The 72,089-nt window shown below is 41.1% G+C and overlaps 1 protein-coding gene across 5 annotated transcripts; it reads left to right on the top strand.

Moving 5' to 3' along the window:
* The first annotated feature begins 18,970 nt into the window (after nt 1–18,970).
* On the top strand, nt 18,971–61,188 carry NIPAL2 (NIPA like domain containing 2). 5 transcript variants are annotated; one of them, XM_081323283.1, is made up of 12 exons: nt 18,971–19,227; nt 20,962–21,030; nt 23,144–23,315; nt 28,355–28,414; nt 31,900–32,021; nt 41,324–41,420; nt 46,033–46,168; nt 54,038–54,126; nt 58,230–58,293; nt 59,834–59,928; nt 60,263–60,367; nt 60,715–61,172. In XM_081323283.1, the coding sequence occupies exons 1-11, from the start codon at nt 19,132–19,134 to the stop codon at nt 60,361–60,363; spliced, it is 1,101 nt and encodes a 366-aa protein (XP_081179409.1). In that variant the 5' UTR covers nt 18,971–19,131; the 3' UTR covers nt 60,364–60,367; nt 60,715–61,172. The 5 variants fall into 5 exon arrangements, with proteins under 5 accessions (XP_081179409.1, XP_081179408.1, XP_081179411.1 ...); XM_081323282.1 differs by having other exon boundaries at nt 60,263–61,178; XM_081323285.1 differs by lacking the exon at nt 20,962–21,030 and having other exon boundaries at nt 60,263–61,183.
* The last annotated feature ends 10,901 nt before the right edge of the window (nt 61,189–72,089 follow it).

Below are 72,089 nucleotides of genomic sequence, written 5' to 3'. Positions count from 1 at the left end.
AAATCAGCAGATGTGAATTGTGGGCCATTGTCAGAGACCAACACATCAGGCAACCCATGAGTGACAAATAGTCCCCGGAGCACCTGAACAGTCTTTGCAGTAGTCATGCTAGAAACTGGAACTACTTCCAACCATTTAGAGTGACTGTCAACCACCACCAAAAACAGTTGTCCCTGGAAAGGCCCCGCATAATCAATGTGCACCCTGGACCACAGGGTGTGTGTTGCTTCCCATTTGTGTGTGGGGGCCTGCGGCTGTTCTGGCCTCGACCTTTAACATATGTAGCACCCCGCTACTTGCTCCTCTATGGCCTTATTGAGACCAGGCCACCATAAGTAACTCCTAGCTAGTGCCTTCATCCTAACTATGCTGGGGTGATCCTCGTGAAGCGACTGCAAAACCCTCTCATGAAGCTTCTCCAGAATAATGACTCTGCTACCCCACAAAAGGCATCCTTTGTGAGAAGACAACTCATGCCTTCTCACGGAATATGCCTGAAACTCTGGAGCGGGCTCTTTTCCTGCCACCCAGATACTACCCACATTTGGACCCTGCACAGTACCTTGTCTGCTGTGGTGCCAGCAGCAATGTCCTTCACCTGGAGGGGGCAATCCGGTAGATCTTGGATGGATAGGATCTGCTCCGCAGGTGCTGGGTCAGGTTCAGTGATTCTTAGCAGTAATCTGCTTAATGCATCAGCGTGGCCCATGTCCTTGCCTAGTTTGTAGACCAGTTTGCATGTGTATGCAGATAGGAATATGGACCATCTTAGCATCCTTGGGGATAGAATTTGAAGTGTTTGTTTGTCAGTTGTAAACAACCCCAATAATGGTTTGTGGTCAGTAAAAATGGTGAACTCCCTGCCATACAGATAGTTGTGAAATTTCTTGACTCCTGTCACAATTGCCAAGGCTTCCTTGTCAATTTGTGCATAATTCCTTTCTGCCTTTGACAGTGTTCGGGAGTAATATGCAATAGGCCTTTGCTCTCCATTTCCCTCTATGTGATTCAATACAGCGCCCACTCCATAAGGGGATGCATCACACGCGATGCAGATGGGCTTGTTTTCTATAAAATGTGTGATGGTTGAGTCACTGGACAATAGTTGTTTGAGGTTTCTAAAACTCTGTTCATGGACCTTGGTCCAATTCCATGGGGTTTTCTTATCTAATAATCTGTGTAAAGGCTCTGCAATTGCTGCCTTGTGGGGCAAAAATGCATGATAGAAATTAAGTAACCCCAGGAAAGCTTGCAATTCAGCCTTGTTATTTGGGGTTGGAGCCAATTTGATTGCTTTAACCTTGGAATCAGTAGGGTGAATTCCTTTGGCATCAATCCTGAACCCTGAAAATTCAGTGGATGCCACTCCAATACTGCACTTACTTTTTTTAAGTTTGAGCCCAGCAGAGCGAAACCTGCTTAAAACAGCCTGCAACCTGTCAGCCAAGATCTCTTCAGATTCTCCAGCAATAAGAACATCATTGAAATAAGGACATACACCAGGTATGCCTTTCAGCGTCCTCTCCATCACTTCTTGAAAAATCCCTGGAGCTACAGAGATGCCAAACTGCAAACGGTTAACTCTGAAAGCTCCCCTATATGTCACTATTGTCTGGGCATCAGCTGTTTCCTTGGAAACTGTTAGCTGCTTGGTATGCCTGCGCAAGATTGAGCTTTGCAAAGATGGCGCTGCCCTGTATCACAGCAAGGACATGCTGGAGTGTCGGGACTGGGTAAGCGTGCGGATTCAAAGCCCGGTTTACTGTGGCCTTATAATCTACACAAATTCTTACTTCCCCATTAGCCTTAAGTGGGGTCACTATAGGGGTCTCCCATTCTCCCCCTTCCACGGGCTCTAACAACCCTTGCTCTACCAACTTATCCAATTCGCTCTCAATCTTTTGCTTGAGAGTGAAAGGGACTCTCCGGGGCTTGATGCGAATAGGTAAAACCCCTGGGTTTAGCTTAAATTTAATGGGGCCCCCCTGTATTTACCTGTTCTGAACCAGCCAACTACCGGCCTTGTAATAAGGCAAACCCCTGTTCAAGCAGTAGAGACTGGAGAGCGTCTGAGGCTGCAAAGCGTCTGCCAAGTTTAATTCACAAGCAAAACAACAGAACAAGAAACCAAAAGCACAGGAACTTGAATCCTCAAGCGGAAGGGTTGCTTTCAGCAACCAGCCCCTCCCCAAACACTCCTTTTATTTAGAGTTCAGGGCGTGGTCTCCCTGTGCCTCCTCCCGAGGAGACCCGCAGCCTTTTTCTGCTTAGTCCTGCTCGACTGCCTCCTGCGTCGGGCGTCCTTGAACAGGGCCAGCTGTGGGTCATCATCCTCCGCACTATCGGGCTCACGCAGCTGAGAAGAGGGCCCCGGCTGGGAGCTCTGCCAAGTCTGCAAGCCATCATCAGCCGGTTTGTCTTCCACACCCTCCTCCTCCCCCTCATCTGAGTCATCCGATACATCCGAGCCGGCTGCCGGGCCCACAGGCTGGCCCTGAGTCACAACACTATCCCGCACCGCAGGGCCCTTCCCCCGGGGCTGCCGATCCAGATGCGGTCGGGATGGGAACTGTTCGTGAAAAGCAGTCACCAACGCAGGGGCATGAACGGCGGTCGCGTCTTCCCATGTGAAGTCCTCCGGCCCGTACCCTTTCCACTCGATCAGGTACTGGAAGCGACCTTTCAGCCAGCGGGAATCCCGGATGCTGGCGACCTCGTACTCGGGGGTGCTGCCGCCATCGCGAGGTCCTGATGGGGGAGGTTCCGCTTGGCGAAGTGGACAAGCCGGTTGTTCGGGGACCAACAAGGACCGATGGAAGACGGGGTGCACGCGCAGAGAACGTGGCAGAGTTAAACGATAGGCGACCGGGTTGATGACGGCCTCGACTGGGAACGGTCCAAGGTAACGGTGGTCCAGCTTCCTCGCCGGCCGAGTGGATGGTAGGTTCCTGGTGGACAGCCAGACCCGATCCCCCACCGATAGTGGAGGCGTATCCCTTCTCGACTGATCGGCGAACCTCTTGTAGTCGGCCTTGGCCTTCTCCAGCTGCCGTCGCACCAACCGATGGATCGCCTGTAACTCCGCCATGAATTCGTTCGCTGCCGGCTCCGGTGAGTCCACGGGAGAATGAGGGAAAAACCGGGGGTGATAACCCACGTTGGCCAAGAACGGTGTCATCTGCGTGGAGGTGTGCTGCGAGTTGTTAAAGGCAAACTCGGCTATGGCCAAATAGTCCACCCAATTGTCCTGCTGCAGGTTAACGTAGCAGCGCAGATACTGCTCTAAGATGCCGATGACCTTCTCGGTACCCCCGTCGGTCTGAGGATGATGCGCGGACGAGAGGCAAACCTTAATGTCCAACGCCCGCATCAACTCCTGCCAGAAGCGGGCTGTAAACTGGGCCCCCCTATCGGAGACGACTCTATCGGGAAGGCCGTGCAGCCGGAACACCTGTTGGATGAACATGCGACTAGTGGCGCGAGCTGACGGTAAGCCGCGACAGGGGATGAAGTGCGCCATCTTGGTCAACATGTCCACCACCACAAACACTGTCGTGAAGCCGGAGGATGGGGGTAGATCCGTCAGAAAGTCCATGGACACAGCCCCCCAGGGTCTCTTGGGTGTTGGCAAAGGCTGCAGTAAACCAGGCGGGGCCCCTGTCGCTGACTTGGCCTGCCTGCATGGGACGCAGGAGGTGACATAAGACTGGACATCGTGTCGGACTCGGGGCCACCAGAAGGTACGGGAGACCAGGTTCAGAGTCTTGAACAGGCCAAAATGCCCCGCAGCCGGGTTATCATGACACTGGCTGAGGACGAGTCCCCTGAGTGGCCCTCCTGGAACATAGAGCCGGTCACGATAATACAGGAGTCCATCCGTGACCGACCAAGGCGAATCTGGCCCCACCTCTTCCTTCCGCTGAGCCACCCACGCCTCCTGCTGCTGCGCCTCCCGGATCCGAGCCCGTATATCCACCGGCTCCCGCACCGCAGCAAAAGACTCGACGGGGATCACTGTCCTGGGCGGAAGCTTGTCTTCCACTCGGGTGTACTCGGGCTTCCTGGACAGAGCATCCGCTCTCTGGTTGTGCCCGCTTGGTATGTACCGCACCCGGAAGTCAAACCTCGCAAAGAAGAGGGACCACCGGATCTGGCGTTGGTTCAAATTCCGAGCGGTCTGCAGGCTTTCCAGATTCTTGTGGTCCGTCCGAACCTCGATTTGATGCCGCGCCCCCTCCAGATGATGCCTCCAAGCCTCGAACGCCGCCTTGATGGCCAGCAGCTCCTTCTCCCAGATGGTATAGTTGCGCTCCGAGGGGTTCAATTTCCGCGAGTGATACGCGCAAGGGAAAAGGGTACCGTTGGGCGTCGCTGCCTGGAGTAACACGGCCCCAATGGCAATGTCGGAGGCGTCCGTCTCCACGACAAACGGCCGTTGCGGGTCGGGATGCTTTAAGATGGGTTCCTTCATGAAGGCGTCCTTCAAAGCTTGGAACGCCTGTTGTTCGGGGGCGTTCCACTGGAACCGAGTCTTCTTCTGCAGGAGCCGGGTGAGGGGGGCTGTCAAGGCAGCAAAGCCAGGGATGAATGTTCGATAGTAGTTGGCGAATCCAAGAAGTCGCTGAACATCCTTCACGCGACGCGGGGGTTGCCAACTCTGCAACGACTCAACTTTACTCGGTTCCATGGCGATGCCCTCAGGAGAAATGCGGTGACCCAGGAAATCGATGGTCACCTGGTAGAACTGGCACTTCTCCAACTTGGCAAACAGCCGATGTTTCCGGAGGCGCTGCAGGACCTGACGGAGATGCTGATGATGCGCTTCACGCGACGGGGAGTAAATCAGGATGTCGTCCAGGTAAATTACGACAAACTGGTCCAACAGATCTCGAAAGATGTCGTTCATAAAATGCTGAAACACAGCGGGGGCGTTGGTCAGGCCAAACGGCATCACCGTGTACTCGAAATGTCCATAGCGAGTACCAAACGCCGTCTTCCACTCATCACTCGGCCGAACTCTGACGAGGTTGTAAGCTCCACGCAGGTCCAGTTTCGTGAAGATCTTAGCCTCCCGGAGTCGGTCCAAGAGCTCGGGGATGAGGGGCAGCGGGTAGCGGTTACGCACCGTGATGGCGTTGAGTTTCCGGTAGTCACAGCAGAGCCGTAACTCGCCCGACTTCTTTTTGACGAAGAGCACGGGCGCAGACACTGGCGAGGACGAGGGCCGGATGAAACCACGAGCCAAATTCTTTGTCAGGAAGTCCCGCAATGCAGCCAACTCGGGCTCCGACATGGAGTACAAACGCCCCACTGGGAGAGGCGCATCAGGGACTAGATCAATGGAACAGTCATAGGGCCTGTGCGGGGGTAATTGGTCCGCCTCTGACTCGCTGAACACGTCAGCAAAGTCGGACAGTTCGGGAGGCAAGGAAACCCCTGAGGAACCCTCCACCTGGCCGGCACAGATATGGCGGGTGTGGTCCACACACTGCAAACTTGGGAAGGTGACCAAGTTCTGAGACCAATAGATCTGTGGATCATGCGCCCGGAGCCACGCCAGTCCCAAGACCACGGGGAAGTGCAGATCCGAAGTGATGTAGAACTGAATGGCCTCCACATGGGAACTGATGGCCATACACACGGGTTGCGTGGCGGCCGTAATAGGCCCGGACAGGAGCACTCGACCATCGATGGTCTCCACTAGCATGGGCGGATCCACCGGACACTGGGGAACAGCCCATTTGGCCACGAAGGCCGAGTCCATAAAGTTAGTGGTAGCCCCAGAGTCAATTAAGGCATGGACCGGAATCCCCTCTGGCTTGCCAGGAAGGATCAGACGTGCCTCCAAAATCAAATGCCGTGGAGGTTCACAGGCACCGTCGGAACGGCGTCGCTCGGCGTGGTCGTTGTGAGTCGCCCGATCTATCACACCGTCTAGATCGGGCTCGGGCCGTTTCCCGACAGCAAAGCAGGGGACTTTCTCAGGGCAGGCTTGGTCACTGACGCCCGCTGACGCTTCTTCGGGCAAGAAGCGGCCAAATGTCCAGGGTCCCCACAGTAAAAACACAAACCCCCCGATCGTCGTCTGTCCATTTCTGTCACCGAGAGACGGGACCTGGCGGCACCCAGCTCCATTGGCTCCTCCCTCTGGACTGGGGGCTCACGCACAACAGGGGCGGCAGGGGTCTGTGGGGTGGCACGGCGACTCTTTCGCTGCTGCAGCCGGGCATCGATTCGCAGACAAAGATGGATCAGCCCATTCAGGTCTGAGGGAATGTCCACGCGGGCCAGCTCATCCAACATCTCCTCTGACAAGCCATCCTGGAAGGCATCCACGAGCGCAGCCTCATTCCAGGCGGAATCCTGGCTAAGCAGCCGGAAATCGCTGATATAGGCCTGTAGGGGGCGCTGACCCTGCCTCAAAGCTTTCAGGCGTCGGGTGGCAGTCTGCGCCTTAATCGGGTCCTCGTACATGAGGCGCATATAGTCACAAAAACCCCCAAAGTTATCCAACAAAGGGCTAGGCTGTGCCAGCAGAGGCGTGCCCCAACGAGCTGCATCCCCCGACAGAAGGCTCAACACGAATCCCACCTTATCTCGGTCAGTGGGGAAATCAGCTGCTCTCACGCTGATAAAAAGCTGGCATTGTCCCAGGAAGGCAGGAAACAGTTCTGGATTGCCAGCAAATTTATCCGGCATAGCTATCTGACATTTCCTCCTGGGTGGGGGTGCAGCATGTACCTGAGCTTGCAGTTGAGCCACCTGAGCTGCCAGCAAAGTGAGTTGCTGGGTGAGCTGAGCATTCTCGGCAAGAAGCTGCTCCATCGTAGTAGTAAGGGGTGGGAGGCTGAAAGCAAACTGTTCTGAACCAGCCAACTACCGGCCTTGTAATAAGGCAAACCCCTGTTCAAGCAGTAGAGACTGGAGAGCGTCTGAGGCTGCAAAGCGTCTGCCAAGTTTAATTCACAAGCAAAACAACAGAACAAGAAACCAAAAGCACAGGAACTTGAATCCTCAAGCGGAAGGGTTGCTTTCAGCAACCAGCCCCTCCCCAAACACTCCTTTTATTTAGAGTTCAGGGCGTGGTCTCCCTGTGCCTCCTCCCGAGGAGACCCGCAGCCTTTTTCTGCTTAGTCCTGCTCGACTGCCTCCTGCGTCGGGCGTCCTTGAACAGGGCCAGCTGTGGGTCATCATCCTCCGCACTATCGGGCTCACGCAGCTGAGAAGAGGGCCCCGGCTGGGAGCTCTGCCAAGCCTGCAAGCCATCATCAGCCGGTTCGTCTTCCACACCCTCCTCCTCCCCCTCATCTGAGTCATCCGATACATCCGAGCCGGCTGCCGGGCCCACAGGCTGGCCCTGAGTCACAACATTACCCAGCTTGTCATCGAATGCGTCTGCAAAGGTTTTGCAGATGGATTCGAGACTTTTGGATTGGATGTTATGTACTCCCCCCAACCAAATGCCCAGGGCATCGAACCAGTCCAGCCCCACTAGACTGGTCTTCCGCCCATCGGTCACTAGGACGTCCAAAGGACCCTGGAAATCCTTGAACCCCACAATCCTGGTGGCCTTTACCCTGATTTTAATGGGAGAATGCTGAAAGTCAGACAGCAGCAATGTGGTGGGTTTTAAAGGAATTCTCCACTTGCTATGGTCGCAAATTCCTTTAAATGTCTCATATGAAATTATTGAGACTGAAGAACCAGAGTCAAGCTCCATCGTGCAAGGTACCCCTTGCAGATGGACCTGTATCGTAATTTTAGGCTTGAGCAACTGGTGTATCTCTGTATGAGACATGGTCCGCCTGCTTCCCCCAGCTTTCGGTGATAAGCGCTGCGGGGACCCAGTCCGCCTGCTCCCCCCAGATTTCGGTGATATGCGCTGCGGGGACCCAGTACCTTCGTGTGCTGACGCAACGGCTTGTAATTCATTCAGGCTGTCCCGATTGCAGTTCCGGCAGACGGCTGCGATGTGCCCCGTCTTGCCGCAGGAGCGACATTTCGCAGATCTGAATCTGCAGGTTGCCCTCAGATGGTTTCCTCTGCAGCTGGCACATTTTTGGCTGGCGTAGTTGGTTGCTCTTGGTTCTCTGCAGCTGCAGCTGCAAGCTGTGTTTTTGCTGACTGATGTGTATTTCCTATGGCTTCCGTCGTTGTCCCACCGCGTTGGCTGTTTTCCGGGTCTTTGCTGGACCACATCTATCTCTGCCTCTCCGTCCGTTTCTCCGTATCCGCTGTTCGTGACACATTCATAATGAATTGTCCCTCCTGGGCTGCTGCCCAGATGGTGTGTGGGCTTGCTGGCGCCATTGGCTGCCTTGTGAGCCATTACCTCGTCTAGGACTTCACACAGATTCATCGGTGGTTTTGCGAGGATTTTTGTCAGCACTGATGGTCTCTAAGCCCGAATACCACCTAGTCTCGAATTCTATCTTCAAGATCAGGGAACTTACACAAACGGGCAGCTTGTCTCAGAGCCGCCACGTGGTGTGATGTTGTCTCGCCTGGAAGCTGGATGCACTGGGAAAATTGGAAGCGCCAAAAAATTGGAGCCCTGGACGGCATGAAATGTTCCACTAGCTTATCTGTGAGTTCATCATACGGGATGGATGCGATGGGCGTCAGTGCGCACAATCCGATGGCCACATCATACATCCTGGCCACTGAGGCACAGCAGGGCTGCTGCTTTCATCCGGGCTTCCGTGATCTTGTTGATCAGCAGGAAGCCTTCGATCCGTCCCAGGTGCGCTTCCCACCACTCAGGTTCGTCGATGTTAAAACAGAATTCGCTGACGTGTCCGAACTTCGCCATGGTGTGCCCAGTCCGTGAATATTGCTTCTCTTGGAAGGTTTTTCGGGAAAGATTTGCCTTTCCTCCTTTCCAAGTGACTTCAGATCTGTATGAAGCAAAATCCCACCTTCGTCGCCACTATTATGTAGTGGGTTCTAGACTGCATGGAGAACTCCGGACAACAGGGCTCAGCATAATAGACCTTTATTGAAGTTAACACATGGCTGAAGACAAAGGGCTATTAGCCCCACTTATATACCTAGCCAGGTATACCTAGGACCAATCCCCTTATCTGGATTTCCCACCAAGGACTACCCTGCCAATCTGGACAGGGTATCATGCCACCTGGTGGTTTCAGTGGCTCAATACTGCGGAAACATCCCCTATATACATAACAAAGAGGTCAGGTCCTCACTTGTCAAAGAACAGGAAACAGAGCATAAGAAGGAGCTCCCTAAGAGAGGGCTTTTCAACCTTTTCACCCATTGTACCACTTTTAGGATATGGCAACATCTGAGTACCACCAGTTGCCTAACAAGGTGTCAAAAACATGATAACCCCTCCAAAAAGGAAAAAAGTGATGAAGTACAGGTAGTCCTTGACTTACAACAGTTCACTTAGGACTGTTCAAAGTTACAATGGCACTGAAAAAAGTGCCCCCCAAGCCACAGCTGAGCAAAACATCTGCCTGCCTACCCGGCGGCGTTCTTCCTCCTGTCCGAGGTTTTCATTGTTGTGAGATTTTCATTGTTGTTCATTTCTGTTGAGGATTGGCAGTGGGGGTGGGGTGGGGGTGTTTGGTTTTTATTCCCTCCCCCCATCTGCTGGGTGGTTGCAGCAGGTTTTGGTCACTTCACATGACCCTGGGACACTGTGACCATCATAAGTATGAATCAGTTGTCAAGCATCTGAATGTAAATCACAAGATCCTGGAGATGCTGCAACATTCCAGCTGATCGGCACTTCTTCTGGGCTCAGAAGCACCAGGATCAGCGCCGAGCTCCAGCTGGAACTTGGTGCTGATCCTGGCGCTTTCACTGAGCCCTGACAGCCCTGAAGAAGTGCTGATCCTGGTGCTTCCGCTGAGCCCTGACAGCCCTGCAGTTCCAGCTGTCTCTCACTCAGGCTTGTGCGGTGCTGCCACTCATTCAGCTCATTCCCCTCCCCTGCTACCACTTTTCTAGGATGGTCGTGTACCACCTGTCAGGTGCCAATGTACCACAGGTGGTACCTGTACCACTGGTTGAAAAGCCCTGCCCTAAGATACCATTTTTGAAAGCAGGGAGTGGATTTTCTTGTTCTGCTTTGTAGAAGAGACGGTTAGAGGCAATTGTGACAGCAGTTTTACAGAACTGTAAAAAGCAGAAAGCAAGGAAAACAATTTCAAAAATAAACTATTTATTCTTCTAAAGAAGAAAAATGTGTTTTTTAAATTAGAAGCTCTAAAATTTTATCCCCAATATGTTTCTTCCAGCTATGTCTTTAAATTCTAGTTCAAACTCTGTGGGTATTCCATTTTGATTCCATAATTTTAACCTCTTGTTTGGCTGGAATCCATCTGCGATGTTACTCTGGAGCTGAGTATGATGGTGGGATGAGTTGTCTTCCAAACCATCTGTTGCTTTGGATCCCAAATTCTTAAACTGGCCCTGATCTCAACTAGTTAGGATTTCCACAATCAACAACATGTGTACCCGCTATGATCATTGATGACAATTACACACGTACCATCCTTACATCCCAGCTTGACTATTACAAAAAGCTGTTTGGAGGGACTGTTGAACTGGTGAATGCAATCCTTTCTAAAATCGTTCTGTTAAATATGACTTCATTCTGTTTTTTCTTCCCCTGGACTTCTAGCCTGGCAACCAAGTTACTATTCTCTCGAATGCTACCCCAGCATCACATATAGCTTCTCTCCTACCCAGCTTCTTGCATTTATGTAAAACCCAGTTGCAGGTTTGTGTTTCAAAGAGATGGACACAACATGGCTGTTCTTTGCACAGTGCAAATTGAGATTCATTGTAGAGGACATCTGAGAATCCCCACAGCACACAGGAATTCAGTGGCAAATGTATGGGTGGTGACTTAGTAAAGGGGAAAAAAATCAATGCAGGAAAGGTCCCTGAGGGAATTTTGTTGGAAAACCACCAGGGTAGATAATATGGCTTATATTTGCATGCTTGGCATCTGGCTTTCTTCTGCAAAAACTAAGCTATTTTTAGCATCCCAGTATTCTGCGTGCAAGGATTCTGTTTAGGGAGATATGCTTTGTAGACTAGATGTTTGCAATAGAAGATGCAGGCCTTGTCTAGGAATCTTAGGAGATTGGAATAACAATGGCAGAGGATCACACCAAGCAGCAAATTTAATTGTTTTTAGAATCATAACAAAAAAAAGCTAAAACTGTAATTAGAAATGTGTGTGGATACGACCTGACTGGTGAAGTAAAATAGTTTTTTTTGAGCACTATGTCTCAATAATTTGCTGCACAGATAATCTCCGTCTGCATTATTTTCTGATCTTTCTTGATTGACCTGCCAAGGGTTTAGTCTAAAAAACCTCTTAAGTGTACAGATACTAAATTCATTGGATTCTCATTCTTCAATTCAAAAAAGGAAAAAACAGTGCAGTGGCACCCCCCAAGCTGAAATTAATTTGAGGTGGAGGTAATCCTGTCTATGGGGCAGGAAGCAGCAGTGGGGAATGGAAACAGCTGCCCATGCCCACTTCCAAAAATGTACCTCATAGGGAGATTCCTTTCTTAGAAGATTAATGTTATTGCTTTAAATCTCATTGTCAACTTTTATAATTTTAGTCACGTACTGCAAGTTTGCATCAATTGGCATTTGGGAATTAGATTTATTAAAATGTTTGGATAGGTTTCAAAGGCTCCTCTTTTTTACTCTAACATCTATTATTTCATGTTTTTTAAAAAAATTCAAAATACATGCAGGAATGACTAAAAATTCCTCAGCCACCATTTTAAGGTTGCCAGTGTTGAGAAACATTACTCTAGTGATTCCTGTGCTGAGTAGTAGGTTGATCTAGATGACCTTTAAGACATCTTTCAACTCTGAGTCTTTGTCTATTATTACTACAAGTACAATTTAGTTGACCTTAATGTATTTTGATTTTTAAAAAACCAGCGAAATGATAGATAATTTAGAATACCTTGTGGAACAGATTAGGGTTGAAACATAAATTTCCCGAAAATAGCTTGTCCATCACTCTATCTTCTTCAAGATGCTTCTGCAGAATTATCTCATTTCAATTCACTTTCTTAGCATATATACTCTCTAGATGGCACCACCTAGTCAAATCTTCTCTGAATTCAAATGTTAGCTCTCAGTCCTCGGATGGAACATCAGTAGGAAATACCATAATAGTATATTAGCTGGAGAAATTTTAAAATTTCCCAGAAAAAGACAATGGCAAACTATTTCTCAGTTATGTCCAGGGATATTTACATGAAGCATATACTACAAAGTTCAGATCTAACCATGTTCTCATTTTCAATACATCTACCATAATCTGAATGTAATATATCTTTGATAAATTGATTAGGGCAGGAAAATGTTCTTTAGGTATGGCTGAGTGGGAGTTTTTCAACCCAGTTCATATGGTGAACTACCCCAAAAGCTACTGAATATCACATGCACAATTTATATTATTTTCAAGGATTGGCTTAAAGAGCATAGGATATGCAGTATTCATACCGAGTTTCTACAGGTAGTATTCAACTTAAAACCATTCATTTAGCCACTGCTTGAAATTTTAACGGCCCTGAAAAAGTTGACTTATGACTAGTCTTTGAACTTACAATGGTTACAGCATCCCCACAATCAAAATTCAGGTACTTGGCATGTATTTATGATGGTTGCTAGCATCCTGGAATCATGTGTGCCATCTGAGATCTTCCCTGCCAGCTCCTGACAAGCAAAATCAATGTGGGAAGCCAGATTTGCTTAACGAGGGCATGATTAATTAAACAACTGCAGTGATTCACTTAACAACTGTGACAAAAAGGTCATAAAATTGGACATGACTCACTTAACAACTGCTTTGTTTAGCAACCAAAATTCTGGTCCCACTTGTTGTTGTAAGTTAAAGACTACATGTATATCTCTGCAATGAGATATTGCTAAGCATTGTTAGATGCTTCAGCTATAATCATGACCATTTGCCATGATCAACAATCCTTCCCTTTATAAAAATGCCATTTACTGCATTTGTTGGTACTGAAAGTCAAGGGACAAATTATATAGTGGATTTATTTTTCTGAGAGCAAACACAGTGATTACTGCACCGAACAAGGATGTCAAATTATCTGGAGCTGAATGCCAGCCTTTTCAAACCTGGGGCCAATCTATATCATTTCAGATTACCGCTGAAACGAACTCATATGATTTGTATAAAAAACAAACATTGTACTTGTCCACAAAACTTTCATGGGAACATGCAACTAAAATGATAAAATGAATAATAAGTAACAAAGTTAAGAAGAATTTGTTATGCAAGGCTTATGTTCAACATATTTAAAAATGACTTGGATGTGGATTTAGAAAATATGATATGCAAACATGCAGATGACAGGAACATTGGGAGATGGCAAAGACTTCAGAAGGCAGAATCAGAGTCAGAGAATCTTGACAAGCTGAAACATTGGCAGAAACCAGGAAGATGGATTTCAACAGCAACAAATGGTAAATGCTACTTTGGATAGGAAAAAGGCAACAGATGTGGGATGGAACCTTCCTGGACATGCAAATAGGATGTGAGTGTATCATAAGTTGAACATGAGCCAATAATATGATGCAGCCTAGGACAGCATCCACTTTTTTCTTACAGCTGCAGTCAAGATCAATAAACATTACCATTCCTCTTTGTACCGCATTATTTAAACTCCGCCTAGAGTATTGTGTCCAATTCTAGGCACTGTATTTCAGGAAGAACATTAGCAAAGTGGACCATGTCCAGAGAAGAAGAACGAGGAGGGTAAGGGACCTGGAAGGAATGCTTTGAGGCGCTGGGTATATTTAGTGTGAATAAAACTGTGGGAGACATGATAGCATGTTCAAGTACCTGAAGTGATGTCATGGAGAAGACAGGTCACAATTGTAGAGTTCTTCCAGAAAAGAAATTGGATTTTAATTACAAGGAAGTAGATTTTGTTTGGACATCAGGATGAACTTCCTAACAATTGAGAGTTGTTCATAGAATAGCATAGAATATCAGAGCTGGAAGGGACCTTGGAGGCCTTCTAGTCCAACCCCCTGCTCAAGCAGGAGACCCTACAATTTTGACAGGTCGCTGTCCAGACTCTTCTTAAAAGTCTCCAGTGATGGAGCACCCACAACCTCTGAAGGCAAGCCGTTCTACTGGTTGATTGTTCTCACTGTCAGGAAATTTCTCCTTAGTTCTAGTTCAATAATGGATCAGCCTGCCTCAGGAAATGGTGAATCTCCCTCACTGAAGGAATTTAAACTATCTCTTGGATGCTGTAATAATGGGATCCCACTCTGGACAGAAAGTTGAACCAGGTATCTTCCAGATCCCTTACAATGTTTAAATTATGTGATTCTACAACTTCAATTTAGGATTGAATGAATAGTCCTGGATCCCATACACACTTGACCAATAATAAGATATAAAATATAAAACAGATGAGGTAGGTCTGCTCCAATGGATTTTTTTTCTGAATATTTCGTGGTTACAAGATAGTGCCTGTTTAAAATGAATCAGAATAAAGAGAATAAAATTGCACCAAATTGTATTAAATGTGTTTCAAAATCTCTCTTCTGCCAGGAATGCTTATTAAACAGATATCTTAACAAAATTCAGGAACCAATGACTCCATTCATACATAATGCTATTCCAGGTTTCTTAATCACTTTGTTGAGCAAATCAGTATTGCCTGGTGGACCCATAACCTTAAACCATATGAATTTGAACATAATGCTAAGTCCAGTACAAACAAATCACATTAAGGCTTCATGTTACATGTGAACAAGAGGCAAACAGAAGAAATTATGATGTTGTCCTGTGTGTCATGACATCATCAAGCAAATGGCATGAATTACGTAATTTGTGCCAGCTGCATCATAATGACATACATTATGTAAAGACAGAGTTTAGGATTGGCATAATTTCAGATCAGATCAAAGCCCCAGAATTTGTTTATTAATAAACATGTCTACCACATAGAGAAGTCAATGTGAAAAATCTTCCTTTAAGTCTAATCTTTTCTCTGATATCTAGTTTCAGTGTTCAAAGGCTTGTTTGGTATATAATTTATATTTCTCTACTTGTAGTATGAGATACAGCATAGCCAAGCAAAATGACAGTGGCTTTGTAGTTACAGATCAATTAGCCCTTGATTTTTCATATGAGAAAAAGACCAAAGACAATATTACAGCTTATATGTAATTGGTAGCTCTCTCCACACACACATATATATATATACAAACAAACAAACAAGAACCCAGTCTCACATCACCAGATAAGGAGATCAAAAGTTTGCGGATATGTTAATATTATCACAACTGACATTCTAAAGACATTGTTTGAATAAGAAAAGAGTTAGCCATTTAACAAAAGAGCTTGTTTGACAGTCAGCTGTCAAGGTTTAAAAGAGGTCCATTATATGATTGTTCCTTGCATTAAATTCTGGATTAAAATTACATTTAAATTTTACTTCCTTTACTCTGTCCTGCTTTTGATTATCTTTAAGAATTGTTGATGGTCTTGTGACTTAGACCTTTTAAAAACTGTAATATTTTGTGTACATGGACTGGAATTTTATATGAAATTGTGGGTTTGATCTTTGACCTCTGTTTACTATAATACTGATTTCTCTCTAATTTGATAGCATGGAGTCCCTACTAGTACAGTGGTTCATTGTAAACAAGCTGCTCACTTTACATAGCTATGTTTGGCCAGCTCTTAAGTGAAGAAGTATGCATGGTGTATACTTTGGATGCTGTAGTATACTATAGGAATAATAAAACCCACATAATAACTGTTCAGCTTCGCAGGTAACATACACATTTGAAAAAAGTGATTGCATGCCTATTACGGGGGGAAAACTCCCCACAGTTCAGTGGGAGGTTACCTCCATGCAATTCTACACAGAACTGCAGTTTTATTCAGGAGAATTTTATATTTTATTTTAGAACCAGATTGGTCTAGTGCAGACATGTCAAATACAAGGCCCGGGGGCCAGAGCCGGCCCACAAAGTAGTTTCATGTGGCCCACAAAGCCATCCTGGAAACAGTGAGGGAACGGCCCCCACTGCCTTGGCCCTGGCCCAGAGACCCTCCTTCTGCCAGAGACCCTCAGATCTGTCCCACTCCTGCCCAGGCCCCCATAGGCACCCTTGATGCGAACGATGTAGAGCTGGCCATGCCCACCCAGTAGGCCATATGCACTCTAGCCATGCCCACCCAGTAGGCCACGCCCACCCTGGCCATACCCACCCGGCCCCCTGAGGGCAACCGCAATGCTGATGCGGCCCTCAATGAAATTGAGTTTGACACCCCTGGTCTAGTGGTTAAAGCACCAGGCTAGAAACTGTGAGTTTTAGTCCCGCCTGAGGCCTGAAAGTTGGCTGAGTGACTTTGGACCGGTCACTGTCTCTCAGCCCAATTCAATCCACAGGGTTGTTGTTGGGGGAAAAATAGGAGAAGGAAGGAATATTAGGTATGTTCACCATCTTGAGTTATTCATAAAAATAATAAAATAAAAATGTATAAATGTAACCCAATAAACTTGATGGGGGGGGTTCCCAGATAAATATATGCAGGATTACAGCTTTAATCACTTGATGTTTTATTGCTTTGCATTATTCAGAATGTGAAAAATCTTTACTACCAACCTTAATCTCTGTCACAATAGCTTCATCATTCAAGACATGAAAAGAATGTGTTTCAAATATACTGGACAAATGCAGAGAACACAAACATGGAAAGAAGTGGCTGTTGTGATACTAGTGTGGATTTTTGCTGTCTCTTCTCATTTATTGTCAACCTTTTTGTAAGGTAATGCAAAATATATTCCATTTACAAATGAGGCTGTCTCGATTGGTTTGCAATTTGACACAGCTTTACACAGTTTAGACAGCAAATAGCTATAATATTTGTGTGCAGAGTTTTCCTACTTGTAACCTCTGCAGCGGTAATAAAATATGAACCATGAAGAATCTGACCAAACAGGTATTTCAAGTTGATATATATTGACATAGTCTAAATGAGCCCCTTTTTGGTTTGCTTTGAATCATCTTTCACTTAAAAACATTTATTCAACTTTCTTTTAGAAGTTTACTCCAGTTCCCATTCTGCTCTCCAGCCATCACAATTTTTTGCACTTATTACATGCATTCAAGTATTCATGGGAGAAAGACCTTGCTCTCCCGCGCATAACTCAACTGCATTTCCTTGCATTTGCTCTCTTTCCTCATGCTTCCCTTTCTAATTATGGTTATAAATATTTCTCAGTAGTAATACAAGTGTTTCCTGCCAAAGGAGCCATGAATTTTTTTTTCTCACAGTCAATGAGCTGAGATGCATTAAAAGACACTGCTGCTATTATGGCTGGATGGCTTGTTTTTTTCTGGGACTCTTGCCCAGTAATAATAATTGAGCCTGTAGGAGAGCAAAGATTGGCTGCCAATCTCATTATTCAATCAAAGAGTTTTGCCTGACAATATGGTCTCCCTGTGCCCCAATGTAAGCAAAGGGCAGCCACTTTGTAGCCATGGGAGATTGACAATATTAAAGCATCAGGCCCTAAGAAATGGCATTCTTTTCTAAACGTTACTGGCATTTTTTCTCTCAAACAAATCCTTGTTTCCTAATTATAGCTAATTTCCTAATGACAGAACTACCTCTTTCATTCTGCAGGCCCACAGCTATTTATTAAGCATCTGCTCCTATCCTCCTTGACCACAGGCCAATGGACAACGTTATCTGAAGAAATTCCATATGTAGCCATTCAGGAATCACCACGTGTCTGCAGTGATTCCTACTGTATCAAGCCTTCTGGAATTGGATGACACCAAGACACAATTTAATCATAGTTTCATAAATTGTGGGCTGGGTTTGAACAACTTGCCCAATCTTCCCTGTGTTCAGCATAGTATACTAAACCAAGACCAGTCAAACCACATGGTGGTTTAGGTCAGATTCTCTGACACAGCCAGACTGAGCAGAAACCCTGGAATTCAATTCAGTTCTACTCTACTCTATTCTAAATAGCTGTACCATGCACTGCAGCAAGAGGCAAGGCTGACTGTTGCATTTCCACATCCAGAGATATCAATGGCCATGTGTGAGGTCACCATTCACCAGCACAAGATACGCTTTATTGTCACTATTCTGTGTACACAATGGCACACATTAAAATGAAATTCTAATGCCCACTCTCAAAACAATACACACACATACACATTTACATGCATACACACATATATATACCCATATATGCACTCATACATATATACTTCTGTGTGTGTGTGTGTGTGTGTGTGAGAGAGAGAGAGAGAGAGAGAGAGAGAGAGAGAGAGAGAGAGAGAGAGAGAGAGATGTCCATTTTGAATACATAGCAGAAAAAAGAGTGTTGAGAATTAAATACTATCCGGTACAAAGCTATTAGTTGTTCTGCTACAGATACCACAAAGCCATCTTCCAGAAGATAACAAAGAAAACTGGTCATGGAGAGGATATGTATCTCTGACAATACTGCAGAGCCATTGAACTAATTCGTATGGGAAGGTGTTCCCATTTTTCCAACCTGCGTTTGAAGCAATACTTCCCTTTTAAAGGGCTTTGGCAGAAAGCATATAACCCCTTGGGACTACCACACCTTCCTACAGCCATCTAAAATGAGTTCATTTTCTCAGCATCTTGCTTTCAACAGTGCCCAAACCAGGAAAGAGTTACGATTAGGGTCTTTCTGGCGTGGATATTTTTAAGGACATTTACCGGTATTTGTCAGATAGTTTCGTCCTATGCAGCTATTCAAAGATTAGTAAAGTTCGGCTGCCAAAACAAACATTTTCCGCTGCAGCAAAGCGTCTTGTCTCGCTTTGCTGGCATTCTGCTTTCTTCCCGATTCACGCCCCTTCTAGTCCCCGATTCTCTTTTGGGTCAACCCCACCCCACGTACAAACACTTGCTGTGAAAACATCCGGCCCAGGAAGGCAAGGGCCCGTCCCATCGCCTAGCGCTCCGGCCCCAGGAAGTTCACCTGAGCTTGCAAACCGGTTTCTTCGCCTCCCAGCGTGGCTTGGGGCGTCGGTGCAGCTAAAGAGTCCGGAGAAGCGGGGGACGAAGTAGAGACTATGGGATCGTCTCACTTACTGCAAAACACCACCTTGGGAGGAAGGGCGAGCAGACGTGAGTTTCTTTCCCAAGGCTGGTATTTTGCAAATGAACAGGTAAAGAGAAGAGAGGCTGGTTCCGAGGGCTTCTTCCTTCCTCTCAAAGGAGCTAATTTAGAGCAGCATATCTCACCCTCAGCAACCCTAAGACGGATGGACTTCAACTCCCAGAATTCTTTAGGCAGCATACTGAAGTAAGACCCATTAAAGTCTCCCGGGGTTTCTTCAAGTAAGGTGAGAACAGCCTAAGCCAGGGGTAGGCAACCTCGGCTCTTTTATGACTCATAGACTTCAACTCCCAGAATTCCTGAGCCTGGCTCAGGAATTCTGGGAGTTGAAGTCCATGAGTCATAAAAGAGCCGAGGTTGCCTACCCCTGGCCTAAGCAGAGGGCTCCGCTTGGAACAGTTATAGTCGCCCTGGTTGCAAAAAGTCAGGATAAGCTGTAAAGCAGCTGGAAACTGCATGGATGCAGACATCAAGAATCTGCTCCCTTGAAGGATTCGCCGTTTCTGAGTATAAATAAGGTTCCTACTCACTGCTGCACTGCACTGCTGGAATCTTAAACTGGGGATTAAAATGGGGTAACTTTATACTGTGCTCTTTGGTGATGATGTGCCCAGTTCACATTTCTTCTCTTGTGATTTAGGACCATTGCTATATGCTCAAATAAACACAGTATAGTTTACCAGTCAGATCCTCTTCTTCGCCCCACTTCCCCATCCCATATTTTGAACATGTCTGGGTTCTTGTTTTAAATCCAGGCACCATTATAATTCAAGGAACAGAAAAGAGTTTGCTTCTGTTGCTAAGCATGTCTGTTGGGGATTAAGCATCACCCTTCGTAGAAAAACAACAAGCAAACGTTAATAAAATGTTACATGAAAATGACAATTTACCAACATGCTTTTTAATCCCACAGTTGCCAAAAATCTTAAAGGTAAACAGGGAGGAGTCCTTTTGGGAGCTCCTGAACTGGAGAATGTCCATTTTTAATCAATGTCTGGGTAAATTATCATAGGGAAAATCTATCCGTTGTTTGTTGTTTTCATATTCTAGTTTAAGCATGGTTTTAAAAATTACTTTTTAGTATGAGCTTTGGTGTTAAATGAACAATTGCCATTATGAATGAGGAATAAGACATATGTTTATAATGCTTTTCTACTATAACTGGATTTAAATTTGTCAGATGTGTTCCATAGCAAAGTATAGTCTTCCATAGAGCTGGAAAAGACTTTTTAGGGAACTGAGTGTAACCTTCTGTTGTTTATTGTTTTAACATTCCTGTTTTAGCATGGTTTAAAAAAATACTTTTATTACGTTCCATTGTAATTATTATCTTTAAGCGGGGAGTGGAGGGAGGGGGGTTTGTTGTTACTGCATCTGTTGAGATGAGATCCAGTCATTTCTGATGGTCTAAAGAAGGCTGTTAAAACGTCTACTGATTGTTTGTGCTGCTAATAGAATCTGATGATTATGGTTCATATTCATTATCCGATTCATATTTCTGTTTTGCATCATGGAAATGCAACAGACAGACACCCATATCCACCCACCCATACACACTCACCCAACATATATTTTATAGTCTAAGAGCTCTGGATATTTTAGTACCAACCCAGAGCATGTTTAAAACTTGATGTCATTTATTAGTCCTCCCAAGCCAATTTATAGAATAATGTGATCTAAGAAAGATTTAAACATCAAATGATTTTATAAAAGAATATAAGTATATATGCTGGAAATTTTGAAAATTTTATCTGACAGTAGATAGATTGTATGTATTTTTCAGACTTTGCTCTTTGGCATCCTATTGGCAATCACAGGAAACATTTTTATCAGTATCTCCTTGAATTTGCAGGTATGAAAAACTTCATTGTATTGCAAGCTGTGGAACTATATGTAGACTGAGAGGCATTAGATAAAATTGCAATTTAGTCACACTTAAAGCAGACTTTTTAAAATAATAGATAAAGTTGGTGTGACACCTTAATGGAACTAATTTCACTCAGATTGACTAAGTCTAGTATTACTTAATGTTGATCTGAGATAAGGTAGTATTGAGTTAAATTGTAGTTTCAGTTAAATTGAAGTTAAATTGAAGTTACAGTATGCATTCATATATTTATAAATTTTTAAAACATGGGCTATATTTCTTTCTGATTTACATATATATGCATAAGTGCAATGCAAAACATATGTGGACAGTACATGGGCAAAAACATCTTAATGTAGAATTATACCATAAGAATGTGAATTGTTTATAAAAATCATTTGTAATAAAATTAAACTCATGTATTAGAATGCTATTTTATACTGTACATATCTTTCAGAATTAATGTATGTGTTTTATAGCGCTATACCCTATTAATATGAAGTTTTGGATTGGAAAGTTATACATTAATTAATTTAATAAAGTAAATATATCAAAGGGACAACTTTATGTTAAAGCAATCTAAATTATTTGTATTCTGAGAATCAATGAAAGGTCTCGATGGTATTTTTCATTTCCACCATGTATGAATAATTTGGTCAATTTATCTTGCCAATTAATTTATTTATTTATTTATTTATTTATTTATTTAGTTATATTTATATACCGCCCTATTCCCTGAGGACTCAGGGCGGTTTACAGGGAATTAAAAATCCAAAATACAAAAATTAAGAACCAAATTAAAAAATATTAAATTGACCCTGTAGTCGATTAAAAAGAACCCTAAATTAAAATTTCTCCTCAGTCTGGGCCCGAGAGCTCGAAGAGCCAGGTCTTCAGGCCCCGGCGGAATGATCGGAGGTTGGGAGCAGTCCTCAGCTCCACCGGCAGCTGGTTCCAGAGGGCAGGCGCCCCCACTGAGAAGGCCCTATCCCTGGGTGTCACCCGCCGGCAATCTCTTACCGGCGGGACCCTGAGCAGACCCTCCCTGTGGGAGCGCACTGGGCGAAGGGCGTTTGATGACGGCAGCAGGTGTTCCCTCAAATACCCCGGACCCAAGCCATGTAGGGCTTTATAGGTGATAACCAGCACCTTGAATTTCACCCGGAGGGCAACCGGAAGCCAATGCAGCTCGCGGAGTAGAGGTGTTACATGGGAGTATCGGGAGACCCCCATTACAACTCGCGCGGCCGCATTCTGCACCAGTTGAAGCCTCCGAGTGGTCTTCAAGGGCAGCCCCATTTAACAATTGATAGACACTTCTGTATTATGTGTATGCCACCAGTCTTGTGAAGCTTGAAGGACATATTATATCACCTTCAAGATACAAATTTTAGGAATGAAATGACTTACAGGATCAAAAAAGTTGAAAACCTAGAAGTGGCTTTGGGAAAGAGAGAGAGAGAAAAGGTGAACAGCTCTGTTCTTGCTAATGAAAATTTTTACTGGCTCAAGATCATTTCTCAGTTGACAGTCATGGGCATACACAACCAATATTCCCTTTAATTTTTTTTTGATAAATCATTTTATTCTTCAGCTCCATGGTTATATTCTCCATGTTCCCCTTATTCAAATGACAAACATACGATCGAAGCTTCCTTTCTGATTTTTGGAAACAAAATGCTTTTCTTGGAATTGATGTGAGACTACCTTAAATATTCAAAGTTTCTAAAATATTTTTGCTTGAAAGTCCAAAATATCCAAGCATTACAAATTACCTACACAGAATACTAATTCTTGATGCCTGGTGTTTTTTTCTATAAATTCTTATTTAGGGATCAAAGATTCATACAATAGCCCCAGTGTTGTATTATTTCATAAAGATGGAAAAAATATTTGTAGTACCATATTATGTTCACTTACCATTAATCTATTAATCCATATCTTTCATTCTCATATCTGACTTTCAGAAATATACTTTTTTAAATAGCCACAGTGTTGTATTATTTCATAAAGGTAGAAAAAATATGTGTAGTATATTAATGCTCATTTACCATTAATCTTTTAATCCATATCTTTCATTCTCATATCTGACTTTCAGAAATATTCTCATCTTCGGTTGACCCAACAAGTCGTTCAGAAACCTTGTTACAGAAGCAAACTCTGGTGGTGTGGAATTATATTTATGGGAATTGGAGAAATTGGGACCTTCGCAGCCTATGGATTTGCTCCAGTTATGGTGGTTGCTCCTTTAGGAAGTGTGGCTGTCATTGGTGAGACTTCCCATCCTTCACTTTATGTGTGTTAGTCGGGATGAACCCAAATAATATTGGGGGCCCTTGCTGCCTTCTGAGCTTGGTTGTTTTCTCGAAGACATTTCATTACCCAGCTAGGTAACATCATCAATTCTAGAAGGGAATGGGATTTTCTAGCACCGATAACATTTCATAATTGTGTAATGAAATGTTTACAAGAAAATAGCCAAGCTCAGACAGTACCAGGGACCCCATAGTTCAACCCTGAGCTATAAATATTCTCTTCCATTGGTACCAAACAGTATTATTTTAAGGTTCTTTAGAAAGCATGTGGCTATGTCATAGAACTGCTTTGCTCAGACATCGTAGTCCCCTCCTCTGGATGCTAGTTGGTCTCATTTTATCTGGCACTGAAACTTGCTATTAATGTACTTAGACACATGACAGTTCTCAGAACTTTTCAGACAAATGACAGTCCTAGAAAAAACAATTCCATGCAGATGTCTTACTGTTGTGAACTTGTTCCTGTCAAGCTTAATACTGTCTTTGTTCTGAAACAGTAAAAGCAGAAGCAGTGCATGGTTGGTATATGTGACTGGTTACATGCAAGCTGAAACAACTTCGGATGCTACTGAAATAAGGGCTGATGCTAGTTAAACTCCAGGTCTTAAATTTCAAAATACATTATTACAGCCGAGGTGCAGGATTAAAATGAAATAAAACATTAGATGACATTGTTGAAAGAAAAATCTTCATCAGGGTCCAGTCCAAGCTCGGAATAAAAAAATGGAGACTACTTTAGAAAGAAGGCTGTAGTTTATTGAAGGGCAGAGACAGACAGAAGCATGTCTCTGGGAAAACTAACCACATGTAGCTAAGAGTGGTGGGTTTTTATACCTACTTGGGCTTTTAAAGTTGTTTCCTGTTCCTGTTTGAGGCTTTCTATTTCCTGTGTCATGTACTTTGACCTGAATCTGAGTGTGCCCTTTTGGTATTGGTGGATTAATCTTATTATGTCACCAAAGGTCATGTCTTTTAGAGTTTGGGTGGGGTATGTAAATTTTAGGGGTCTTTGTCTTCCTTATCTCATCAGTTTCTAGCTTCCTGGCTCTAACCTTCCTGAATGGATTATTTATTTATTTATTTATTTTAATCCCATTTATATCCCGCCCTTCTCCGAAGACTCAGGGCGGCTTACAATTTAAGCACAAACCAATGTGCTTAGCAATAGCCTTCATTCTATGTATATGCCTGCTTATTAGGGCTTTCGCCCCCCCCCTAAGTGGCATTATTACAAAGTCAGCTTATTGCCCCCAACAATCTGGGTCCTCATTTTACCTACCTCGGAAGGATGGAAGGCTGAGTCAACCTTGAGCCTGGTGGGATGCGAACCTGCACTAATTGCAGGCAGCTGGTGTTACTTAAGGAGGCATTAGCCCACTGCTCCACCAAGGCTCTTATTACATCTACATTTCTAAAAGCTTGTTTCTGCTGAGTTTTCTGGCTGTGGGGAGGGAGAAGTTTCTGCCTTTTTAAAAGTTCTTCTTCATTATTCCTTTGGAGAAATATATTCTTCCTTTTTAGTACCGGTATTCCCCAAAATATTTCTTTCTCTGGATTCTTCCCACAACATCAAGATGGTCAACAAACTGAGTTTTAACTATGGGAGATCTAATTTTCACTGCCACCACACAGTGTTTTGCTATAATCTAGGTTATATTGTTTACGTTTATTGTTTATTGATTAATTAAATGGCCACATCAAATCATAATATGTCATCAAACTAGAGTAAAATTAATATATCTGAATATAAAAACGTATTCAGTAAACTAATCAAATAAGATCATCTCCTTGGCAGTTCACCCCAAGGATCTAGGTAAGAAGTTCTCAGTTGGATGATTTTAGTTATAAACATGCCAGTCTTTCTGTCTCTCCAGATGTTTGGACCTTAAAGAGGTAAGATAATTTATTGATGGGTTGTCTGGTCAATTTGGGCTATGGATTTAGAATTTTGTAAAAAGTTAAATCATATAAAAGTTATTTGTTCTTCCAAATGAAGAAGGGATTAGATGTAAGTAGGCTGAATATCCCTATAAATGCTACAGCGAATGACACATTGATCAGTTTCATTATCCCTTAGTTCCATAGGGACAAACATATTTTCTTATATGGGATCTTAGAATACGTATGTTCTTTCTAATAATGCCAAAGGCAAAATATTATGCCTTGCCCAGAAAAAAATTTTTTTTGCCTAGTTTGGGAAATGTGAGGAGAGATAACTGCTTTGTTGTAGTAGACTCTTACCGGTATTTCATCTGGAATTTGATATTCAGTCACTGCAGACATGTGTACGTTTCATACAGTCATACCCTAAGGATCATATAAGCCCTGCTGATAACTCTTTAATTTTTGTTCTATAATATCAGTTAAACTTGAGGTGACATCTTTAGAAACATGTGGTCTTTAGAAAAGATTTGGGCCTAGTTGATAAGATACATCAAAACTGTACCACTGTATATTGCTGAGGCATTTTTGCATAGTAAACCACTCTCCAAAAGCAGAATACAAATTCTTCCACATAGATTGTTCATGTTTCAGGAAAAAGCTCATCATAGCTTCTTCCTCACTACATAGTTTTCAATATGGAGGTAATTTGAGACTCTGCCCATTCTCCAACCCCTGCAGGCTAAGGGGGTCTATTTGAGATGCAAGTCTGCAATTGTGATGTGAAGTAGATCTTGGGAGGGAACAGTGATTTATATTCTGGAGTGTTTTCCCTCCACATTCACTCCTTTCAATCATTCTGCTGTAGTTTAACGTTGCTTGGATACCAGTACTTTTTGCTTGCAAAAGCTGTCAGCCTAAATGTTTCACATGAAGTGATGGTCTAAGTAGATATATATTTTAAGTGTATCTCCAAAAGGATCACATTTTTTAATCTGCATATAGAACTCGGTAACTTTTTACAGCAACTATATTTAAACTACTTAAAAGGTGGGGGAATTATATTTCCTGGGGAGGGAGAATTCCTATTAAAAACATACATTTTTGCAGGTTGCTATTTCTCTTTTTAATCCCTTGAGAGCAGGTCAGTTTTCAATTTTTATGGATCATTGGCAAAATAAAATATGCTAGATATATTTTTTCAAAAAGGAATAGTTGAAGTAAGCAGATTGCCTAAATTTAAAGCCTTCTTGCTAGAAATCATGAGAAATAATCTCCCAAAGCTTGGCAAAGAGTTAATATAAAGCCTGATGAGAGTTTGTAGCAGATTGAAATAACAATTAGGTAGTAGAATCCTAGGATAATGCAAATGATAATATTTGAGAGTTTGGCTGCTGTACACTACACAAATAAAATGCAGCAGTTCATTATAATGGTGTGGTATTATTTTTTTCTATGTGTGCTAAATGCAGGGAACTGTTACATAATAAGCTTGTCTCCCCTGTTCTTATTAGAATTACATTAAGTGTTTACCCAACGCATATAAATACAAATGCTGTAAGTTGCCCTCATCAAGAGATATCTAATACACTGGTGGTTGTCACCAATTGCAGGACACTTAAAAGGGAGCTGAATTTCAGTAGCTGGAATAATTTGCAAGAAGTAGGGTAGTAGAGGAAGGTAAGTCACAGAGTTAGGCAGGTCATATTATTGCGACACTATAATCTGTGGCCTGGTATGAGCCCAATAGTGATATGCAACTGATGAAAAGAAAGAAGCTGCGATGGGTCCCGAACAGATTAATGTGTAAGAGAAAGAATATGCTATGTAAATGTTGCCTTGGCAAGCACAGTCAGTTGACTTTCATCCAGCACTCTCAGCATGACTCACTTTAAATTATAGATGCGAAGACGAGCAATACATCAAAATAGGAGCTTGATAAAGGGCGTGGGTTTTTTTGAAGAAGCCATCTGAGTGGACATAATTAATTCTTTTCACTTGTTTTTAAGTTGTTTATTGCTTTGTACAGGCAAAATCTTTGCACTGGTTATTCATTTTTACTCTCTTTAATTTAACTGCGTTAGAATTACAAATGGACTGAATACCTAACTGTGGTGATCTACCTCCTAGCTCAGCAACACAGTGTGCAGAGACCCCCAAAGCTAAAGTGAAGAAGAATTAAAATGGTTATTAGAAATGGCCAACATTTTTTTTAAAATCCCATTTATATCCCACCCTTCTCAGAAGACTCAGGGCGGCTTACAATCTAAAGCACAAATCAATGTGCTTAGCAATAGCCTTCATTCTATGTATATTACAAGATTGCCAAGATTTCATCATTGTTTTCCCATGGGATATGGATGCCAAAATAATGTGAACTTGTAAGCATTAAGAAAAAGTTAATTAGAACTTTTATGCATTGACGGCCATACAATTATGCAAAATTGCACAGTGGTTTCCACTCCCCAGAAAGCCTTGACTTAAATCACAAGTATTCAGTGAACCAATAGGGCAGTAGTTGGAACACTTCAGAGGCTACAGTTAAGTTTTCTTTCTTTAATTCACAATTTGTACACCACCAGCTACAATGGGGCTTTTGGCAATTTACAGCCATAAAAATTCCTAACTAAAACTACCTTCGTAACCTACCAAACAATAACATCTGCAGGGTAGAGGTGACTGAGCACCCTTTTTTAAAAGTACATTGACCCACTGTACAGAAAGGCAAGGCCTTGATTATGCTGCCATGACCAACATCTTGATTCCCATTGCACTGCTCTTAAACAATGGAGGAGACCTATTTCCTAAGAAACTTTATAGACATAGTCCTATTTCTTCAAACTTAAAAGTTGTGAATAGTAAGCAATTTACCATGGCTAAGACAGACTAGAATGTCTGTTGCCTTAGCCAAATGCTGAAAGGATTTAGTTGATAGAGTCTTACAATTTCAAAACTTCCCCTAGGCAAGCAATGTTAGGTATTTATTTTAGGTGTCCCAAATTTCTCCATTAATCTGCTTAGCTTTGCTTATTATACTGTCCAAATCATTTATCAAGACTGGCTACATTTTTAAAAATAAATTATCTTATGTAATATTAATATTTCTTCTCCAGGTAGTGCTGTTATAGCTATCTTATTCTTAAAAGAGAATTTTAGATCTCAAAGTATATTGGGTAAGTACCGTAAACAATCATTGCCAAATTATTAGTTGATGTATTATTTATTCTGAAAACATTAACTTTGCAAACACATCACCTTCACTGTAATTCAGCACAATTAAAAAAATTATATAAATGGACCTTTCCCCCACTTTTTATACTAACTTGGTCACTTACAAAAGTATTTTAATAAAATTTTGCTGGTGAATATTTGCAATAAATTGAACTTTTCTTACCATCTCAAACAATTTTATATTAATTAATATAAACTTATTAATGTATAATTAAATTAATAATTATTAACTTCAAATATCTTTATTCCTTTAGATGTTAACAAACTAATGTTATTTTTGGCTCTGAGATTACAGCAGTTACTTGCAAACGTAACATATTAAAGATGACTTCCAGTCTCAAATTTTATTACAATAATCCTTTTTGTAGCATCTGTTTATATTTCTAAGTGGGATACTCTGATTGATTTGCCTTTTTAGGAACAAATTCCAGGAGCAGATTTAGAAGCTAATTAAAAGTTATCTGATTACAGTCTCCATAATGAATAGAGATTTTTCTGTCTGCTATATGTGAAATATATACAGTATATGATTTATTCATAAATTTTATATCTTCATTACTTTGCTGATGTGAACTAATTATTTTAAAAGGAATGGCTCATGTGGCTTGGGAAGTATGCATATGTTCAAGATTTTTTGAACAATAAAAATAATACAGAGGCATGTCTACAAGAATTAAGCAAAACCAAGAAATAGTGTATTTTACACCCACCATGGAGAGTTGATGCCTAATGAGTATGAGTCATAATGGCTGCGTGTCAAAATTCCCCAGATTCACTGTAAGAAAATAACTGATATTAGGATGCTTGCAAAGAAAGCATTGATAGTGCAATTCCTCTGCTTCTTCCTTTGAATGTCCCATTATGCTAGATAAAATCATCTCCCTTTTGTGTTTCCCAATTGGTAGCTGAGTCTTTTTCCTTTTCAACAAAAGTTGTTAAGAAGAACATGATGAAAATAGCACAAGGGGTATTCTGATTGATAACGCTAACCCCGAAGAACACCATGAACAAAGCCTCTCCCAAAAGTTGGTGTCAAATAGTAACTTGTCAGACAGAAGGGGCAAACTGCTAAAGATACATGGAATGACATCTTCACTTATTTAGTGTTTGATAAGATAGATTTAATTTAGATTTAAATTTTGTCCAGTTCTACCTACTTCCTTGTTGCACTGAGGTCCCCAGGAGAGCCTTCTGCTCCAGGTCCCCTACTTTGGATACCTTCTACAGTAACTTATTGCTTCCTTGTTCTGATTATGACCATGTTGGGAGCTTGACTAGGGTAGAAAGCAGGATTCCTGGAGAAACTTTTCATTAAATTCAACAAGGTTGGTCATAACTAAATGTTACTAATCCTGGCAGTAGTTGTTCTGTTTATTATGCAGTTGTAATTAAGCATTGCACAGACATAGAATAAAATGACAGTTAATGCAATAACATATTACAGTTGATGATCACTTCATACAATATTATAAAATCAGGAGCATCTACATAAAAAAGTCCACGACATATATTAAAATCCGTACATTTAAAATAACAGGCAAGAATTTATATATTCGTTGATTTTAAAGAAACTTATTAGAGGAAGCTGGTTTTTGAGTCCCTACACGAATAAACAAGCAGTTAATACAGCCTATAAAATCGTCTCAGTAAATGTTTGCACTAATCCTGGAATACATAGTTGATTCATGAGATGTATAGAGAATTTATTTTTCAGCTGATCAAGTTCCTCTTATGTGCTTCTCATAGTTTGAAGCAGCATTCTGTGCTGATTTATTTCTGTGAGTGGCTGTACCACAGAGGCTTGTTAAAAACCTCTGCATTCCATTAACATTAGCAATATCATGACAAAGGGAATGATTATTAGGAAGATTTGCGTAAGCACATAAATACTGTATGGAATTCTGCCACGCCTCTGCATGTTTCTCCCCCTTTAAATAATTCCATTAATATTCTGTGCCATCTTTTGTACCCCAGATATTCTGCATTGATTGATTATGGAAGCAAAGGATTTTAAACTCAAAGGGAAGAAGATATGTGTGTTTCTGTTTAAAGAAACCTTATTTGATGTTTACATATTGTTTGCAAATAAAATCTTGAAAAGAAAACATTAAACATTTAAATGCGCGCGCACACACACACATAATCACACATACTTATTTTGATGGACATTTTAACAAGAGAAATCACCAGAGATAGGCAGACATGCAGAATGATGACTCCTTAGTTTCTCCATAGTTGTAAGTTGCCTCTCTCTTTGGATGGAAACTAATCAAGGAGAGAAGCAACTTAAAACTAAGGAGAAATTTCCTAACAATGAGAACAATTAACCAGTACAACAGCTTGCCTTCAGAAGTTGTGGGTGCTCCATCACTGGAGGCATGCCCATGAATAACCCAGGGATATTTTTCGAGTATTGATTTGAGGGTTACAAATAAATGTTAACAAAAAGAGAATTTGCAAACATGGAACCTGTAAATAAGGAGGATTGTCTGTATTTACACTGAGAAGAGCAAGGAAATTGTGGTTGCCTTCTTCCAGACTTGTTTCAGCATTCCAGTCTGGCCTACAGCCCTGGATTATACAATAATTTCCCATCCACAGCTGTTGGATCAACATGTAAGCAGAGAAAGTGGAGGGGAAAAAACTATTGCTTAATGCCAGGTAGTTTCTTCCTACCCATGGAGGAGGATGAGAGATATTACAGAAAGTAAAGAGCGAGTTGGCTTGCTGGCTCCTATTTTCATTCCTATCCACTTTATAAATATTCCTCCTACAAGAAGATCTGACACAAGTTGATTGAAATTATTTAAACAGCTGAAATTGTACTCCTCCAGTGAAATACTGAATATATTATTTACTGTTGCTTGCATTTATGTCTTATAGATCTCATGGAAGTGTGATCAAAAATTGAAAGACTTCTGTATAAAAATAAGCTATCTTTCTGTACATGTAATAACTTTTTTTTAACATTTTAGGTCCTTTATATTAACATTTACAAAGTTGCTACATAATAATGATTTCCCCATTTTTTAAAAAAATCAAGATTACTTGAAGGAAGAGTCTTCTAGTTATGTATCGCACAGAAATAAAATGTTGATCTAAATGGATTTCCCCTTTGGCATAGATTTCATCACACTTTACCAGCAAATATAATAAGATAGATATAACTATAAAATAAAAATAAGATATAAATAAATAAATAAAAATATAAAAAAGTTATTAAAATATATATAATACATTGAAGTTGCTTGTATCCATTTAACATCCCATTTTGTTTTAACCTTTTCCAGGGGGGTTGGAAATACAATTAGCAATTCAATTTTCTATTGGACCGATGTGTATTATCATTTTTAAAAATCTGTTCATTTTTTGTGCATTTTTTTAAATGCAGTAAAAGAAAAAAATGTTTATTTAAATGTGTTTCAAGGTGGAACAGTGATGCTTGTGGGAATGTTCCTGTTGGTGACTTTTGCACCCCACATTATCCAAAAAGTCACAGCAAGGACGATACAAAACGATTTAGTTAGTTGGCAGTTCTTGGTTTATATGGTGAGTAGAATATTCTTCAGTATATAGAAGCATAACCTGTAACCAATTTTTATACCGTACAGTAGTCTGTTCCTGTTCAGGCTTCTAGCCTGTTTTGTTTTTTTTTCTTGATTATTCCACCCTGTTTCCTCTCCTCTCCCATTTCTGTATCTCCCACCTATGGGCCTTTGATTGTGGATGGTGCCATTTTGGTGCGTAAGGATTGCTATTCTTAAATGATATATAAAGGATAATTTGAGCATTCTGGTCAAAAGTTGTTTTTCTTATAGCACATTCTCTAGAACAGGTGTAGGCAACCTCGGCTCTTTTCCGGCTCTATGCTGACTCAGGAATTCTGGGGGTTGAAGTCCACGAGTCATAAAAGAGTCGAGGTTGCCTATCCCTGCTCTAGAATAAGGATGTTGGTACAGGTAGTCCTCGACTTACAACAGTTCATTTAGTGACTGTTCAAAGTTACAACATCACTGAAAAAGGAAACTTATGACCATTTTTCATTGCAGCATCTCCATGGTTACGTGCTCAAAATTCAGATGCTTAGCAACTGACTCGTATTTATGACGGTCGCAGTGTCCTGGGATCATGTGATCATCTTTTGCGACCTTCTGACAAGCAAAGTCAATGTGGAGCCAGACTCACTTAACAACCATGTTACTAACTTGACAATTGCAATGATTTACTTAAAGCTGTGGCAAGAAGGGTCATAAAAAGGAGCAAAACTCACTTAACAAATGTCTCACATAGCAACATACATTTTGGGCTCAATTGTGGCCATACGTTGAGGACTATCTGTATTTACTCACTTCAGCAGGTGTTCTATGCATATTCCTTGGGTGAGATGGAAAGAATTTTTGAGTGGTTCTCCGTGAGAAACAATGCAGCATAAAAAAAAGCTAGTCTGTATTCACCAAGATAGAAAAAAAGATAAAGATTAGCGTAACAAAAATTATATTTATGTCTTTATGTAGGTTTGGGTTTCATATACCATAGATCACAGTTTGCTAAACTAGTGTCAATTCATGTGACTAGGTATTTGAAATCCTCAAGTATTGAGAATAGTGAAAGACTCTTCAGGCAATCCGATGAATTCCCAAATATAAGGGTTTTTTTAATTTGCATTTTGCTGAGAAGTATGGTTTTTTTTAGAAAAAAACCCAAACTTATTTTATCACTCATGCTATAACTACCATGTGTTTCCAATCTCAAAATGGGGTGCACGCTCTCCTGCTGATTTTCTGTAAGCTCAAGCATGATACCAGGTCCACAAGAAGGGAACAAAAAAGCAAGTTTCAGGAGCTGCATGTAAGTGCAAGTATGAAGTGGATAAAGGCATTTGCAACAGTTCTACAAATGCCAACTGTAGGTTCTGGTTTGATGATCTCTATGAATTACATTAATGTGAGTGAAAATGTACCATGGTGAGTAGCATGATGGTTAAATCTGGAAAGGAGAAAGAGCATTTGCACAGTAGAGAGGAAGCAAGTAAGCCCTTAGTCTAATATTTATTAAATATGAGTGGCTCTACATACCGTCATCTTGTTTAGTCCAAGAGGTTCCATCTCTGACTATAGGAGGAGAGATGTTACCTCCCATTGATAGAGCACGCAATCTGGGCGTCCTCCTAGATTCACGACTCAGTTTTGAAGATCATATTGGAGTCATGGCTAGGGGGGCATTTGCCCAGATTCGCCTAATATACCAATTGCGCCCCTTTCTGGACCAAGATGCCCTACGTACAGTCACCCACGCACTCGTTACCTCCCGTATAGACTACTGTAATGCTCTCTACATGGGGCTGCCCTTGAAGACCACCCGGATGCTTCAGCTGGTGCAGAGTGCAGCTGCACGGGTAGTGATGGGAGCACCCCGATACTCCCATATTACACCCCTCCTGCGTGAGCTGCATTGGCTACCGGTTGCCCTCCTGGTGAGATTTAAGGTGCTGGTACTTACCTTTAAAGCCCTACATGGCTTAGGCCCGGGATACTTGCAGGACCATCTGCTGCCGGGAACGAATTCCCATCGCCCAGTACGCTCACACAGAGAAGGCCTCCTCAGGGTACCGTCAGCTAGGCAATGTCGGCTGGTGACCCCCAGGGGGAGGGCCTTCTCTGTGGGAGCGCCAGTCCTATGGAATCAGCTCCCCCCTGAGCTTCGGATGGCCCAAAATCTCCAATCCTTTCACCGCGGCCTCAAAACACTCCTATTCCACCAGGCTGACCTGGACTGACAGGCATTTTAATTAATTATATTTACAATTTTTAATTTATTTTTAGTTTTTAATTTTAATTTATTGCACAGATGATTTTAATTTTATTTTTTTATCTTACCGGTAATTTCTGTACTTATTATATGTTTTGTTGTTAGCCGCCCTGAGTCCTTCGGGAGATAGGGCGGGATATAAATCCCATAAATAAATAAATAAATAAATAAATAAATAAATAAATAAATAAATAAATAAATATGATCAAAATATTTAATACAACATGGAGCCAAAGTGTTCAGTTCTCTTTGTTTCTTCAGAATTGTAAGTGAAAACTTTCCTTTCCAAAAATTTTCACCTTCTAGTCTTTACACCAACCCAGGAAAGTTTAGACTTAGAGTTGGGAATCACAAAATCCCAAGTGTTGAAGCTGAAATAGCCAAAGATTGTCTATACCAAATTATATTGGTCCAGTTAATGCCACTTATTTATTTACCATATATATCTAATATATGAGCCAAAATTATTTTAAGGCACTTATCATAGAATCTGTTGTGTAAATGTTCTCTCTGTCCTTCTGCAGAAAAGTAAAAGAGGGAACTTTTGTAACCATTGTAACTTGCAGAAGAGAAAAGCTTTCAGGGCTGTTGAGCAAAATGAAAATTAGGAGTGAGGGTTTGGGAGGCTGGTAAGGGAATCTTCCTTGTCTCCTTATAATGAAACATGGGAATAAATAATTAAGCATGCAGTTTCTGCAGTGCAAGTTTCTGTCCTCTATAGCATATCTTTATCTCTCTCTTTATCTCTCTATCTAGCCATCCATCTGTCATTTATTATGTCTGTCTATCTCTTTGTCTACCTATCTATCTGCAATCTATCTATGTGTCTATCCATCCATTTATCAATTATCTGTCTGTCTGTCTACCTATGTATCTATCTATCAGCATTTTTTTATTTATGTATCCATTCATCCATCATCTATTATCTATCTATCCATCTTCTGTCTGTCTGTCTGTCTGTCTGTCTGTCTATCTATCTATCTATCTATCTATCTATCTATCTATCTATCTATCTATCTTTCTATCTATCTATCTATCTATCTCTCCCCCTTCATGGATTACTGCCTTGTTGTGGCGAAGGGGCTTGCGTAATTCAGTGAAGCTATGAGCTATGCCGTACAGGGCCACCCAAGATGGACAGGTCATAGCAGAGTGTTCTGACAAAACGTGATCCACTGGAGAAGGAAATGGCAACCCACTCCAGTATCTTTGCCATGAAAACCCTATGGACAGTACCAAAAGGCAAAACGATATGACGCTCGAAGATGAGCCCCTCAGGTTGGAAGGCGTCCAATATGCTACTGGGGAAGAGCAGAGGGCTAGTACTAGTAGTGCCAGAAAGAATGAAGCGAATGGGCGAAAGCCGAAAGGACGCTCAGCTGTGGATGTATCTGGTGGTGAAAGGAAAGTCCGATGCTGTAAAGATTTTTTCTCCATAGGAACCTGGAATGTAAGATCCATGAATCAAGGCAAGCTGGACGTGGTCAAAAAAGAGATGACAAGACTGAACATCAACATCTTAGGAATCAGTGAACTAAAATGGACAGGAATGGGTGAATTTAATTCAGATGACCATCAGGTATACTACTGCGGGCAAGAATCCCTCAGAAGAAATGGAGTAGCCTTCATAGTCAATAAAACAGTAGGAAAAGCAATACTGGGATACAATCCCCAAAATGACAGAATGATCTCAGTTCGAATCCAAGGCAAAGCATTCAATATCACAGTAGTCTAAGTCTATGCCCCAACCACCAGTGCTGAAGAGGATGAAATTGACCGGTTCTATGAAACCCTACAGCGCCTTATAGAACTAACACCAAAAAATGATATCCTTATCATCATGGGGGATTGGAATGCTAAAGTAGGAAGCCAAAAGATAACCGGAATAACAGGCAAGTTTGGCCTTGGAGTACAAAATGAAGCAGGGTACAGGCTGATAGAATTTTGTCAAGAGAATACGATGGTCATAGCAAACACTCTTTTCCAACAACCCAAGAGACGGCTCTACACATGGACATCACCAGACAGTCAACACAGAAATCAGATTGACTATGTGCTCTACAGCCAAAGATGGAGAAGCTCTATACAGTCACTAAAAACAAGACCAGGAGCTGACTGTGGCTCAGACCATGAGCTTCTCGTTGCAAAGTTTAGGCTTAAACTGAAGAAAGTAGGGAAAAGCACTAGGCCACTCAGGTATGAATTAAATCATATCCCGGTTGAATATACAGTAGAGGTGACAAATAGATTTAAGGAATTAGATCTGATAGACAGAGTGCCTGAAGAACTATGGACAGAGGTTCGCAACATTGTACAAGAGGTAGCAACTAAAACCATCCCAAAGAAAAAGAAATGCAAGAAAGCAAAATGGCTGTCTGAGGAAGCTTTGCAAATAGCTGAGGAAAGGAGGGAAGCGAAAGGCAAGGGAGAAAAAGAAAGATACGCCCAATTGAATGCAGAATTCCAGAGAATAGCTAGAAGAGATAAGAATGCCTTCTTAAATGAACAGTGCAAAGAAATAGAAGAAAACAATAGAATAGGGAGGACCAGAGATCTCTTCAAGAAAATTGGAGAGATGAAGGGAACGTTACATGCAAAAATGGGCATGATAAAGGACCAAAATGGCAGGGACCTAACAGAGGCAGAAGAGATTAAGAAGAGGTGGCAAAATTACACAGAAGAACTATACAAGAATGAGCTTAACGTCCCTCATAACCACAATGAGATGGTCACTGACCTCAAGCCCGACATCCTAGAATGTGAAGTGTAGTGGACCTTAGAAAAATTGAGCAACAACAAAGCTAGTGGAGGTGACAGTATTCCAGCTGAGCTATTCAAAATCTTAAAAGACGATGCAGTAAAAGTGCTAGACTCAATTTGCCAGCAGATTTGGAAAACTCAACAGTGGCCACAGGATTGGAAAATATCAGTTTACATTCCAATTCCAAAGAAAGGCAGTGCCAAAGAATGTTCAAACTATCGCACCATTGCACGCATTTCACATGCTAGTAAAGTTATGCTTAAAATCCTACAAGCTAGACTCCAGCAGTATGTGGATCGAGAACTACCAGAAGTACAGGCAGGATTTCGAAGAGGCAGAAGAACTAGAGATCAAATTGCCAACATACGTTGGATCATGGAGAAAGCTAGGGAGTTCCAGAAAAACATCTACTTCTGCTTCATTGACTATGCCAAAGCCTTTGATTGTGTGGATCACAACAAACTGTGGCAAGTTCTTAAAGAGATGGGAGTACCAGACCAAATTATTTGTCTCTTGAGAAACCTACTGTATATGCGGGTCAAGAAGCAACAGTGAGAACTGGACACGGAACCACTGATTGTTTCAAAATTGGGAAAGGAGTCCGGCAAGGCTGTATACTGTCGCCCTACTTATTTAACTTATATGCAGAGCACATCATGAGAAAGGCAGGGCAAGATGAATCAAAAGTTGGAATTAAGATTGCCGGAAGAAATATCAACAACCTAAGATATGCAGATGATACCACTCTAATGGCAGAAAGTGAAGAAGAACTAAAGAGCCTCTTGTTGTGGGTGAAGAAGGAGAGTGCAAAAGTTGGGTTGAAACTTAACATTAAGAAAACCAAGATCATGGCATCCAGCCCTCTCAATTCCTGGCAAATAGATGGGGAAGAAATGGAGGTAGTGACAGATTTTATTTTCCTGGGCTCCAAGATCACTGCAGATGGGGACTGTAGCCAAGAAATTAAAAGACACTTGCTCCTGGGGAGGAAAGCCATGGCAAATCTAGACAGCACACTAAAAAGCAGAGACATCACCCTGTCAACAAAAGTGTGCATAGTCAAGGCTATGGTCTTCCCAGTTGAAATGTATGGCAGTGAAAGTTGGACCATAAGAAAGGCTGAGCGCCAAAAAATTGAAGCCTTTCAACTATGGTGCTGGGGAAGACTCCTGTGAGTCCCTTGGACTGCAAGGCGATCAAACCGGTCAGTCCTAGAGGAGATCAACCCTGACTGCTCTAGAAGGCCAGATCCTGAAGTTGAAACTCAAATACTTTGGCCACCTAATGAGAAGGAAGGACTCACTGGAGAAGAGCCTAATGCTGGGAAAGGTTTGGGCAATAGAAGAAGGGGACGACAGAGAATGAGGTGGCTGGATGGAGTCACTGAAGCAGTAGGCGTGAGCTTTAATGGACTCCAGAAGGTGGTAGAGGAGAGGAAGGCCTGGAGGAACGTTGTGCATAGGGTCGCGATGGGTCGGACACGACTTCACAGCTAACAACATATCTATCTCTCTATCATATCTATCTAATTTATATGTAAAGGTAAAGGTAAAGGTTCCCCCGCACATGCGTGCTAGTCGTTTCCGACTCTAGGGGCCGGTGCTCATCTCCGTTACAAAGCCGAAGAGCCAGCGCTCGTCCGAGGACGTCTCCGTGGTCATGTGGCCAGCATGACTAGATGCCAAAGGCGCACGGAACGCTGTTACCTTCCCACCGCAGTGGTCCCTATTTTTCTACTTGCATTTTTACGTGCTTTCGAACTGCTAGGTTGGCAGAAGCTGGGACGAGTAACAGGCGCTCACTCTGTTACGCGGCACTTGGGATTCGACCCGCCAAACTGCCGACCTTCTGATCGACAAGCTCAGCGTCCTAACCCACTGAGCCACCGCATCCCAATTTATATGGCCACCCATGTAATAAAAAACAACTGGACATTGCACAACAATCTTCATTGTCTATGATGGTGACAGCATGATTTGTTTAGAAAAAATGGTTCTGAAAAGAAATAACAGTGAGAATGGTGCCTTTCATATCTAAGACCTGAAAGGTGTACATGAAATTAGTCTTTGTTTAAAATAATAATAAAAAGTTTTCCCTCCATGTCTATTATCTTGCTATGGGGGAAATTGCTTTGCAAGTATAATTTATATTTCTGTTTCCTCTGGGACAAACTGTATGAAGTTCAGCTGAAAAATTACTTGAGACCGGGGAGGCGAAAGAAAAATAGGGATTGCTTACCCACTCATTTGTCATACTAGAAATGGATTTTTGTATTAAAATGGCACCAAATGTATATAAATGAATCACTCTCACATAGATTCAGTTGTAAATGAAGTAAATTTATTTAATTGGAAGGTAAGGACAAGAAGGGAGAAGTAGCAGCTCTTTTATGAAAATTAGGACAGTGAATGATTATAACCCTTGAGTTGATTCAGATTTTTCCTTTCTAAACACCAGTATTAAAATACATTTTGAAAACCCTAAGGTAAGAAGTGTCTCAGGATGCTGATAAACCTAATCAATCTTTTTTAAAGAAAAGACTACATGATCTTCTGATAGAGGAGAACTGTGGGATCCTTGGTGCTGTCTGAGTGTGGCTTTTTTCTTGCAGACGTTTCATTACCAAACTAGGTAAGACCATTAGTGCACTGATAACGATTTCATTACTTAGTTTGATAATGAAATCTCTGCAAGAAAACAGCCACACTCAGAGAGCACCAAGGATCCCACACTGCTTGATTTGTATTTCACATGTTAATATGTAGTTCAAAAGCAAGTTATCTTTGAATTATGTACTTCTCTAATTTTCTCAATGCAGTTTTTGGCTCAAAAGACACATACAAATAAATACATACTTTAGCAGAAAAAGCATATAGTTTAAATTTTCATGCATATTTTTAATCTGGGAAATGAAATGGAACAGATTTATGACAGTTTTATAAGAATTCATATGAAACTCATCTGGATCAAAAGTAAACAAGCTGTCCATTAGAAGTGGCAAGTAGTTTATTGGCTATGGTTTGGAGCCATAGGTAAGAGCATGGAGAAGCTGGACATTTAATGAATACTCATATATTCTTCTTGCTTTGCACAATGCCCAAGAACAAAGAATCTTAACTTGGAGCACTGGTTTAGATACAGATGTTTCCAGATTTATTTCCAGGCATCTCCAGGTGAAAGAATCAAATGGCAAGAGACATAAAAATATACTTCTGAGATCTTAAAAGAGTTGCTTACCCAGCTGCTCAGATTTATGCTAAATGTGCAAACCTGAATTAACCAGTTTTCTAATCAAGGATGCCATAAGATAGTTTTATAAGTGTATAGCCTTGTTACTCCAGAATTCCAGCACCAATGCTCTAAAGATCCTCTATGGAACTGTCTTCCCAAATTTGGTACCCTCTGGATTTGTACATCATCCAATCCCATAAGTTTCAGCCAGGATGGCCATGGACGTGGGAGCTATAGACCAAGATAGCTGGAGGAGATCAAATTTGTGAAGGCTGTAATTCAGTAGCTAATTCCAGAGCAATCTATGGCCCAGATGAAAACTACTTTGAATAGGAAAGTCACACAGGTTGGGGTGTCGCTGTTAGCTCTGAGACTGCGGGTCTAGGTTATATGTAATATTAAGGCAGTCCCATCTGTGAAACGTCTTTCAAAGCAGCCTCTCTTTAGCATACGATTAAACCCTGCTGGTATATTTTTCTTTTATGCAACCTTTTGACAAGTAGTTGGCTAGGCAATGATTGAAAGCCAGCATATGGTTACAAATGCATTGCAGGTGTGTTGAACTGAACTATAAATTTATTCTGTGTTTTTTTAGAGCTTAAGAAGAAGGTAGCTGAATAATATGAATGATGAATAACATAGGCCATAGTTTAAGAATCAGAATCTACAGCTTGCTTATACAGGAGTACTCTCATTGCACTTAGATTAGTTGGCCTTCTTTATTTCCTTTCCTAACCAAGATGATTGTGTACATTTATGTCTCAGTATTATTAAAGTTGGATGCCTTTGTTTGCCAGATTACTACAGCAAAGCTCCCCCCAATTCTCCTTCCTTTGTTTAAATCTTTCCAGGCACATGAAAGGGTAAGAAACATAGGAAAAATGGAATTTATCTTTGCCTTTGGAAATGTTTATGGAGATAATTACTTGATAAATGTGATGATGTTGCTCTTCTTACTTATCTTAAAAGAGCAACTAGACTGTGTTAAAGACTTCATTGAAAACTTTTTCCTTTTTAAACAATTTAAGCTTGCTATTTTTTCTATTTTCAGATCGTGGAAATAGTAGCTTTCTGCATTCTTTTGTATTTCTACAAGAGAAAGGAAGCAAAGCACATTTTGGTTTTGTTAACAATGGTAGCACTACTAGGTAAGAATGTGGTTCAGCTTGCGTGTTTTGTTTTGTTTTTGTTAAGTATAAGCACACTGTTTTTCTCTCCACACATTTTGGTGGCTGGTGATAAATTAGTATGGAACCAGAACTAAGGTCCTGTGCTCTGTTTGTCCTCCATGCTAGGATAAAAGGTAAAGGTAAAGGTTCCCCCGCACATGCGTGCTAGTCGTTTCCGACTCTAGGGGCCGGTGCTCATCTCCGTTTCATAGCCGAAGAGCCAGCGCTTGTCCGAGGACTCTTCCGTGGTCATGTGGCCGGCATGACTAGACGCCAAAGGCGCACGGAACGCTGTTACCTTCCCACCGTAGTGGTCCCTATTTTTCTACTTGCATTTTTACGTGCTTTTGAACTGCTAGGTTGGCAGAAGCTGGGACGAGTAACAGGCGCTCACTCTGCTACGCGGCACTCGGGATTCGACCCGCCAAACTGCCGACCTTCTGATCGACAAGCTCAGCGTCCTAACCCACTGAGCCACCGCGTCCCTATCCATGCTAGGATAGAGGTTCTTATATAAGAACATTTAGAAATTCACAGTCCTCAAATTATCACCACTTGTTTAGCAATCTTTCAAAGTTACAATGGCACTGAAAAGAGTATCTTATGGCTAGTGTTTGCACTTACAAATATCGCAGCATCCCTGGGGTCACATGATCAACATTTCATCGCTTGTCAATCAGCATGTATTTATGACAGTTGCAGCACCCTGGGGTCGTGGGGTTGCCATTTATAAGTTTCCCAGCCAGATACCAATAAGCAAAGTTAATGGGGAAAGCTTAATGATTGCCCGATTTGCTTAGCAACTGCAGTGATTCACTTAAAAACCCTGGCAAAAAGGTCATAAAATGGGGCGTGACCCACTTAACAACCACCTTGCTTAGTTACAGAAATTCTGATCCCTAACCTGAAGCCTTTAGTGGCCATAAGTCAACAAGTACCTATGCTCAGAGCTGGCATAATGTAGTGGTTAAGACTGAAATTGGGGAGACCAGGTTCAAATCCTCCTTGATCATAAAAACTCACTCGGTGTCTTTTGACCGGTCCCTCCCCTCGAGCCCCAAGGCCAATAGGAAAATAGTAGCATTGGCCTTTTGCTGTCTGAAGTGAATCTGTCTATTCTATCGGCTCAGAGAGCTATGCTCACTGCCTCAGAAATCACATCTTCACATTTTTCTTTACAGCCAGTGAGACATGGTATACAGGGAAGTTCCCTAGAGGTTTTTAAAGAAGAAATTGAACAACCATTTGTCTGAAATGGTATAGGGTCTCTTGCTTGAACAGGGGGTTGAACTAGATGACCTCTAAGGTCCTATTAACTCTGTTATTCTATTATACCTAGCTATCAACCATAGTGCTTATTCACAGATCATACTGGCTGCTAAAGGCGGCTTTCTGATAAGAAGCTTTACCCTACCCTTCAGTTTTGCTATTTTCGTGAGCATCTCCTACCACACTGGTCTCACCAATTTTCTATATTATGAAAAGCTGGCATATAGATACAACTTAAACAGTATTTATCTATTAGATCTTGCACATTTGTGGATCAGTGTTGGAGGCCATTTCTGTTTACATGGGATTCATGAGCCTTACATTAGCTTATCTTTGATGCTGTGGCATCAGAATTTCCAGGTGTTTGTTGCAGGTGTAGTATTACCTGTGTAAAGCTGGGCGTTGTGGATTTGCTTTGGACTAGTTTTCTCAGGCTTATACCTTTTCCATTTGCTCTTAGGAAGAGTGAAATAGAGTTTTTGTAACGTTTTGTTAAAGCAAAAAGAAATTCTGACCCAGCACTGGATGAAACAAACCACAAATCACACACACAAAAAACCAAACACCTTGAGTCTGTTAAGCACCTTTGAGCAAAAGCATGTAGAGGCCATATGGTCATATGAGCACTACATAGTGTGCTGTCATACGGACGTGTATTTTCCATTCAGAGTAAAAGTAAACTTACATTTGAAGATTGTGCAATTGTTTGTATTCTTTATGACATACCCAAGGTAAAACATGATTTTGTTGGTTATATTTCGCAGAAAATTCACTAGATCCCTGGAAGATTCTTATGACATACCCTGTCAAGTTCATTGATTGAGTTCAAAATGATGCACTGACTGGGACTCGGGAACCTAGATGCACCCAGTGTGTCTTGAGATAAAGTTGGTTTTCACATATGGGGCCCAAGTAGATAACGGTTCTAATGGGCTGTTGCAGCTTTCCCCACCCTGGTGCCAGATGTATTGCCATTCAGCTTCCAGTATTCATGGGTCAGTTTGATATTGGTACCCAGAAACTACTAAAACTGTAGTTCAATACATTAGGAGAACACAAGTTTGGAGAAAGTTGCTAGAGCCCATAAGAGTACTTTTTTTGGCTCAGTTTGCCACAGCCAATAATGGGCAACAATTTTACATCATTCACATTTGCATGTTACAGTCATCTGCTTGCATTTAGTTTAATCCATGGGTTATGTTTCACACAACATTCCAATATGTTTTGTAAGAGATCATAAGTTGTTCTGCTGGTGGATTTGGATTCTTTGAATTTGGTTTTAAGATACTATACAATTCATATGATGCTATATTTCAAGCATTCCCAAATGTATCTGAAGACATTTAAATCTCTTACAACAACTGCATGTCTTGCAATAGGAAATTTTGCTGACTGAGAATAATAAAGAGTTACAATCCTGTCCTGTTCTAGAAATAAAGTCAGGCACAAAAGACCAGGTCCACCTGTGAAGGTCCAATTAAACAAATGTATTGCAAAACATCCTGAGCACAGGAATCTTCTCAATTAATAGCTAGCATTGTTTGGAGTTAGATAAGGATCCATGGAATTCAAGGATGGTTGGACTCAGTCCCCTTGGGGCTACATAGGGATTCTATCTAGACCAGAGGTCCCCAATCTTTGGGGCAGCAGGGACTGGTTCTGTGGAGAGAGGATTTTCCGCAGACTGGAGGGTGCATGGTTTTGTGTGCTGCCTGCATCTCGTGGATGGGGCTTTACTTGTTTGTACAGACCGGTTGCTGGCATGCCACAGACCGGTACTGGTCCAGCCCATCCAAAATGACATTAAACCAACAAATGACTTTGGAAAGATAGCTTGTAACAAAACTATTTTCGGAAAGCTTATAAAAGGGTTTTCTATTTCTGTTCTCTTCCATGCTCCAAGCATACTGATTTGCATGGGTAAGGAGAATGGGTGAAAATCAGAATGCTTTCTGTATCTGACCCACTTGCCTTAATAAGGTCTGTACTACATAGGCATGAAGAAATTTTTATTTTTCCTAGAATGAAACTAGAAAAGAAGTTGAATAAATCTATAAATGGTTTGTGCAATGCAGTTCTGCAAAATGACTCATCGCACAGCACCTTGCTTCGTGCTTAATCTGGGATTTATATGGTTAGAGTCAAGAAGCAAACTAGGGCAAATGAACAGGAATGTTTTTTTGCTTTCAAATGGATAATAATCTTTTTTCCAACTGCTGCCACTGTAGCTAAGTAGAAGTTGTTTTCAAGAGTGCACAACCCAATTCATCCTATTTTGGTTCTATATTAATTAGAAAAATAATTGCTACATTTAAATAATAGATGCTTTTAGGGACTCCCTAGGCTTGATAACAGTGGAAATGTTCTCATCATCTCTACCATCATTTTTAATATCTTCACTTCTAGCAATATATCTGTCAGCAAGCAGAATGGAAGCGGCAAGTTTTATTGGGAAAAAATTACATCAGTTGACTCTCTCGTCCCACAAAGCCACATACCAACATTTTAACTTGCTGAGGTCTACCCTCTGTTATTTTACCTTGGTTCTCATGTTGGACAAAAGAGTTGCAGAACGGTGCCAAACATCTGAAATTGCCCCTGTGAATAAAAGCGCAACCACAAATTATATACACACATAGAACGGTTGTACTGTATTATGGAAAAATACCATTTTTCAGTTAATATCTAAGTAGGCTTAACAAAGAGGCACATATTGCATATATTAGTGGTGCAATTTATGGCTGTGGGAAGGCTGGATAAGTTTGTCACCACAAGCAGAGAATTAGGAATGAACAAGATTACGTTTTCTTTTATGTGTCCTGACAAAAGATCATTTTGTTCTTCAAATGAATTCAGTAGTGTGATTAGATGAATTATATTATTTAGATGAATGAGGTGGAATTAGATGAAAAAGAAAGACTAGTGCTGATATGCTTATCATACAAAGAAAACCTATTTATTCGATAGATACAAAATCCAAAGATTTATTGATCCAGACATTGTAATCATAGTGTATCAACACGATGCTCTTTATAAGTTCAATTGACCCACTTCTCAAAATTGGCAATATCTATTGGTGTTCTACATACTAATTTTACTGCAACCCCATAATAAGTTTTCTTCTACCTTAGATAAAAGAGGCTGCTTATAAATAATTAACTACTATCTCCATGTTATCAATTCTTAAAAGTTTTCAGTAGAAGGCCATTGGTAGTAGTTGTTATGTTTTGGAACTAAATGAACATACTTACCAATTTCTCATAATTGGTTGATAAAATTATGTTTACTAATATTAAATCGGCTTCTTTTTATTTTTCTTCAGCATCTCTGACGGTCATTTCAGTGAAAGCAGTGGCAACCATGTTGACATTTTCTGTGAAAGGAAACATGCAGCTAACCTACCCTATTTTCTATCTTATGCTCATTCTAATGACGTCAACGTGTATATTTCAAGTCAAGTAAGTTTTTAGAAAATTTATATTAATATAAAGTACTGTTTTCTCCACTTTTCTGTTTTCTTTTAATGCTTAAATTGTAGCTTAAAAGAACAGTCAGCTCCTGCCAAACTTGGACACAAAAGCATTTATGAGCTTCTCTTCTAGTTTTGTTTTATGACTGTGATGCTTTATCTTGATGTTAACTAAACAGGCCGGTTTTCTTGAACATACTTTTATGTTTCTCACAGACTTCAAGCCAGCTACATCTTACAGCTTTTTACCACTTTGTTGAATCAACAAGGTAGCTTTTAGCTCCATGGTCAGTCATTAACACTCACCTTTCAGTTCACCTTAATCTCTTTCCTCCCTCTCTGTTTGATATTTGCAAGTTTGTAGGAACAGTTTGTAGTTTCATGTCGAAAAACAGCATTGTCAACAAAGTTTGTTTAGTAAATGTGGATTGGGAATGTTAAATCCATTTTCTAACACTGAGTTTTCAAACTTTTCCTAACTTACTTCACTTTAGTTGGGTAAGATTGCTGATTGGGAATTTTGGGAATAATGATCCCAACACTTCTAGAAGACTTTAGCTAGAGAAGGCTGCTGTGGATTATTCCTCATTTTTTCCTAGATTAAATTCCACCCTGATGATGGCAAGAAATCATACTAATTCTTAAAGCTGAATTAGATATAGGACAGGCAATAGATATAATTTAGCAAATTGTTGTTGTTGTTGTTAGTTGCGAAGTCGTGTCCGACCCATCGCGACCCTATGGACAATGTTCCTCCAGGCCTTCCTGTCCTTTACCATCTTCTGGAGTCCATCTAAGCTCACACCTACTGCTTCAATGATTCCATCCAGCCACCTCATTCTCCGTCGTCCCCTTCTTCTATTGCCCTCAATCTTTCCCAGCATTAGGCTCTTCTCCAGTGAGTCCTTCCTTCTCATTAGGTGGCCAAAGTATTTGAGTTTTAGCTTCAGAATCTGGCCTTCTAAAGAGCAGTCAGGGTTGATCTCCTCTAGGACTGACCGGTTTGATCGCCTTGCAGTCCAAGGAACTCGCAGGAGTCTTCTCCAGCACCATAGTTCAAAGGCTTCAATTCTTTGGCGCTCAGCCTTTCTTATGGTCCAGCTTTCACTGCCATACATTGCAACTGGGAAGACCATAGCCTTGACTATACGCACTTTTGTTGACAGGGTGATGTCTCTGCTTTTTAGTGTGCTGTCTAGATTTGTCATGGCTTTCCTCCCGAGGAGCAAGCGTCTTTTAATTTCTTGGCTACAGTCCCCATCTGCAGTGATCTTGGAGCCCAGGAAAATAAAATCTGTCACTACCTCCATTTCTTCCCCATCTATTTGCCAGGAATTGAGAGGGCCAGATGCCATGATCTTGGTTTTCTTAATGTTTAGTTTCAACCCAAGTTTTGCACTCTCCTTCTTCACCCGCAACAAGAGGCTCTTTAGTTCTTCTTCACTTTCTGCCATTAGAGTGGTATCATCTGCATATCTTAGGTTGTTGATGTTTCTTCCGGCAATCTTAATTCCAACTTTTGATTCATCTAGCCCTGCCTTTCTCATGATGTGCTCTGCATATAAGTTAAATAGGCAAGGCGACAGTATACAGCCTTGCCGGACTCCTTTCCCAATTTTGAACCAATCAGTGGTTCCGTGTCCAGTTCTCACTGTTGCTTCTTGGCCCGCATATAGATTTCTCAGGAGACAAATAAGATGGTCTGGTATGCCCATCTCTCTAAGGACTTGCCACAGTTTGTTATGATCCACACAATCAAAGGCTTTAGCATAGTCAATGAAGCAGAAGTAGATGTTTTTCTGGAACTCTCTAGCTTTCTCCATGATCCAGCGTATGTTAGCAATTTGATCTCTAGTTCCTCTGCCTCTTCGAAATCCTGCCTGTACTTCTGGTAGTTCTCGATCCACATACTGCTGGAGTCTAGCTTGTAGAATTTTAAGCATAACTTTACAAGCATGAGAAATGAGTGCAATGGTGCGATAGTTTGAACATTCTTTGGCACTGCCTTTCTTTGGAATTGGAATGTAAACTGATCTTTTCCAATCCTGTGGCCACTGTTGAGTTTTCCAAATTTGTTGGCAAATTGAGTGTAGCACTTTTACTGCATCGTCTTTTAAGATTTTGAATAGCTCAGCTGGAATACTGTCACCTCCACTAGCTTTGTTGTTGCTCAGCTTTTCTAAGACCCACTTCACTTCACATTCTAGGATGTCTGGCTCGAGCTCAGTGACCACCTCATTGTGATTATCAGGGACATTAAGCTCATTCTTGTATAGTTCTTCTGTGTAATTTTGCCACCTCTTCTTAATCTCTTCTGCCTCTGTTAGGTCCCTGCCATTTTGGTCCTTTATCATGCCCATTTTTGCATGAAATGTTCCTTTCATCTCTCCAATTTTCTTGAAAAGATCTCTGGTCCTCCCTATTCTATTGTTTTCTTCTATTTCTTTGCATTGTTCATTTAAGAAGGCATTCTTATCTCTTCTAGCTATTCTTTGGAATTCTGCATTTAATTGGGCATATCTTTCTTTTTCTCCCTTGCCTTTCGCTTCCCTCCTTTCCTCAGCTATTTGCAAAGCTTCCTCAGACAGCCATTTTGCTTTCTTGCATTTCTTTTTCTTTGGGATGGTTTTGGTTGCTACCTGTTGTACAATGTTGCGAACCTCTGTCCATAGTTCTTCAGGCACTCTGTCTATCAGATCTAATTCCTTAAATCTATTTGTCACCTCTACTGTATATTGAACAGGGATATGATTTAATTCATACCTGACTGGCCTAGCGCTTTTCCCTACTTTCTTTAATTTAAGCCTAAACTTTGCAACAAGAAGCTCATGGTCTGAGCCACAGTCAGCTCCTGGTCTTGTTTTTACTGACTGTATAGAGCTTCTCCATCTTTGGCTGCAGAGCATATAGTCAATCTGATTTCTGTGTTGACCGTCTGGTGATGTCCATGTGTAAAGCCGTCTCTTGGGTTGTTGGAAAAGAGTGTTTGCTATGACCATCGTATTCTCTTGACAAAATTCTATCAGCCTGTGCCCTGCTTCATTTTGTACTCCAAGGCCAAACTTGCCTGTTATTCCAGTTATCTTTTGGCTTCCTACTTTAGCATTCCAATCCCCCATGATGATAAGGACATCATTTCTGGGTGTTAGTTCTATAAGGTGCTGTAGGGCTTCATAGAACCAGTCAATTTCATTCTCTTCAGCACCGGTGGTTGGGGCATAGACTTGGATTACTGTGATATTGAATGGTTTGCCTTGAATTCGAACTGAGATCATTCTGTCATTTTGAGGATTGTATCCCAGTATTGCTTTTCCTATTTTTTTATTGACTATGAAGGCTACTCCATTTCTTCTGAGGGATTCTTGCCCGCAGTAGTATACCTGATGGTCATCTGAATTAAATTCACCCATTCCTGTCCATTTTAGTTCGCTGATACCTAAGATGTCAATGTTTAGTCTTGTCATCTCTTGTTTGACCACGTCCAGCTTTCCTTGATTCATGGATCTTACATTCCAGGTTCCTATGGAGAAAAAATCTTTACAGCATCGGACTTTCCTTTCACCACCAGACATATCCACAGCTGAGCGTCCTTTCGGCTTTGGCCCAGTCGCTTCATTCTTTCTGGCGCTACTAGTACTAGCCCTCTGCTCTTCCCCAGTAGCATATTGGACGCCTTCCGACCTGAGGGGCTCATCTTCCAGCGTCATATCGTTTTGCCTTTTGGTACTGTCCATAGGGTTTTCATGGCAAAAGATACTGGAGTGGTTTGCCATTTCCTTCTCCAGTGGATCACATTTTGTCAGAACTCTCTGCTATGACCTTTCCGTCTTGGGTGGCCCTGCACGGCATAGCTCATAGCTTCATTGAATTACGCAAGCCCCTTCGCCACGACAAGGCAGTAATCCATGAAGGGGATTTAGCAAATAGTTATATCATTTTCATGTCTGGCTCTTTCTCCAACCTAATATTCATCTGATGTATTGAACTTCTGATCCAATGTCCTTCAGTGAAGTTGGCCAATGGCATAAGGCTAGAAAAAACAGTCATATCCATTCTAATCAAGAACAATAAATTTTAAATTTATTCCCGTCAGTTGTGGTCACCTAGAGGTAGGAGTGTTTGAACAGAACTTGGTGATCAGAGAAGAAATAATTATTAATGTGTTTCAAGGCCCAGTTCCATGCTTCCCTCTGCTATGAAGCTCACTAGGTACCCTGAAAATTGTTACTCCTTATTTATATAGCTGACTTCTCCATCACTTAGTCTTATTAATAAAGGTAAAGGTAAAGGTTCCCCCGCACATGCGTGCTAGTAGTTTCCGACTCTAGGGGCCGGTGCTCATCTCCGTTTCAAAGCTGAAGAGCCAGCGCTTGTCCAAGGACGTCTCCGTGGTCATGTGGCCGGCATGACTAGACACCAAAGGCACACAGAACGCTGTTACCTTCCCACCGTAGTGGTCCTTATTTTTCTACTTGCATTTTTACGTGCTTCCGAACTGCTAGGTTGGCAGAAGCTGGGACGAGTAACAGGTGCTCACTCTGTAACGCAGCACTCGGGATTCGACCCGCCAAACTGCCGACCTTCTGATCGACAAGCTCAGCGTCCTAACCCACTGAGCCACCGTGTCCCTAGTCTTATTAATAGGTCTTGCTAAAGACAGAGCTTGGATCCTTCTGTGTGCAGTCTGCTATCTGGAGCACCCTCTGACAGATGGATAAAATGCAGTGATGGAAATGCTTATCTTTAGTTTGTGAGGAGAACCTGCTTAAGTTGAGTCTTCCCTACATAAAAAGATAATTTGTGAGGCTTTCAAAAAGGTAAATGAAGGGAAGATATAAATGTAGATTATGAATTCCTATAAGTATGGAAAATTTAGATCAAGTTTTTATTCTTCATAAATACTAGAATTCAGGATCATTTGATGAAACTACTAGGGAGGAAATTTAGGACTGAAATAAAGATGTGAATCTTTAATTGCCCTAAGATGTAAAAATGTGGGTCAATTAGCTCAGACTATTTTACAAGAGAATTAGATATGGTCAAAGAAGTCAGCCTTCCCCAATCTAGTGCCCTCCTGTCAACTTTGAGCGGTAGTCCAGACAAGAAGTGCATTCAGAAAAACTAGCTCTACTTTATTGTAACGTTGCAATAACAGAATCTTGTAAATCTGGAAATTACAAAAAATAGCTTGCAGACAAACTTAATGCAAGACTTATTTTGGTGAACCATCTGTTTTTGCTTTTTGCAACATCTTCACACTTTTGTGTTGGATTTTCTCAGACTGACATTAGAACAAATATCTAAAATCAGGAATTTGCAATGACTGAAACCTTGACTATTCCATAAGTACGCAAGTTTTTAAAAATTATTTTGGATCCATGGAGAACTGCTCCATTATTGCTAAAAAGCCACAATAATTCCTAATGGTTAAAACAGATTAGAAACTGGACTTGAACATGATATCAAAAGGCTATTTTGGTATATCATATCAATCAATGCCACATCGTCTTCTGCAGGGTGAAGACTTTTGCATTCAAATTGTGATGAAATTTTCTTAAGACATACAGTGGTAGATTGCCACCAGTTTTAATGTATAGTATTTTAAAAACCCAGAAGCCTAAAAATTGAAATGCCTGGTGGTCAGAAAAGAGGTGCCATTGCTTATAAAATGAAATATCCTGTTTCATTGTCTTTAAATATCTAATAAACATTCACTCTAATAAAATTAGAATATAACGTACAATGGTATGCAAAGGTTTAGCCACCCTTCCCATGTCAAATTGTATTTGTCAATGAAACCTTATGTGATAAGGTGAACCAACCTTTACACGTTACACAAGGTTACTGCAAATTTTAATATATAGCATAAGTGTGTAGTGGAGTATAGATTAAAAACAACAAAAACAGTGAATATGATGCAGAGAGTTGAACACTTTTGAGGTATGGACTTTGTAATACCTTTGGCAGAAGTAACAGCTTCTATGTGTTTTCTGTAGGTACAGTAGGTAAGAATGCTTTTTAGTTATCAGATAGATGATAATCTATCCTAGTTTTCAGATATTTTCTCACTCTTTCTTGCAGAGTCCTTCTATCTCTGAAATATTTTTAATCTGCCAGCAAGCTCTAAATGTTCTGAAGTCTCTTCACAGATATTCAGCAATATTCAGGTCTAGGGACTGTAAAGACCATTCCAAAATGTTATCCTTTCTTGTAACTAAATGCTTCTTGATTGATTTCTCTTACTGCAGTGTCCAATTTCTTTCCAGTTTAGTTTCTTCACTGAGGATATCTTAGCTTCTAGGATATGTTAATATTTAGTTTTATTCCTTTTTCCTTCCATCTTCACAATATTGCCTGTGCCACTGGCTCCAAAGCATAAATGGAACCATCCTCAAAATTAACTGTTGTTAAGGGTTTTTTTCCCCCCTTGAATTTCATCTCCCTATTTTCCTCCAAATTTATCTTGTATAGCTGTGGCTGAACATTTCAATGTTTGTTTCATCAGCCCAAAGCCCATTCTTCCAAAATATTTAATGCTCATTACACTTTTCTTTTGCATATTTTAGACAATGAGTTTTGTGATGAGGTTGGAGGAAAAGTTTCCTTTTGCAAGTCAATAGAGGTAATTTTAAAAGCAACATTGTGTGGTGAGCAGCTTTTTTAGAATGAGCAAGTCATTTGCAGTGATCTGTGAGTTCTTCTGTAGATCTGACCCATTTTCAGGCAATGGTAGCAAATATTTTCTTCCAGATCTTGCTTTGACATCAACTATTTCATGTAGCTTTGTTTATCACAGTTGAAATTGCTAGCTGGAAACATTTAGAGATTTTTTTTAATAGCCTTCCCATGCTTTGTAAGAGTGAATTATCTTTATTTTCAAATATGCAAACAGCTGCTTGGAAGACCCTGTAACTTTTGAATAGATAGAAAAATAATCATAGTCAAAGAGGTTAGAAGCATCAAAATATGTTGATCTAGGGAATTGTCTGCTCTTGGTCAGCTGTAAGTCTATCAAGTCAATCTCTTTAGGCCTTAATAATGGCTTTGTTTATAGTGGAACAGAATCAGCTGGAAAGATGTCCAACTTCTGCACTTGATCTTTTCATTGTTTTCTTATTTTAAATCTATAAATGATGGCATGTATTTATGACAGTTGCAATATCCTAGAGTCATATGTTCACCTTTTGCAACCTTCTGACAAGCAAAGTAAATGGGGAAGGCAGATTCCCTTAATAACTGTGTTACTAACTTAATAATAACTGCAGTGATTCACTTAACAACTATGGCAAGAAAGATTGTAAAATGAGGCAAAACTCATTGTCATCTGCCGTGTTGTTATTGTTTTTAATTAAATATATGTAGTACAGGATGACTAGGATCACGGTATCTCAGTGGGTTAGGACGCTGAGCTTGTCAATCAGATGGTCGGCAGTTTGGCGGGTCGAATCCCGAGTGCTGCGTAACAGAGTGAGCGCCTGTTACTCGTCCCAGCTTCTGCCAACCTAGCAGTTCGAAAGCACATAAAAATGCAAGTAGAAAAATAGGGACCACTACGGTGGGAAGGTAACAGCGTTCCGTGCACCTTTGGCGTCTAGTCATGCTGGCCACATGACCACAGAGACATCCTTGGACAAGCGCTGGCTCTTCGGCTTTGAAACGGAGATGAGCACCGGCCCCTAGAGTCGGAAACAACTAGCATGCATGTGCGGGGGAACCTTTACCTTTACCTAGTACAGGATGAGTTTATTTCAAATATGTTGTTTTTGCTAGGGAAGGAGTGTTGAAATTCCTAAAAATGTAGGAATTATATCTTGGGCTTTAAATTCTTATTTATGTTAGATTGACATTCTTCTTACAGGTTCTTGAATCAAGCAATGGAGATCTACAGTTCAGCAGAAGTCATTCCACTGAACTATGTGCTCTCTACTCTTAGTTCTATCCTTGCAGGTAGGTGTTGATCAAATAAAGGCATCAATCTCCCCCCCTCCCTTCTCCACCAAACTTGGGACTAAGAGGGAGACTCCTTGTGCTTGGGTTTTCTGGAATCATGGACTCTGATATAGCATCCTTTCCCACAATCTCAAGTCTTCCAGGCACTTTGGGATTATAACTCCTAGAATTCCCAAGCATCATATCTAATGCTTAGTGGGAATGGGAGCTATAAACCAATTGATATCAAGGGCAAAAGTTGGAGAAGCTTATCCAAGCAGTGGAAAACAGAGGCACAGAGTTGATGAAAGCAGGCCCAACTCCCATGGTTGCCCATTAACTATGATGAAAGCAAATTAATGAATAGTATTTTTTTAAAAAAAGTAATAAGGGTAGATGGAAAACCTCATGTTACAAAAGATGTTGGGGTCTTACCATAAAGGGGGGTACTGTTGTGCTAGAAATAAAAATTATCTTCACCATTATCCCTAGGCTAGCTAAGGATGGCTTGTTTCAACAGGGAACTCAGGAGGGTAAAAATAAAAGTAGGTTTTGCAAGGGGATGCTCCAGTATGTTCCCTTGTGCATTGTCACGGTATTCATGGCTAGGGTTCCCACAAAGACCTGGGATCTCTCTCTCTCTACCACCTATCTTAATGATAAACACTTTTCCTTGGGGATGTGATGCAATCAAACATAAGCATTTCTTAAATTCCACGCATCATTATCATCATCATCATTATCATCCATTAAAGACTATGCTTATCTCTGCCATTTTTGATGCCTTAAGATAGGGGTCCCTAACTCCCGGTCCGTGGACCAACACCAGGCCACGGCATTCCAGAAACTGGGCTGCACAAACAAGCAAAGCCCCATCCACAGGATGCAGGCAGAACATGAAACCACACCCCCTCTGGTCCGCAGAAAAACCTCTCTCCATGGAACTGGTCCCTGGTGCTCAAAAGGTTGGGGACCTCTGCCTTAAGACATGTTTCTGGAACATGTCTAATGTGTGAAGATCCATTTTGAATAAGACAATTGATTCATAGGGCACAAATTTTCTTAGCACCCATTATCTCCTTCTGTGTTGCTTTATTGGTTTATTACAAGTATTTGCACTGAGACACTGGATCTTTTTCTAATCTCCCATTCCCTTAACTGCTGAAGTAATTTCAGCATGAAAGCAGTTGCTAGCCAACCATGTACTGAAGCAGTCCTATTTTGTTTCAACATGCTATACATGTAAGACCAAGGTGAAAAAAGTAGAACGAATCCAAGGTCATTTTAAGTTACCGGTACTTACATTTACCCTGGGTGATGTGAAGTGGATATGATTGAAAAGAGACTCCAGTTCCCAAGCACTGTGTGCTGAGGTAAGACAGAAGCGAGCAAAATGGGACCAATATACTATATTTTCAGTGAGCCAAAAAGTTATTCTTACACTAAATTTTATGATCACTTTAACACACACCGGGGTTTGTTCAGTCATTAGTTTGTTCAAAATAGTTCCATTCAGGAATTCCATTATTTTATATGGATTACTTATTTGGAGCTCACAGAGTTTGAAAATACAGATTGATTCAGCAGCTGGGTTAAAATTGGTCTCTGTTATTTGATCCAGAGGAAAGATTTACCCCAAACAGCTGTAATGATGTAACCAAATGGAGAATTTGATCCTGTGTGCTTCTGGGCCAACTTCTAAATATCCTTATTCACACTGAATTTGACTTGCATAAAGTGCCATTAAAAATTTTAAAAAGCAATTTACCTATAGTGTATGCATGCCATATTTGTTATTGGGAAACTGTTATCATTACTGTCAAGGAATGGCTGACACAAGATATCTTCCGCAGAAGAGCTAACCCTTGGAGAGGCTTCCAGTTTGCTCCATGTGTTCTTGCTACATGCAACTATTGGTCCCTTGTAAATAGCAGTAGCATGGTGGCATTGGAGGTGGGGGCAGGGAGAATAAAACCCAGACATCCCTTGTGGCCACAAAAGCAAAGCCACCCTGCTGTGACCATATTTTTTTTGATACCCTACTTAAGGGATCCCACTGATAAATAGCACCCCCCCAAAAAAAAACCCAAACCCCATAAGTCACAAAAGTAGATGTGTTCTCGCTTAAGTGTAGTCATTGCTCTGGCTCGGGCATTCTTCCATCTGCATTCATACTGGTCACCTGAAATTTAGCATTGGTACCGCACTACCAAATTAAGGCAGAACATCAAATGATTCTAAATGGGTGTCAAGTATCAAGTAATCTGTGAGCAAGGCAGAGAAATTGCATGATTATAAACTCATTAGGAAGTTCCTGATTTGTGTAATCAGCGAAAATATAGCAATTTAAACTTTTTAATTCATTGAATTTGACTTTTGATTTCAGGATAAAACTTATTCCTCTGGCTGAGAATGTTCCTTTTAATTTTGTCTTTTTTAAAAAAAAAAAACCAATTTATTAAATTTATTGTCTATTTCATATTTCTAAAATCAGTTCACAATGCTATTGAATGGGAAATCTTTTAAATATACAGCATTCTGTGTACATTCTACTTGAGTAAAGTGTGAATGATTGATTCACCAGCTGGAAGTTCTTAATGATTTGGCCCAGAGATCTAGATCTAACTCCTTTGCTGCCATCTTGTTTTGGTAGGTGATTTCCAAGTGAGGCTCTAATGAATAAGAGCCCATGGGGGTTTCTGGCATATTTGAAACTCTTTCTTGTTATTTTGTTTTGCATTTTGTATTTATCTTATATCAGTAGTTACAGATCTGTAAAAATAAGTTTGTGCTTTTGACTAATATTTAAAATGATAGTTTTACCAATTGTGTGATACAGTTTACTAATTGTGATAGTACACAGTGATAGTACATCCAATTAGATTTTTATGACCTAATTTCTATTGTTCAATTTTTGCCCTGCATTAGCCAAAATGGAGAACTAAAAAAATTATTTTTTTTCAAATTACATTTCTTACTCAGACTCAATTATCTTTTATCTGACTCTTGTCTCTTTTTGGCTCTTTCTTCTATTCCTTAAACCTATTCTGAATACCCATTATAGAAGATAATGTGCATTTTTCATGTGCTGTGAAAAATTTTAAGCTGCGCATTCTTGCTACTACCTCTTCTATAGTAGAAAACACCATTCTCCAGATGATATTCCCATAATTTTCATTTCCAGCTGGTTAGGAAAGTTGACACATTTCCTGCATGGATAAAGAAGAATAGTAGTAACAGGTGTTTTGTCACGGGTGTCAAACTCGATCACATCACATGACGTATCATGATGTATCATGACATTTTTTGCCTTTGCGGTGCTGGGGTGGGCATGGCCTGCAGGTGACGCATCCAGCCTGCGGGCTGCCAGTTTGACATCCCTGCTTTTTGGGAACGGAAAGAGATATGGGTAGTTCTCATTTAGTGATTCCATCTGGGACTGGCAACAGAGTCCTTAAGCAAAATGGTTGTTAAATAAAAATGACATGACCACAGCTTTATGTTTATGATTTCGCTTCAGTCTTTGTTTTACATCCAAAAGATACAATTCCAAACAGTTGGTTGAGAAGAAAGTTTCTGGATCTCAGCAAACAGAGAAACTGAGTAACATGGCAAATCCCTTTGGGAATGTTCACCTAGATGCTGGGATAATTATCAAAAAGGGAATTGATGTTTGTATTTACATTAATTGGATGAGAATGGATTACAAGAGAGTAAGAAGGGGCACAATGGGGAACGCATATTAAAAGCAATGTGTTCGTGTGTGCCATTTGCTTAGGAACCAAAATAAACCATTTAGTCTGAAACTGATAAGGGTCCAGTCAGTGTCAGGTAGCAGCACAGCCCACCACAGAGTTCTAATCAGATGACAGAGCTCAACTTGCAGTTACCACTTTTAGAGACCTGCTATTCTGTGGAGAGAAGCAGCTCAGGAAGAGATAGCTCGAAAGGAGATAAAAATGGGTCAGGCACAAGACTGTGGTTGCTAACCGATTGTAGATTGGCAGACATGTGACAGAGAGGGGCACTGCAAAAGTTGTAAAAGTGTGCATTCTTTGCAAAGTTATTTTTTCATCACCATCATAACAGCAGTGCTGTTTTGGATTTTGTCTCTATCTAAGGAGCCATGTTTTATCACGAATTCCAAGGTGCAGGCTTCCTGAGTGCTTTCATGTCTCTGTTTGGGTAAGTAATTTACTTCCAAAATTAAACTCAAGTTCTTAACTAGGGTAAGAGGAAGAAGAAAGATGCAACAAATTCCACATAATGGCTCAAGTCAGTCTATAGTTACAGAGGGTAATCTGGGATTGCCTGTCTGACTACAGCTTCTCACGCTAGAGGATAGCTTTAATAAGGATCACATGTTGGTTTTATTTCATTCAGTTTTAATTCCATGTATGAATGGGAGTTTTCATCCATCAATTAAACTAGGCAGGCTAAGCATTACAAACAATTTAGGATACATTAATAAATAACACAGGAAAGATAAATGAGAATAAAATATATTAAAACCACTAATGCCGACACATAAAGCAAAAACAAATTATTGAACTACCAGGGAGATGTATACTTTTTAAGCTTAGCCCTCTTAAAGATATTGCTGTAGAACTAGGAAGGCTTCATTCCAGAAGATTTTCTCAAAAGGAACTCTGGCTACTTGACCCTTGTACTTACTTATTTCACTGCAAAGGGCTGGGGCTGCAGAATAATATCCAGCAAAGTATGTTTCTCAAATCCAGAACAATTCAGCAATTATGGTTTTAAAAAAGCCAAAACACAAAACAAATCATAGTAAAATAAAACCAAGAATCACATAAAAGCTATTCAAAACAACATTTCCATCTCTGAGCAGCTCATCCAGTGTTCCTCAGAGGTGAAACTCCGGTAGTTATTAGCAGCTCAACCAATTGCAGGTAGTCCTCGATTTATGACTATAATTGAGCCCAGAATTAGGGTAGTATGTCTTCATGGTTGTTAAACAGATTGCCATGTAACTGCATCAAATGTTGTGATCTTTTTTGTGCTGGTCAGGTGAATGCCATGGTCTTGAAGCAAACCTATTATATCCAAGGGGTGGTTTGTTTTTTTGGGGGGGAAACGAGGCAAATCCCAGTTTCCGGCAAAAATTGTGGTCACGTGACTGCAGGACATTACAGATGCTGTAAATGCAGGCTGGGTGCCAAGCACCCAAAATGTGACCCTGAGGGGACAGTTGTCAGAACTTCAAAACATTATCACAAGTAGCTCTGAGAAGGTTTGTTGTAACTGAACAGTTGCTAAGTTATTGGTCATAAATCAAGGACTACCTGTAGTTCACTTTTTAAAAGTGCATCTCTGAGATAAGAAGGTTTAAGGCTCTTTTGAGCTTACCAGCAACAGCAAGTGTACTTCAGTTAAACAAAACAGCCTTACCCTCTTTTGGTGGTATGAGAAGCCTAACAGGTATGACTTAAGATGTATTATAAATTAATTGCATTCGGCCCATCATTATTCAAAGGCTTCCTGAGGTAATATTAGCTTTATCTACATGGCCTTGATAAACTTGGCTTCCAAATTTTTCAGCAACAGAGAGAAGCCCTCAATAAGCTCCACTGATTTGGAGCTTCGTGTCCCATTTCTCCCAGCCAGCATGGCCAATAGACTTTTTGGAGATGTAGACCAAAACATCTGGAAGGCAGCCGGTGGTTGTTGCAAGAAAGTCACAAGTTTGACAACTCTTCTGCAGGTGTTCTCTGACATTTATTGGCGTTTCTATAATAACCCAGAACAGAAGCAAGGAACATTTGACAACATTTTATATAGACTGTGGACACATTCCTGGTAAGTCAGAGTCTGGAAATATTTTGTCTGTCATTTCTATTCGCACAGCTGAAAAACAACCATTAGCGGGATGGCTGAAGAGAAAAACCACATCAGATACCTCTTCAAATCATCTTTAATAAAAATTACTTTGCACTTAATTTCTTTTCCTATTGCCAATGCACTTTTTAAAAACAAAATCTTGAATTATTTCCATCCCGTTGCCATAGTCTATTACAGCAAAACAAAGTGAAGCCTAGAGCGAGAAGCTTTTTAGAAGGAATATAATTAAACATGTTGGATTTGATTTATTGTATTTGCTCCAAGCATTTTTATTGTTATTTTAATCCCGCAGGGAAGAAGAAGAGCAGCACAATACAGCCACATTCAAATAACCCATCCTACGGTTCTTTATATGAAGAAGGTATCTCTCTCACTGCTCCAGCCAAAGAATAAAAAGGTTTTTTTAAAATATATATATATATCTTCCATTTATGTGTTTTGCATTTACTACACCTCTTTCTCCTGCTAATTATATATCAGATCCTCACAGCTCCTGAGTGTTTTTCATAATCTTCCAGAATCCCTTGACTATCATAAATACACTGCAGTGCAAGCTAGCAATGCTGCTTGAAGACCAGCGAGCAGCCCGTTAAACTTGAGTTGGGTGTATCCCTTTAGGCCATTAATTGTGCTATTATTCCTTATTGTTTGCATTTCTTGGGCTTAGTTAGATGTGCCACAGGGTTTTTAGTCAGTTGAATTGTGCAAAAGGACTTGTGGACTGCCATCTGTATATGAATTTAGATCTGTAGCAAGTCATCTCGAGAAGCCTGGAAGTTACGTCAGGATGCTTTTTGTTGACTACAGCTCGGCTTTCAACACCATTTTGCTGAGCATTCTCATCGAGAAGCTGACTGACTTGAAATTCTCCCCCGCCATCTGCGATTGGATTCAAGACTTTCTTAGGGATCGGTTACAAACAGTGTGGGTCGGGTCTGCTTTGTCCACCCCCCTGAAGCTTTGCCCCAGCACGCCACAGGGCTGTGTGCTTAGCCCCTACCTGTACTCTTTATACACTTATGATTCTGTATCATCTGACCCATCCACTGCAATAATCAAGTTCGCAGATGATACAACTTTAATTTTAATTTTAATTTTAATTGGGGTTTTTATTCTCTCAGGGACTATTATAATCTTTTTAATTGTTTTTAATTTTTGTATTTCTTGTTTTAATTCCCTGTAAACCGCCCTGAGTCCTTCGGGAAAGGGCGGTATACAAATCCAATTAAATAAATAAATAAATAAACTGTGGTGGGTCTTATTACAGGTGGGGATGAGACAGCATATAGGGCGGAGGTACAAAAACTATCCATATGGTGTAGTAACAACAACTTGCACCTAAACATCGGCAAGACGAAAGAGATGGTGTTAGACTTCCGGAGAAAAAAGGAGGAACCTGCCCCACTTCACATCGGAGAGAACTGTGTAGAGAGAGTTTCCTCCTTTAAATTTCTGGGAGTCTACCTCTGTGAAGATCTGACCTGGAAAGTTAACACAACTCAGGTGGCTAGAAAGGCCCAACAGAGGCTTCACTTTCTTAGGGTCTTGCGGAAAAACAGGGTAGAACAACAGCTAATGACCCTCTTTTACCGGTCTACTATAGAGAGCGTCCTCTCGTATGGTATTGTGGTTTGGTATGCTGGTCTGACAGCCGCGGATACGAAAGTATTACAGAGGGTAGTGAGCACAGCACAAGACATTGTGGGCTGTTCCCTGACACCACTGGATGACATCGCCAGGGCTCGTTGCCTTGGAAGAGTGAGGAAGATTCTCAGGGATGACTCACACCCTGGACGGTATCTCTTTACTCTCCTACCATCCGGTAGGAGATATAGGAATATAGCCAGCCGTACCAACAGGCTGAAAAATAGCTTTTATCTGTGGGCTGTTAGGCTTTTAAATGGGACATAATCTTATGCAGAATTGACTTGGGAGGCCGGTGTGTGGTGTAGTTGGTTCACATGGTGTGGTGGGATGGAGGGTTTGTTGTCACTGTGTGTTGGGGGGAGAGAGCACGGGGGGAGGCTCAGCTAATCTCAATGTACACATGTTGTACTTTGACAATAAAGGTTTATTATTATTTATTATTTATTATTTCATGAAAATAATGGGAAAAGAGTAAGTCAAAATCACACCTGAGTGTATGCTGGCAAGAATACATGTTTGTGCTGCAGTGCCACTTATCAGCTAATTACAGGTTAAAAATTGTGTCAATTGAAACCTATTTCTCAGTGCTGCTCTTGTTTACCTTACAGAAGTGTTCCCTAACCTTGGCCACTTGAAGATGTGCGGACTTCAATTCCCAGAATTCCCCTTGCCAGTGTATGCTGGCAAGAATACATGTTTGTGCTGCAGTGCCACTTATCAGCTAATTACAGGTTAAAAATTGTGTCAATTGAAACCTATTTCTCAGTGCTGCTCTTGTTTACCTTACAGAAGTGTTCCCTAACCTTGGCCACTTGAAGATGTGCGGACTTCAATTCCCAGAATTCCCCAGCCAGTTGAAATCCGCATATCTTCAAGTGGCCAAGGTTGGGGAACTCTGCCTTATAGTATTTAGAATTTAGTATTTAGAAGAAAGACTTTCAACACCCTTTTTTGCATGCTACATTATTTAAGTGTATCATGCAATTTGCAAAACTATTTGCAGCTCTTCCTGGTAGTGATTTTTGTTCCAATTATGTGCTCATCAATAGCAGTGGACAAACACTATAGCAGCAAGTAGATTCAACTCAAGCAACTGATTCTTGTTCCAGAAACTGAACTTTGTAACTTCAAAATTGGCAAGCAAATATACAGATGTTGGAAACTAAGCCCAATACACTCAGGTTTTTTCCCCCCCTAATGGGACTTATAGAGGAATTTAGGGCTTGGCTTAATCACTGAAGCAAAGGCCATGTGCCACTTCCCACAAGCGTTTAAACTGCAGCAAGCCACATTCACCATCAAGCCAACTATTCAGTCATTTTCTCAGTTCTTTCTCAGTTTGCAAATATGCTATAATCTTTTAGCACCAATAGATTGTCATTTACAAAGCTGACCAATTGTATATATACACCTGGGCTGTGGACTGGTCCTGGTCCTGGTCCTGGTCCTGTTAGGGATCGGGCCTCATAGCCGGAGGTGAGTGGTAAGCGAGCAAAACTGCACATGTGTAGGATCTAGGTTGTGCACTCCTGCTCCATGGAAAAATTGTCTTCCACAAAACCAGTCCCTGGTGTCCAAAGGTTTGGGGGACCCCTGGTGTATATAACTGCATAGATGTGCACATACACATATATTAAATTGGGAATATAGCTTATATAGATAGCTGAGTAAGTTATTCTCCGAGTCTGGACATTGTCTCTAATTCTGTTTGTGTGCTTTGCTCAAAGTGGTGCCTTCAGATGTGTTGGATTTCAATAACTAGAATTTGGGCTGGGAATTGGTCCAGAATTCAAGCACATCTGAAGGGCACCAGATTGGCTTCAGCTGTGCTCCTCTGTTGCAACAGCAATTTAATGATAGTGACTCACCTCTTTGCACTGATGTCATACAATAAATCTGTCACATAATGAGGGAGGCCATGGCTATGTCAAGTAGTTTGCTCTGCAAAAATTAGAAGTTGAACATTATTGGCTGTAATAGCCTGCAATCAAATTATTTTCACAAGGAACAGAAGAATTACAATCACTAATTTACAGGCATAATTTCTCTGTGGCTGATTATTATTCTTACCTTTTTGATAGCTAAACTTCTCCAAAGGAGAAAGTTACATGGTAGATTATATAAATATGTAAGATTCTTTCCTGTGTTAAAACAATACCAACAACAATAATAATAGAGTAGGAGGTCTTCTAGTCCAACCCCCTGCTCAAGGCAGAAAACCCTATACCATTTTAGACAAATGGTTCCCGTCTCTTCTTAAAAACTTCCAGTGTTGGAGCATTCACAACTTCTGGAGGCAGGTTGTTCCACTGATTATATAGCTATAGATTAATTGTATATAGCTAACATACAGCTATAGAGTTCTGATGCCGTTTACTGCTATGTATAAGATTATTGTCATTTTTTTAACTGTGGGCACAACGGCACACATCAAAAATCAAATTTAGTAGCCCGCTCTCAAAGTAAAACACTTACATGACACACACCTAAACATACTATATACAATATATGTATGAACCCACACCCCTACATATACATAAATAAATAAATATTAAATACTGTCCATTTGGAATATATAACAGAAGGAGGAAGCTTGAGAGTTCACAAGGTTAATGCTGTATGGAATGAAACTATTGCAGAATCTGGATGTTTTGCTACAGATACCACAAAGCCTCCCAGAAGGTAACAAGGAAAACAGGTCGTGAAGAGGATGTGTAGTGTCCCAAATAATCTTACGTACCCTGCTCAAGCAATACTTCTTCCTATATCCTGGATGGGAGGGAGGGAACTGCCAATGATCTTTTCAGCCATCCTCACCACTCTCTGCACCGTCTTCCTGTCTGAAGCAGTGATGCTTCCAAACCAGAATGTGATGCTGTATGACAGGATGCTCTCGATCGTCTCATTTTTGATCCAAGTTACCTTTGTTCAAAAACAGCTAAAGGATAACCTAGTACCTTGACTAATTTTGTCAGATAAGTATCCCTAAATTTTTATCTTTGTATTGCATGCTTTTTTTTCTGTGATCATTTTCTTCTTTTTAATTCATGCATAATTAATTGTATTTATTTGCATAATTTGCATAATTAATTTGTATTTGTGGATACAGGCTTGTTCAGTTAGATTTATCAGTTGGGGTGCAGCACACAGGCATATGACACATGTTTCTTCAAGACACTCATGCAGCATAGATGGGCACAAGATTGAACAGATCTGTTTCAAATATCTGGGAGTCATCCTTCATTCTGCAGGCAGTAGGAAAGCCTATGGGGACGGCATTGCTCCTCCTGAAACAAAGGAGCTCATCAGCCATCCTTAAATTCCTTAAGACAAGAGGTGGCCACTGTATACGTGCAGCATTCAAATTATTCAAGGCCAAGCCAATACTGGTAGTTCTTCCTTAGGGTCTTCAGCTGGGGCTCTTCTCCAATTGCATAATTAAAACTTGTAGAATCCAAATTTCTAAGATCGGCCGGTTAAGACCCAAAATGTGTCTTTTTTTTAGTTTATATTCATTTTTATTTTTCCATTTCTTCCACAAACAAGTCAACAAATATACCGCAATACATAGATACATACACGTAAGTTTGGGTGCTGCTCGTCCATTTTCCCTTTCACTGTATCCACCCTCCTTCTCTCTCTTTCCTCTTCTCTACTTTCTTTCTCCCTTTTTCCTTTCTTTCCTACTTCCCTCTTCTTCCTCTCCTCTCCTCTTTCCCTCACCACTCCCCTCCCATTTCTCCCCACTTCTCCTCTTTTCCTCTAACCTTCCTACTTCCTTCCCCCTCCTCTACTCTCTTCCCTCTCTCCTCTCCTTTCTTCCCTCCCATTCCTCTTCCGATACAATTCAGGGGTGATGTACGAGCAGCTCCTCTCCTTAGATTTTCAATATTTATATTAGGTATGATAACATTAATTTTCTATTACATCAATATTTCTATAAATCTGACCTATAAATTTTTATACTACCTCCAGTTATGCAATACTGTGTCGCCTGGGTCTCCCTCCTTATCTCCTAATTTTTCTTCCATCTAAATTAGTGTTAGCCGTTTTTTAAGCATATTCTCTTTTTCACCCACTCATAAAATTTTCCCCAAATTTCATAATACTCTGACTCTGTCTTATCTTTAATTATCATTGTTAATCTATGCATTTCCGCACATTCCATTATTTTCCTGATCACCTCCTCTTCTGGAGGAGCTTTCAGTGCCTTCCAGTTTTGTGCAAACACAATCCCCAAAATGTGTCTATAATGCCACCATGAGACTAGAAATAGACCTCATGAAAGTGGAAGGTATTATTGGCTCAGATTAGCCTTTTTGCCCCTTTAGCCTTGCCCCATTAAATATGAGTGATGATTTTCTGTCCACATGGAAACAGGCCATGGCAACTAAAATCTTGTTCTTGGGCTTTTCTCCAGCCTTCTACTCAGAATGGGATATGATGAGGCCAAAGTACTCATTAACAAGGTATAGCAGACACAGAGTGCCCATCAGATCTAGCCAGATCTCCAACCTTAATTGCCAGTGAATCCAATAGTATTCTGTTCCCTCCTCAGCTCTCCATGGCATACTTAAGTAATCTCAAAGTATCTAAACACCAGAGGGCCTTTACTCTGGCACAATGCTATGCTCTCCCCTCAGCTGACCTTGAAGGCTGATATAGGAAGATTCCCTACCCAGAGAGACAAGGCTCCTGGGACTTAGAGACTACAGAGCACATGCTTTCCCAGTGTCTGTGTTGCAGAAACATCTGCACTAGCTTCACTTCACCATTACTGCACCAATACTCTGGGCACAGACAGCAATTCTATACCTCCCTGTTGCTTTCAAATGCTAATCCTGCTATAACATGGAATGTCGCTAGGTTCTGCACAGCAGCCTTTAGAATCTGTCGGATGGCAACCTGTGCCATAAACCAGGCTAAATGAGCAGCTAGTTTGTCCTAAGAGAATGTAATTTGATAAATACGCCACATACTAACCTTTATGGTCCCCTACATCCATTCAATGCTGCTACCCCTCTTTTTAGAGCATTTTACTTTTGTTTCTATATATACTTTTTACGATATTTATTTTTGTTTTATATTTTTTTAGTTTCAAAATTATTTTAGATTGATGTACCTTCTATTTTTTTAATTGACTGTACCTCACCATTTTAAGACCTGTAACCATAAAAAAGATTGATTTTGATTTGATGTTGCTTCAACCGATGTCCTTCTATATCCTCCCCAACCTATTAATCAACTTTGTTCATTTGCTTTCAACCCAGATAGGCATGGATATGTGCATCAGTGTTTGCATGCCCATAGTCCTTCTGTGGTCATAGAAACAGCAAAGCTTCACAAGCCAGGTATCCAGGCTCTCTAGCAACCCCGGGTTCATCATCATCTTAGTCTGGACTGTGGTTTGCCAGCTTTGTCATCAAGGGGAGCAGACCCTTTTTCTGGCTCACGTTCACACTTGGCATTTCATGAAATGAATAAAAAGTGTTGTTGTTTTTTTAAAAAAAGCAGCAGTGGGGAGCCAGTGGTGTAGGGATTAAAGTATACAATGGCAACCTGGGACATGCCAAAGCATATCCTCATTTGTCCATGGAACACATCAGGGTTGACCTGGGTCCTCACAAGTTTGTTGTGGGGGATAAAATAAGTAGAAAACTAATGAGTTCCCAGAAATTTGCATTGTTTTTAATGCAAATTAATAACAGGTTATGATATTACAGGCTTATTAATAACAGGACTGCCACCACCAAGGGAACGGATGCAGGAAGATAGCTAGCCTCCCCATCTCCAAGTGGATTAGGAGCCTCTGTCTTCAGTTCCAAACATACATCATTGAAAGTTCAGGGAAATCAACAGGATTACCATGCAAATAATTTAAATCAGCAATTGGTTCTCCCCCTCCTATAATGCTTGCTCTGATTAAGTTCCCAACTGCTCTCATGTGCATGAAGCCTATCTTAGCATATGTTCCAGGAGGAGCCTAGATGGTTTGTGCTGTGATTGGGATGACTCATTAGCTAATGGCTATTTTTGTGACCAAGACCTCTTCCAGTGAACCAGGGTTACTGCTCTTTTCCACACATAACATGAAAAATATCCTTCCACGGAGCCGAGTGAGCAAGAGCCCATCTGCTGGAACTTGGCTCTTGTTCACTTAAGCATTACACATGCCCTTTGGTAAAGCAAACCACCTGTTGCCTGTGCACAATTTAGCCCCAAGCATTCAAAATGTTTCTCAGAGGAGGAAATACATCCAAACCACTGATGGGGAGTGACAACCTTGGCATTCTTTTCAACTCCATTTGCTGGTGTGCCATTTATTGTTCTCTCCACAAAGGCTTGTGGTCTCTGGTGGAGTTTTTGCCCCCGCTAACAAAAACAGAAGAGGGGGTCTGAATAATGCCAAAAGCAAACAGCTTTTGCATTTCCCCGCTTCTCTCCTTCTCCTTTTCCCCAAGTCACCATTCTAGAACCTAAGAAAATATATGGCAAATAAAAACAGACTAGTGGGAGAATAATATCCCACACTTTGCAGCATGAGGTAGTGAACCAAGCTGCTAAATCAATCTATCTTGTATTTGGTTTCTGGCCTGGGACCAAAAATTGACTTTTACTTCAATGTTTTATTTTTAGAAATGCAAGCTAATCAGTAAGTAATTGCCAAATGTCCCTTTCAGGCCAGGTCCCTTGAAGATTTTTTCAATATGGGTTTTGCTACCTTTGTGAGGCCACAGGTGCTGCCCTTTGAGTGTGCCCCTTGTGTGGGAACAGAATGGAAAGGTATCCCACCTGCCAAAAGCCTGCACAGCAGCTTTGCATAAGATAGCTTACCAGTGCTTTTTTTCTAAAAAAAAAAAAAAGTCCTGGAACTCAGAGGTGCTGTCACTGGGAGCAATGTTGGTGTCTTGCTACGGCGTCGCAGCCCGTCCTTTGCACCCCCACCCCTGCGGCTCGGAGCCACATGCCGTGGGGATTCCCCTCCCCACAGTTGCCACATCGCCGCCCGTGCTGAGCCCCCACCCGGAGCTGCTCCGAACCCCGACCCAGAGCTGTGTTCCTCGTGGTCTCTGGCGCCAAACAGCCTCTTTCCAACCACATCCAGAAAAATTTGTAACAAACATTGGAATTCTCAAGGCCATGTTTGGTATTTCCCAGCAATCTGTTACTGGAAAGAAAAAGCAATCCCTGCTGCGTTACTGATCCCAGAGAAGCATTTGCATGTATGCAGGTATCCTTAGGGTGCCATAGTTATGGATGAGAAATATTGGTTGCAAAGTTGGCATTTCTAGATGTAATACAGATATTTTGGACTTATTTTTGTTTCTTTGCATGTTTGATATTTTTAAAAAGGCATATGCTACTGACCACACTTATTCACATATGTAACATCTTTTGCTAGGATTCTGCTTGTCCAGAATGTGAAAAGTGAAAGATTGTGACTAAACAAAATTTTAATGTACAGATAATACCACCAGAAATTATTTTAGCCTTTTTAATAAATGTTGTTATTGATGTTAAGCTCACCATGGAAAACATCATACATTGTTATGTATATACTAGGTTAATTATTTAAAGACTGAAGTGCAACATAACTAGATTCTAAATAATCTATTTTTCAAAACACACAACAATCAAAACACTAAAAGTAAAGTTCAAATTAAGAATATTTTCATTCTTAAGAATTGTTTAATTTAGTTTAGTTGTAATAGATGGTTATAGATTCAAAATAGTTTTCAAGAGTGTACAAAAGATACTATTTTTTTCTAGCATCAGCTAAATTAGACATATAACATTGAGAAAAACGTTTCTCATTTCTTTCCTGTTACCTTTATTGATTTCATTGCAGAGATGTTAACATAGGAAATAGATTATTTTGTTATCTAATTTTACCTTCCAAAAGACAGAAGCAGATGAAAAATGTGAGGTTCTTTCCTGTTGGCTTTTTTGAATTAGCTGTTTTAGATTCTAAAAGTTTAGTTCCTAAAGAAGTAACCTTGTAAATAATTTTAATGTCCTCCTCTAGTGCAGGGTAGGCAACCTTGGTTCTTTTATGACTCAAGAACTTCAACTCCCAGAATTCCTGAGCCACCATGGCTCAGCTTGGAAACCTCTCTCTTTCCCCTCAGCGTGGCTGGCTCAGGATTTCTGGGAATTGAAGTCCACGAGTCATAAAAAAGAGCCAAGATTGCCTACTCCTAAAGCCAATAGAGAGAGCTTTTTTTTTTCAAAAAAAAGGTGCCGGAATGCTGTTCTGAGCATTCTATGAGAAAAAAGCCCTGTAGCTTACTATCTTATGTAGGGTGCAAATAGCCGAGGTGGCACAGTGGTTAGAATGCAGTATTGCCGCCTAATTCTACTAACTGCCAACTGCCAGCAGTTCGGCAGTTTATGTTCTGTACCAGCCTACTACCGGCCCTGCAGATAAGGCAGGGACAACCCCTTTACAAGAAGGCAAGAGGCTGGAACTAAGCCTGCCAAATTTATGGACACAAAAGCAAACAGAGCAAAAACAAGACATGAACCATGAAACAGGAGCTATTCAAACGGTTGCCTTCAGCAAACCAGCCCTCCCACGCATTTCCCTTTTAAACAGTTCAGGGCGTGGCTTCTCTCTGCCTCCTTCCGAGGTGCCCCATTGCCTTCCTCTGTTTACTCCTGATTGACTGCCTCCTGCGTCGGGCGTCCTTGAACAGGGCCAGCTGTGGGTCATCTTCATCCACGCTGTCAGGCTCACACAGCTGGGTCTGCGTCATAACCAGGTGGGAGGGGCCTGGCTGAGGGCTCTCATCAGCAAGCTCTCCAACACCCTCAGCAACCTCTCCAACACCACCCTCCTCCTCCTCTGAATCGTCCGACCCAACTGCCGAACCCACAGGCTGACCCTGAATCACAACAGTTTGATTCTCACCAGCTCATGGTAGATCCAGTCTTCCATCTTTCTAAGGTCGATAAAATGAGGATCTAGATTGTTGGGGGCAATATGCTTGACTCTGTAAAGCACTTAGACGGGGCTGTAAAGCACTGTGAAGTGGTATATAAGGGCTATTGCTATTACTTCTCATCATAAAAGGAGGGGGGGCAATAAAATTAGATGTCCCCAATGGTGGCAAAGGGGAAGTCCCAGTTTTGGTTGAACTTAGATGAAAAGCAATCCAAATTTAATGTTAGGTTTCTTTAGAAGAGAAGGAGCCACTACTGGGAATCTTAACATAGCACCCATTATACCAGTGTACTAATAGAATACTCCTTTGCTCCGTTTCATTAAATTCCTTAGGCTATTGTAATTTCAAATAAACAAACAAACAGGAGAACACAGAACATAGAACAACAGAGTTGGAAGGGATCTTGGAGGTCTTCTAATCCAACCCACTGCTCAAGCAGGAGACTCTATACCATTTCAGACAAATGGCTGTCCAGTCTCTACTTAAAAGCCTCCACTCACAACTTCTGAAGGCAAGCCAATCCACTGGTTAATTATTCTCACTCAGGGGTCTTCAAACGTGGCCCTTTTATGACTTGTGGACTTCAACTCCCAGAATTCCTCAGCCAGCGTGCTTGGCTGAGGAATTCTGGGAGTTGAAGTCCACAAGTCATAAAAGGGCCAAGTGAAGACCCTTGTTCTCACTGTTGGAAATTTCTCCTTAGTTCTAGGTTGCTTCTTTCTTGATTAGTTTCCATCTATTCAAACAACCTTGTAAAACAAAATTTCAGCCACTGATTTTCAGGTTTCCCATTAAGCTTCATATACACTGCAGAGGCATTCCTGGAGAGAAAAAAATGGTGGGTGTTTCCAACCTTGTGCCAGAGGTAAGCAGCTGATAAAAAATCTCTTAGAACAGGGGTCATCAACCTTGGCAACTTTAAGACTTGTGGACTTCAACTCCCAGAATTCCTCAGCCAGCTCACTGAGGAATTCTGGGAGTTGAGGTCCACAAGTCTTAAAATTGCCAAGGTTGAGGACCCCTGTTTTAGAAGGCCAGTGGGATAAACTGAGGAGCAGAGCCCCCTGCTGGCCTTGTGGAAGACCAGCAGGACTTTCAGATCTTGGCTGTAAAATTATTAATGGAACATTTATGCCAAAATAACATTCTTCTGAAGTCTGCTAATATGTTGAGTATCATAAATAGAAATGTTAACACTATTACCTAATTCTCAAATAATTTGTATTAGTTATGGAACATATACTCTATGCCACTTTACCAAAACTAATTTCCCTTAATGTAAATACTACAAATATGCTATGTTCATGTAAACTCTACATATAAACCATATCTGCATATCAATGACTTTATAATGTTGGGGGGAGGAAGTCCTATAAGCTCCAACCACGTTACCAATGACAAGGTTATAATGTCCAAAATATCTCTGCTATTACCATGGAATAATATGCAGTTGCCATATATTTTATTATGAATGTCATAACTTCAGATAATTCTAACAGAAGAATTGAACTGTGGAGGTCTTGGTGA

The sequence above is a fragment of the Vipera berus genome (assembly GCF_964194415.1).
Source record: "Vipera berus genome assembly, chromosome: 3".
In the NCBI taxonomy this organism is placed as follows: Eukaryota; Metazoa; Chordata; class Lepidosauria; order Squamata; family Viperidae; genus Vipera; species Vipera berus.
This window is presented reverse-complemented; position numbering and strand designations above follow the sequence as displayed.

Coding starts and splice junctions, on each gene's coding strand:
- NIPAL2 (XM_081323282.1), top strand. CDS start 19,132: ATGGGATCGTCTCACTTACTGCAAAACACCACCTTGGGAGGAAGGGCG. Junction 41,421..46,032: donor AACAATGGTAGCACTACTAG/GTAAGAATGTGG, acceptor ATTTTTCTTCAG/CATCTCTGACGGTCATTTCA. Junction 58,294..59,833: donor GCTTTCATGTCTCTGTTTGG/GTAAGTAATTTA, acceptor ACTCTTCTGCAG/GTGTTCTCTGACATTTATTG.